The 72089-nt window shown below is 41.6% G+C and overlaps 1 protein-coding gene across 1 annotated transcript; it reads right to left on the minus strand.

The window, feature by feature from the left end:
* Positions 1-967: 967 nt before the first annotated feature.
* tox (thymocyte selection-associated high mobility group box) lies at positions 968-52753 on the minus strand. The gene is made up of 10 exons (XM_076079544.1): positions 52013-52753; positions 35779-35844; positions 30864-30974; positions 23571-23855; positions 12537-12782; positions 9653-9889; positions 9144-9224; positions 7849-8379; positions 3417-3577; positions 968-2553 (listed from the first exon to the last, which is right to left on the minus strand). Exons 1-10 carry the CDS (start codon positions 52115-52117, stop codon positions 2514-2516), a joined length of 1863 nt encoding a protein of 620 aa, XP_075935659.1. The 5' UTR covers positions 52118-52753; the 3' UTR covers positions 968-2513.
* Positions 52754-72089: the final 19336 nt, after the last annotated feature.

Here is a 72089-nt window from a genome sequence, read left to right on the forward strand (position 1 = left end):
TCTGTGGTCTTTATACTTCCTCGTTCATGATTATGTGGATAACTAAATCATTTCCTGGGATATCTACAAATTATGCCGCAATATGTTTTCGTAGGTATTGCTAAGTATGGATGAGACCAGTCTGGTTCACACTTGTGTTACAAATCAAAGTTGAGCTAGTGTCAACTTTTTTTCAGTGCTCCAATGTCGTGGTGAAGCTTCAACCAATAACTTTATCAGCTTCGGGTCCCCTTCACTCACCCCACAATTCCTGTTTGTCTAAAAAATGAAGTTCCAACATATTCTTGCCGTTAGCAACTTGTCGCTCGTAGTGTGAACGAAGAGTCCACTGAGTGCTAGCGGTTCTGAGGCTGAACTTCAGCATAGCAAAGTGCTAAATGCTAACGGTTGCTAACATGCTTTGCAGGTACGAACAATGTTCATCGTCTTGCTTTAGCGTGTTAGCATGCTAACATGTGCTATTTGGTCATAAACCAAAGTATTGGACAAGGTGAAGTTTTGACCTGATGATGTCGCTGAATGAAAAGTCAGATGATCACCATAGTTATGCAACTCATCCTGTTCATTATTATTCTCCACCAAATTGCAATCAAGGATCACCAAAGTCAGTCGGATTGTTCCTCTGGAGGATATAAATAATGGTCCAGTGTAATAATGTAATCAGTCTAGACCGACCTACTGACATCTCCATCTCTAGCACAGCTACACGGCTCACATGCTTTTAACAAAAGTGTTATTTTTGTTACTATTTAGACAACATCCGATCTGAGCCAACAGGAGGTTAAGAACACATATTTTCTGAAACTTCAAAGACATTTGTTTTGCAATTACAGCTGAGCTGCTTTGCATAAAAGCAAAGGCCAGGACACAAAGTGTACTGTGTCGCAGGTTTACATTATTATGTGGCGTTAATTAGAGCTGCTGTCACAAACCACTCGCAAACAAACAAAGAAGGAAAAGAGGCAGGTTTTGGAGTAATGACTGCACATCAATGCAGCGCTGACTTTATTCTCAAACACATTATTAGAATCTAAAAATAAGAAAATCTTCATGGTTGTTGTTGCCCAGAGTCCTTTCATCTGCCAAAAAAACACATTAATACAAAGAGATACAGAGCAGAGAGAGAAATGTGTCCCTCATCATCGTCATCATCATCATTAACACTAAAACAAAACTTTATTTGATTTTAAAAAACAACATTAAAACACAGCCAACCCAGCAACAGTTATAGTTTCTTAAATAGCCTCTGTGCACAGAGAAATAGAGATGACAAAAGAGACCATGCAACCCAATCAACCACCCCGCCTTCTCATTAACACTTCACACACACACACACACACACACACACACACACACACACACACACACACACACACACACACACACACACACACACACACACACACACACACACACAGTTTGGATCCGAATCAATATCATCAACGGACATATGCCAGGAGGAGGAGTCATCATCGTACAAAGGACTATTTTTGTTTCTTTCTTTTTTTTTTCCCCCAACAAAGAATTGTTTGACATTTCATTATTTCAAGGACTAAAATACAATGAATTTCTACCCTGCAGATCTGAGCCTCGCTGCGACAGAACAATGAGACTTCTTTAATCGTACACAATTATTCACAGCCGGCGCCGGGTTAAAGCGGCTTCACTTCCACCTCGTTCTCTTATTTTTATTTAGCCGAGTAAAGCGGTGCGAGTTCAGTGTCATTATCACTCGTTACGTCGCTCTGTGTTGGGACTTCACAGTCCATACTGCATCATATCATAGCCTCATATTCATATAATTAAAGAACAAGCGGGGAACAGTTTGTCTTGTATTTGGTTATTGACCCACAGCTGGAGTGCTGTGTTCTCTTGACTTTGGTCACAGAAGGAGTCAGCAACTATTAGGTCAAAAAAAGAAAAGTCAATTGGCTTTAAAACCGACAGCTCAAACTTTTATGTTACAGCAATTTACACATGGCTCTTCAGAGATTTTTGGAACCGACGGTAAACACCGTCTTTACAAAATGAGGAACTAGATATGGGGTTGGGTTTTGAGGGCGGACAGAAAATGAGACAGATTATCCCTTTGTGAGGGTGGTTGGAGTATATACACCTATCATCGTGGTTCACAGCACACCACCTCTCCTCACTGGTATACACAATTTCAATTCAAAGCATAACATGTCTTATGCTGTAAACGGTCAGTAGAAAAAGACACAGCCAATAACAGATGTCAGACCAGCCGTGAGACTTTCCTCTTCCTGTTCTTAACACTGGCCCTGTTGTCCCTCAGAAGAGACGTGGTAGTTACACACAGAAATGTCCCATTATTCTACTGCTTGGACTCAAGTTTGAAGCGCTGAACTCATGTTTGGTGGTTGAGTCCTCAGTGGGTTAGGGCTGGACTAGACTGGACTAGGTTGGCCAGGGTTTTCGTGTGGAGGTGAGGCCCGAGGTTCCATGGCAGTCGAAGGGCTTGGTTGAAGTTTTGGCGTCACTTTGTCCCGAGATTAGCTCAGATAGAGAGGTTTGTCCCTCTGCAGGCCGCCGCTGGAGGAGAGGAGAAAGTAAAAGTGAGGTTACAGGAACCAGTGCGATGGTATTTACTGGATCTGACGTCGGTCCCAGACTTCCCATATACGGGGCTGGCTGAAAGCACTGGGTGTAGCCAGAGGAGGGGTGCGAGACTCCCTTTGCTTTTAGGCAACAGCCATTAAACTTTGTTAAAGGAACAGTATGCAGGATTCTGTTGTTCTATTGTTTTTATTGGTGTATAATATTCGGAAACTAAGAGTCGTTGTGTTATCTTTAGCTTAAAATGAGCCCTTCACATCTACACAGGGTGTTGGTCCTCTTCCGCAGAGTCCGCCATGTTGCAGCGCTATGTTTCTACAGTAGCCCAGACGGACTAACCAAACCCTGGTTCTAGCGAGAGCCTTTTGTGTTTCTTATGTTAAAGGAAGGCCACGGTTTCAATCTGCAACCTCACGGCTCGATGTCACTAAATCCTTCACACTGGACCTTTAAGTGACAAAGGTTAAAATGCAGAGGAGCGCATTAAACAAGACACTAATAATAAAAGCTTTGTCCAACATGTAGTTTTGTTTCTTAGTAGTGGTAATAATTCTGAGGAAAACACTCACTTGAAAATTTGGTATAGAAATTTAGAATATTACAAATACCAAATACGAAAAGCTGCAGTCCATGGAGCCTTCAAAGAGCAGGCTGAAAAGCAGCGTTTTGCTGATTCAGCACCTACTGATGGGTGTGGTCAGAAATGTGCTGCTGTACCTGTAACCACACCCAACAGTGATGCCACAGTGTCCTGGGGTACACCTGTGCATCACTGCAGCAAGGTGTGACGGACGTCAGCAAAAACATGATGTTACTCTTCAGAAAGCCTCATACCCTACCCGTTGCCATGGTAATCGGTACTCCAGTCCAGAGAGGGGTGGTGGCTGGGCGTGTGTCGACCCAGCTGATGGTAGTCCACTGATGATGACATCACCGCTCCACCATTAAGCATACCTCCTCCTAATTGCTGGTATTCAGACTGGAGGGAGGGGTGGTAGCCCTGGAATTAACACAAAAAAATACAAGGTCAAACAGGTCAAACAGGTCAAACTGTGAGGCGACGGTTGAAGTGAGGCAAAAATGCTGTGAGTCGAAAAGTTCATGCTGGTGTTCTAAAAACATCTGGAAGTTGGTCATTGTAGTTCGGCCTGCTGACGTGGCCCAACAACAGGGTCAGCAGGTGGAGCTCCATGAGGTTCTGTTGAGCGTCGTCTCACAGAACAGTCCATCTTATTAAGAGCTACGAGGAACTGTCATTTAGTGTTGATGTTGGCGGTCCCTGTGGACTAAAGTGGTAGTGATTCTGAGCACCAGAGTCCCTTTAGAAAACCTCTCATTTTACTGCAGCAGGGTCTGACAGTCTGCCCTTCTCAGTCCTGGTTCTGGTTCTCCCGTGCCTCCCTTCCCTCCAGCGGGTCCAGCAATAAGTCCTGGGTCTCCAGCAGCGTGGTGTCTGTGTTGGTTCCCAGAGAGGAGAAGCTCTGCTCCTGGAGGAGGAGACGCTGCTGCCGGGAGCTGAGCTCTCCTCCTCCCTTCCGGAGCTCCGGATCTGGGTCTGTCCACGGTGGACCGGTCTCTGCTGGAGGACCTGGGTCTGTCCACGGTGGACGGTCTCTGCTGGAGGATCTGGGTCTGTCCACGGTGGACCGGTCTCTGCTGGAGGATCTGGGTCTGTCCACCGTTGACCGGTCTCTTCTGGAGGACCTGGGTCTGTCCACGGTGGACCGGTCTCTACTGGAGTCTGAGCTGAAGGAGTTTCTAATGAACCTGCATGATTTCATCTGATGTCACCAGAATCCGACCCGGTGGCACCGAAGAGAATAACTTTGTAGACACAGACAACATTCTCGCTGAAGGACTTGTTTACTGATGTTGTGCTTACTAACTATTGATTTCAGCCCCTGGAGCCGATAAAACTATTTGAGTTCAGTAAATGTCTGACGGTCAGTGTGGATCTGATGACAGAACACCTGCACACCACTAACGTCTCATATATGTGACTCACTCACATATTTTACAAGGACATCTTTATCACTAATATCTATCACGAATAATCTGCTTAGAAATCAAAGAGAAGACAGACGCTCCTAATGACTCCAGGAGTTTTGAACTTTTCCTCACTATGAAAGTAATCCAGGGATAGTTGCGTGTGCATCCATCAGTTCACTGCCAATAGGAAGAGTTATAAACTAATACTTCTAATTAATGTAAACACAGTGTTAGACTTTGAAAACCCATTTTAGTTCATAACCCTCATTTCAATGGAATTATGTTGACTATATTTGCAACATGTATACGGTCTTAATTTTTGGCAAAAGTGGTTAAAAAGTGAAATCCTTTCCATCCATCCCAGTGCTCTGGAGCAGGTTTGACTGTGAGATGCCAGCGCAGTAATAGTAGGTGTGCTCATGTCCTCCTGAACCTCAAAGAATCCATTGACAGCTCAATGCTTCCTGATTAAAGATATTCTGAATGTAACTCAAGTGAAAAGGAGACAGACATCAGTCATGGGTTCATCAGCAGTAATTACAGAGGGGGGGGGGGGGGGGGGGACGAGTGAAGAGGAGATGAAAAGGTAAGAGGAGAGGAGGAAGGCAGAGGAAGAAGAGGAGGAAAAGGTATCAAACCATAAGATACTTGAGGGAGGAGAGAGAGATGGAAAGGGAGAAAAACGAGGGAGTGCAGTGACAGAGTGTGTGTGTGTGAGAGAGAGAGAGAGAGAGAGAGACTGAAAGGGAAATTAATCTGAGTGTTGTGAGTGAAAGAGGAGAAAGAGGAGGACAGCAGGTGGTTGGGTTCTCCCCCCTCTCCCCCTCTACCTCACCTATTCATCCATTGTCGAGCAAATTCTTCTCCTTCACTCCTTCACAAAGACCCCATCTGCCTCTTTTGTCTCTCTCTCTCCCTTCCCCCATCATTTCTCACTCTTCCCTCATGGAAAAAAAAAAGTTTAGGGCTCTGTCACTGTGTCCTCTCCTTTTTTTCTCTTCACTTTTTTCACTATTGTCGGCTCTCTCTTTTTATTGCCAAAAATATGCAAAAAATGGAGGAGAGAGAGAGAGAGGAGGATTATGGGAAGTTGGGATTTAAAAGTGCACTTTAAAACCAGGGATAAAATGAGACTGAGCTGCAATCCATCAGCCCATTTTTATCTATCTGGAGGAGACACATCGGACTGAACTCACATTCAGATCACAGCCTCTTCCTCCTGTTGTGATAGAGTGAATATCAACAGCCCTACTGACTCATTACATGAGAGACAGGGAGACAGCGACAGATACACGCAGAGAAACAGATAGGTAGTAGAAACAGGTCCCACCAGAAATTCACCCAAAAACGGATTTCTATGAATCTTAAATGTCTCCGTGTAACGTCCAAACTATTCCTACCGGTCTGATGTTATCACACAGAGAGAAACAGAGGTCAACTAATCCAACAGCATAGTTGGAGACGACTGGATGATAATCAGGATTAATGGAGTTATGTTCAAGTCTGTTCGGTGCTGCAGTCCTCAAGGAAATGCTGATGCACCCTCTCCCTCTCTAGCACCCATCCCATCTCCACTGTGAGTGTGTGTGTGTGTGTGTGTGTGTGTGTGTGTGTGTGTGTGTGTCTCCTCTGCTGATATATTCATCTATCTTCATTCACCTCTCTGCAGCTTTTAAATCAGCCAGATGCTGTTACCTCGAGGAAATAGGAAAGCTGACTGGTGTAAGAACAGGTTTGATGGTCCATAGAGGAAACAATAGATGTGTCCCGATTACAAACTAAAGTCACATTTAAAATGAGCCATACTCAAAAGAACATATGGCTGATGGCTGATTTTTGAGTGAGCTGTTGATGGACATCATGCAATGCAGAGAGGAAAAGGTAATTAATGATATAAACATCACTAGAAATCCTAGAACATCTAGTTGTCTCTTTCACTGACAAACTACGGCACAGCGAGTCATTTCATTAGTGAAAAAACAGTAACGTATGTGGATTCCTCATTAAGCTGCAAAAACAGTACACTGTTGCCATCAGTACATACTGCATACAATACATATATAGAATGGATTGGTATAGAGCAGATGACACTAATATATATATATATAAATATATATATATATATTAGTGCTGGGCAACGATTACAATTTTAATCGCGATTAATCGCATGAGTTTCTGCGATTAATCGGGATTAGTTTGTTATAGAAAAACAAGTTACCCTCAGAGTCCAGAGCCACGATCAGAACATTAGAACAGGAACCTTCCAAGCAACAGCAAGTTAACATTTATAAATCTGTTTCTGTTTATTTCTGAACAGGTACCATCAGGGAGCAGCCCTATGTTCAGTCTATGTTCAGTAGTGTCCCTGTTAGAGTGAGGTGAAGTACACCACTGGGATTCACTGTGCAGGGGACTTTTTAGTCTGAGCCAGTGAGCAACGGACTTTCTAAATAATAATAATTAAAAGAAAACTGTGTTAATGCGCGATAAAATAATTGTCGGTGTTAATTAATGAATGCGTTAACACGATAATAACGCGATAACTTGCCCAGCCCTAATGTATATATATATATATATATATATATATATATATTAACTGCTTGCTCCTTGATTTTTAATTAAAAATGTCAGAAGAAAAACTAGAAATGGTGGAAAATCCAATACAGAATAATTTGATGGTCTGCATTACATTTCATGTCACTTCAACAACCACTGTGGGAGATACGACTGGTGACAAGATTGATCAAACAAATCCCAGGAAACACTAAAACCCAAAACGGATTGTGTGTGAATCAAAGCCTGATGCATCTTCTTCCTCTGTGTCATTGAGCTCCATTGTTGTCCATTAAAAACTCATCATCTGTTGCCCTGGGTGTCATGTTCCTTCATTACCACACACTGTTGTTTATTGTTCATTTTGACCAAATGTCACACACACACACACACACACACACACACACACACACACACACACACACACACACACACACACACACAGTCATGTTGCCACAGATACTCACTAGAGCACCAAATGTGGATTAATCCGCAGCAGAAAATAGTCCCCAATAAATGCACTGTTTCCTTCTGTTTGCGTAACCTTTCCTGAATAACGCAGTGTCCAGTTGTCAAAGTAAAGATGCGAAGTCTGAAAGTATTTAGAGACGGACTAACACATTATTGGTTTGGTCTTTTCATGTTATTTATCATATTATTATCATGTCCAACCTACTGACTACTATCAATCAACAAACAATAAAGATGTACGTTCAGTGTGAGACTGACCTGTGTGATGCCGGGCGAGTGCGTCATTCCCAGAGCGTGTCCACTGAGCTGCTGGTGCTGGTGGTGCTGGTGGTGGTGCTGGTGGTGGTGTGGACTGTGCAGCCCCCCCAGGTGTGCCTGGCTGTGGAGGGGAGGGCTGACCTGGAGAGGAGGGGGGGACGTCGCCGCCATGCCGCCGAGGGACAGAACTCCCTGGTGCGGGACGCTGGGCCGTGGGATGGTCCCTCTTGAGGACAGAGCCTGGAGCTGGGGGTGGAGCTGAGTGTGGGGAGGGGGCAGGTGCGGGCTGAGGCCAGGGCTCGAGGCGTGGGAAGGGTGCGACGGGTGAGGGTACGCCATGTACATGCTCGGGTGCTGATGGGGATGGGGAGGGTGAGGGTGGGGGTGAGGGTGGCCCAGTGAGCCGGAGGAATGGTGCTGGCCCGGGTGACCAGGGTAGACCGAGGGTTTGGTTGTAAACATTGAGGTAGAGGAAGAGGGAGGTGTGGAGGAAGAGTGGGGCGGCTTCATTTCAGATGGATCATTGTAACTCTGGAGAACAAGAAAAAGGAAACAGTTAGCAGGGTACACACTGACCCATTTAGTGCCTTAAAGGGATACTTTGTGTTTTTAAGTGAGGTTCTTCTCCATAGTCTGTGTTTTACGACAGTAGATGAGGTTTGTAGAAACAGACAGGAGCAGAGTATTATTCTGCTGTGAACGTATTTTAGACACCTAAAACCATCAGTTATAGTTCATGCTATATCTAGAATATCTTCACCTCTCTACGTTGCTGTCACACAGCCTTTCTGATGGAGAACTGAAGCTGTTATCCACTGCTGCCTCCATCAGTCAGTTAGTTTGTGTTATTGTGTGACTTTGGTGTTTTAAATGGTTAGTTTGGATTCACCAAAGTCACACATTAACACAAACAACCAGCAACTCCTGTGTTCTGCGAGATAAAACTACTGTTTTTGTCAAAGGAGTCTGGTGACTTTGAAGAGATATATCACTTCAGACCCCCATCAGAAAAGGCTGTGTGGCAGTAAAGAGGTAAAGAGGTGAAAATATTCTCAATGCAGAGAAAACTATAACTGATAATGATGTTTTCAGGTGTCTAAAATACGTCCACAGCAGTACATTGCTTTGCTCCCGTGCTGGTGCTCCTGTCTGTTTCTATAAACTCCATCTACTGTAGTAAAACACTGACTATGGAGAAGAACCTCATACAAACACACCTAAAAAAAGCTAAGCTATCCCTTTAAGGCACGAGTTAAATGCCAAGAACTCTGATTATCTCAGTGTGTGTGGAGTACCTGTGAGACCAGACTGGCTCTGTAGGCTGCCAGTTGCTTCAGATACTCCTTCTTGGCCGTCTCTGTCCTCTTCTTGTACGACTGAAACACAAACATTTGAATTCTCAACCAGCTACTGGACTTTACATCTGTATCTCAGTTATACAGCATTTGAAAACAAATTTTTCTGCATCAAATGATTTAATGGATTAAATCATCTCAGGTGTAGCCATCATGGGGCTCACAGTATCTCCCTCAGCTTACACAGTTATCTAACAACACATAACCACAATGAGGACTTCCCAGGGCACCGACAACTATTCTCTGAATCTTTTAAAAATTCAGTTCCCACGCCACTATTGGCTTTTTTGCGAGATGCAGTGATTGGTAGTCTCAGTTGTCTTGCTAGAGCTCAGGTTTCCCTGCAGAACTGTAGGTTCCTGTCAAAAAGACAGTGTAGCAACTACTATAAGAGTGATGGGCTAGCAGAGAGGCACACGGACACGCTAACTTAAAGATGGAGGACCTACCTGTTTCTCTTCCTCTCCCAGCCCGTCCCACATGGAGGCCACGATCTTTGACACCTCCCCGAAGGTGGCGTTGGGGTTCTGGGCCTTGATGTTGGCTTGGGTGTCCCTGAAGAACAAGGCGTAGGCGGACACTGGCTTCACTGGCTCATTGGGGTCCTTTCGCTTCTTCTTCTTTGGTGTTTTGGGTTTCTTGGAGATATCCACTGTTGCTGGCCTCTTCTCTGCTCCACTGACAAGCTGAGAGGAGAAGAAGGCCGTTGAGTAGGACACGGGGACGGTCAGGATGAAGACATGGATGGACAGAGGGCTTTAGTTCTGGAGCACAAATGTATAATCAAACTAAGACGGTGGTATGTGAAGTAAATGACATCTATAAAACATCATATTTCTTTTAAGAGTCATCATTAACCTGACATGTTAACAATGGCGGACAGCGAGCTGTACCCAGCATGCCGTTTGGCGGTGTAACAAAAAATATCGTAGCAAGCAAAGGAGAGCATATTGTAGCGAGCGCGGGCGAGCTCGCTGTACCCAGCATGCCGTTCGCTGGTGTAACAGTAAATAGGGGTTCCCTCTCAATACACTACTCAGTGTGTACTGGGGCACTACTCATAAATATGTCCCAGAGATCTCAAGAGCTCACACTTCCTTGGGTCCTCAGTGATACACAAACCAAGTGTGAAGTCGATCGGATGAGCGGTTGTGAAGAAAATCAAAGGACAAACAAACATAGACAGAGACTCTCACATGACTGACATGTGAACTCAAGCGTTCTTGTTTGATGTCGAGCTCTGACTCAACCACAGAGTTCAGAGATGGGAAACTCCTCAGCAGTCAGCAGAACCATCAAGACGAAACACAAACAGTGTCTACATCTGTCGGTCCCCACCCTGACATTCTTTCAGCCAGAGGACTGCTATATTAATAATACTATAGGCACAATCAAATGCAAAGTCAATGCAGTCAACATGTATGTAGTTTATTAGTGACACGCACCAAAAGAGAGGGTGAAGGGAAAGTCATTTCATGATAGTTTCATAGGATGTTTTCTCTGAGGAAACGTGTGATTAGGCGCTAATTACAGATAAAATAGAGGTCAATGTTCAACCGGTGCACTTAATTATCAATTAATGAATCCCAATTATTAAAGATAATCTTTAAGTGCACAGCCGTTCAGCTGACCAAGCAGTAATGCATATATGTCTCCACACAAGCATACCATTCAGTAAATATGAAGAATGACGTTTTCTTTGTCCCTATTTCCCCTGAAATGAGTACAAATTGACACCATTCTTAACAGGAAACTGTGTTCTCAGAAATAAGAGACCTGGAAAATAAAAGAGTTGACTCAGCCTCCTTTGACTCACTACAGCTAGATATCCATGTCCTGGATGACTGCGACATGCACAGTCTCCTGATTTTCACCTTTCTATGTACTAGTCATGGGGATAATGTGTCGACTATTCTTACCAGTGCACTGTTTCACTGTGCCCAGCGACAGCAGCTTGGTTTCCACCCACTCGTGCTTCAGAGATATGAACTACAGCGCAGCTCGGACATCCGAGTATAAAAGACATTGTGTATTTGTTGACCTTTATTAACAACTCGATATCAAGAAGAACACAGTTTTAGGAGCCGGAGTTCACTGATGAAGAAACTCAACAAAGTGAAGATGAAGACTGACACGTGAATGGGAACACTGTTGCCATTGTTGACAACTAGACCTCATTGCATTGTTCTTTCTGATGTCCGTGACAACAGCACCTTTCAAACAAAGGTGTTACACTCAGTGGAGGAGCAACACACAAGTTGACTTGAAACAGGTTTCTTATTTGAAATGGTGAGCTAAAGCTTAAAGCTTCTGAAAACTTTGTTTCAAATCTGGACTTTTTCTCCACATCATTCAACATTCACTTAGATAACAGTCTAAACGTTAGCTTCTCCTCTTCATCAGGACTGTGTGGGTGTGGTGTGATCAGACTGGATTGACAGTAGCCCGGCTGGTAGCCTGGGGCCAGACTTTGATTGAAAAAGTAATGGTAAATTCTGGTGAAAATAATGGTGAAAATATGTGACGTAACCTTTTCCCCCACTTCAGAGCAACGAGAAGACAAATACAGAAACGTCTCGCGTGAGATAACTTTGGCTCATGTGTGTTCATGTCGGATCCCATCACTTATAGAGATAAGCTGAATAAATAGGCCTTTAAATGAGCAATGTTTGAAAGGTGCCATACACAAATATAGAATTTTGTAATGATTACTAAAATCCAGAGGCTAGTATATCACCGTGAGTAATACTACATGTCGTGTAAGTTCACAGAAGCAGCCATAGTTTAGATGTGTGGGAGTATTTTGTAAAGGTATAAGCAGCAATGTCCATGTTGTGTTCCTGCTAAAGCAAACACTACCTGGATACCTGCTTGTGATGGTGCCCATATACAAGCCATCCCTCTATACGTCACCAGTGAGAATGATACAGTGGGTAGATATCATTCAGCAGTACAGTAATGCTTTCATTTCCCCAGAATATGAACAGTCACTTTGGTTTCAGTGTGAGAGACCGAATGGTGAGGGAGCTGATTTCCATCTAGTTGATATGCAGGGAGAACGGCTCTATTATGACACATAACATTATCATAAGAACTATCCACTGTCTACACACACACACACACACACACACACACACACACACACACACACACACACACACACACACACACACACACACACACACACACACACACACACACACACACACACAGCAGGACCAAATGCTTGCTACAGCCCAGCCAGATATGACTCAGTGACTCATAGGAGAGTGTCTGTCTGTGAGTGGTTGTGTGTGTGTATATTCTTTTTTTTTTTTTTTTTTTTTTTTTTACCCTGAGTCCGTCATCATTGTCGTCCTCGTGTGCTGAACTGGAGGGAGATGGTGTGGCGGATTTACTTCCAGGGGGTGAGGGGGAGTTGTGGGTAACAGAGTTCCCACTCAGCCCCAGCTGGGATTGGTTGATGGTGGACAACTGGCTTTGCTGGCTCATGCCTGATTGGCTCCTGGGTCCGAGAGCAGCCTCGATTGGCTGCTGGCTGCTGGTGAACCGAGAATCAGAGTTCACCATCTGCTGCATCTGTGCAAAAACGATAATGAGAGTTAGTCAATGAAAGAAAATACGAGGTGTCATTTGGAGTTTGATGAGCATGTCTTTATCTACTACAGTCCACGTCGTTCATCGGCTTCCCTTTGTTCCACTTGGCCTTTCATCGGCCCTTTGGTGCCATTATTTCTTGTAGATTATGAACAGAAATGTTACAATACAGGATGACATGCAAAGTTACAGAAAAAACATCAACTGCAGCAATATGGGTTAAAAAATCAAAATAAACTGACGTTTAAAACCAAAGGTGAACAGTTTTTCCTCCTGGGTCCTTCTTGGTCCACTTTAAAGCAACAACATGCACCTTTTTGTCTTGTGACAGGAAATGTGTAGCTAGTTCCACCCCGTCTCTCAGGTTCTGAGTTGAACACATGACCTTCATCTTGTGTCTCTTTGAAGCAGCATCTGAGCCGAGTGTTCACTAACCGACACCCGTGAAACCACTAAAGCAGCGCCAGTACTCTCTCCTGATTCTGACTGCCTTGTCTCACCCTGTTTTCTTTTAACTTTGCTGTTCTTCCCTGTTTTCTACTATTGTTATTGCCGTGACTTCTGCTTGTTTGGTAGAGATCCTAGCTGGATGCCTGAGTGTAATTCTGCACAGAGATCACATTCACAGCCCCTATGCGTACCACATCTACCTCAATGTTTCTACATGTTGCTCCGGATGAGCGTTGTTTTAAGGATGGTGACTTGAACAGAATACAAGTATTGTTCAGTGTTACACTAACAGCATTACTAACAAAGTGTACAGACCATCCAAAAGTCACATAAACACCCTTTTTGATTAGGTCTTGCTTTCCTGTTTCAATTTGAATTCTTTATGCAGTCAAACACATGAATAAAACAAATCTTATGTGATTCAGGCAATAATGTCAATTAGGCAGTATTTGAACCAATTGCATATTAATATATCTCACAATAAAAGTATCGCAATACGTTGAATCATAACCCCTGTATCATGATACGCATCATGTAGCCAGATACACAGCGTCACTCGTAGTAACAAACCCATCCAGTCTACAGTTCCCCTCAGGAATCGTAACCCCGCGACCCGGCCCAGGAATAGTGGAAGTCAATGGATGGATCCTCGTTTTCACAGCAGCAGCAGTTAAAGAGACACATATATGTTTCTCAGGAGTTGGTAGGAGAGTGAAAACATGACTGCTGACTGTCTGCTGCTCCGTGTCTAAGCATCACTACCAGAACAACTTCATAAATGGAAGTAGCTGGTGAACAGAGTGGTGTAATTAGCAGCTAAAGGCCAGATATTTCTCTTGGGAGTTGGTGGAGAGCAACACAGCCTTTAGTTCCTATCAGACTAATTATAAAATATAGAATTTTCTGCCGGGCCTCTCAATCAAAACATTAACAAAGACGGAGTTTAGTGACGTCATGAACTAGCATGGGTTCATGGGAGTTGTTGTCGTCAACAATTTTGCCATCATTGCAGTCAAGGGCTGGGTACCGGTCCTCAATAAGGTATCGCTTACAATAACCCAGTACCAAGTAGTATTGAGACTTCACCAGTCAAATGTGGAACCAGGACTTCTCGGTGGGCTGTGAGTCGAGCTGCCGCTAACGTTGGCTCAGCTTGATTGCTGACTACAATCATCCGGGTAAAACATAGTTGAAAACCACCAAGATTTAAAAAGTGTACTTTAAAAAAGTGGATAAAGTCAATTCATGACGGCTTCTGGCAGACAACCACAACGATGACCAGATGAAACAGACCGTTGCCTTGATTCAAATGAGAGATTTAAAAGGTTCAAAATTGTTGCAACCCAACCCGGGAGAGGAAGAAGATAGCGTTGGATGGATGGATGAGAATTGTTGGAAACATTTGGGATAATGTAAGTACGCAACTCAACAGTTAATAAAAGATAGGTCTAGTCATTTTTAGACATTTTAATGCAGAAAAGTTACATATTATACCTTTAAATGTGTGTTAACGAGATGATAACATCTCCGATGCTGCTTTAAGTGTCATTGACACTTTGCTCCCACTCTGCCCCACATTCAGGTCGGTGTCTTAGATTCCATATTGGAGTGAACAGAAGGTGTGCTGAAACAGTATCTGAGCTACATAACATGTTTATGTAACAGACCGAGCTGGGCTCTGGAACAGTCTGCCTTTGCTTCACAGGTTTTGCACGGTGTGCAGCAGCCCGGGATTCACTAATAATGAAATCTGATAGTAACCGTGGCAACAGGCGATACAGGTCAGGCAGAAGACGGGATCAGAAGTCATTTAACATAAATTCCCGCTCGCGTGTAAATACATCAGTAGAGACACTAAACTCCATTTTCTGCACTCTGCAGAAGTTGCTCCATCCTTTTATCTGGAGGAGACATTTTGACCAAATACGAGCACTGCTTTATTTCCTCCTGCATCCACGGCCTCAATGATTCTTCAGAGAGCTGATGTACTGCTGGATATAGAGTGACCAGACGGTGTGACGGTCACACCTGTGTCATGATGGTCCATTGTGCATCGCCGTCTCTCAAAACAACCGTCTCCAGAGAGAATAAACCTCATATCAAATGGAATAAAAAATGTCAACATGCCTAAAATCAATCTGTATACAATCAAATAACAGTGAAGGGCGTCTTATGCAGAATGTTCCTTACCGTTAACATGTTAATGTCACATCAACATGCATGTTAATATAAACCATGAAGCAACAAAGCAGCCGTTTCTGTTGAAAGACTTCTGCTCTGGAGGATTTAGCATTTCTATTGAGAGGTTAGAGTCTTTCTGTTGATACACAAGCTTCAAGTGTTCAGCATTGAGTGCATAGCTCCATTATGGTTTTACTACAATGGAGTACATTAGTGAGCTTCTTCTCAATGTAATGTGAGGAGATATTTTCTGATGTACCGTTTGTTTTGTACTCATCCCAAATGGATTACACTAGTATTTTATTAAGTGATCTTTTGATGACGGAGTCTTGACAGTCGATACTGTTTCTTGAAGACATACATGTGAAGCTCCAACCAGTTCAGAACTACATATTCTAAACATTTATCTTGGTGTGGCAGCTTTTCTTCATTATGTCGATCTGCATTTTAAACTATTTTCAAAGCATTCTTTCTTTATCAAATGTTTATGTTTTCATGCTGATATTTAGGCCTTTGGTGCCATGATGTGATGTTCATGATTCTTGATGTATTGAGTGGTCATTGTACATTTTTTCCCCAGGAACGTTGTCCAGTGACACCCAGTTTGTACTACTGTATATATAAATACTGCAATACTTTAATCAGAGGGCCATTAGCCCCTCACTGCTGTGTTTCTTCCTTTGGCTACAGATAGAGACTTTAAATGAAAATCTTCATGACTGCCACTTTTAAGTAGTTCTGGACAAATAGGAGGAGGATATTTCATGGTGTATTTTGGTGTGTGATCCTTCTTTCTGTGTAAATCACTTCAGTCTGAATCGGTGTCTCGTGATGAGTCAGTCATCAGTGATATTCTGTCTATTTCTCAGGAAAACAAAAGCTATACAAAAAGTGATTGCCGACACCTTCAGCATGGGAACTTTGACACCTACTGTTGCAAATATGAAGACGGGACTCGGTTGATGATGAGTATTTAGAGTTTCCTCTCAGTAAGCATCGAGTAATAGCGGATGTGGTCTGGTGTGCTGCGGCTGTGCCCCTCTCGGGACCGCGTTACCTGAACCCGGTTACCGGCAGCAGCCTTCTGTGGTATTTAGATGGAACACCGAGTGACATTTCTCGAACACGGGAAGAGGTTTCGGATTGACGCAGAAATGCTGAAAAATAATAGCTGCGGTTCGGCATTGGTTGGGTTAGGACTTCGATAAATGTCATATTAGTCAGTCGAAATATCCAACTGTGATAATTCTCCAGAGAGCTTTAACTCTTAGTTCAGCCGAGCTATCGACGATGCATTGTTAAATGAGAAAAATACGTAACAATCAAAAACTTTACCGTGTTTTACAACAAAACTACTGATTACATTATATGTTATATTATTATTATTATTATAACAGTATGTATTATATGATAAAACTGCAAGGCTCAGGATAATAAAAAGTGTTTACTTGGCAAAATTGAAATGCACTTAAGGAAAATGCGGAGTAAGACATTTAAAGAACGGAGGTGACAAGGTCACTCAACAACACATTGTGCTAATGCAACATTATCGCTATTCAAAAACACTTTATACCAATGGAAAAATAATAACAATCAGCTTTTCCTTTGGGGGGGGGGGGGGGGGACATTTCTGTCAATGGCCGAAAAGAACAACAGAGGGGAAACCCCCGATGAAGACGAGTGATGACTGACTCATGTCCCGAGAAGGGAAAAAGCTTTGGCTCTCACACTCTTCACACAGGTGTGGTTGATGACTGAATTTCAATATGAAAGCTACAGCGGTAAAATTCTGAATCCGTTCTTGATTGTAGTCAGGAGAAATCCACACTTGTTTCTGTATTTCATGAATGAGTTTGCCCAGTTGTCATTGAACAGTAGATGTTACATTGTCCGTTCTTGTTTTTATGTCTTTCCATAAGAACTACGCTGATCATGACTATGGTGCCAGTGCAGTTACTTGTGGTTACTCTCCCTCAGACTCACCCTTTCACAGTTCATCAAAGTTAAATGTAGCATTTTGGACTTCTGAAAATGTCTTATTCGGCTGTGCTAAAGGACTAACGAGACTAAAACACTATTTTCACTAGCCAAAATTAGCATCACAATTAATAGCACAGTTAACTTGAATTACAGGGTACCAAGGTAGCGTTAGCTGGAACTTAGCGAGTGCTATGCTTACGGTAGCCTTGCTCTTCCACAGCTACATCCTCTTGTCTAAATATGGTCACTTCTGGCTCCAAAGAAACAAGATGGCGACGACCAAAATGCCAAACTTCAGGGTTCAAAATGGTAGTCAACGAACCAATATGTGACGTCACGGTGGCTACGTCTACTTATTTTACCAAGTCTATGGCTACAACTTAGTTACTTTCCTTGTCGATTAATCTGCTGATCATTTTCTTGATTAATCATTTGGTCTGTAAAACATCAGATAAAAAATGCACATCATGGAATCCAATTGACATGTCAGACTTTGTACGGGTAACAGTCCAAACATCAACATAATCTATTTATTGTAATGTAGGACCAAGAAGAGCAACACATATCCCGCATTTTTGCTCAAATATTTTAACAATTAATTGATTTATAAAATAGTTGTTGACTAATTTTCAACTAATCAATTAATAGCTGCAGCTCTCTATTGTCTTTGTGCTTGACTAATCACACTGTGTCCAAAGCTGTAATGTAAGGGTGGATTCTCATGAATACATTGTACATTTTCATGGTGGTGCTCTTTTCTTTGTTCATCCATGTCACTGCTCATGCAAACTTGTCAGTTGTTCTTTTTGTTTCAGACAAACAGCTGAGGGTAAATGAATCCAACAGGGCTGTGTAGATGAGAAACGTCCTGTGAAATACTGTAGGTTGGATTCCTTTTGGGTTACATCCATATCATGAAAGACAAAAGACCTACTATAGTTAAGCATTACACATCATGGATTATTACTTTGAACCAGGTAAGAACACCATCTGAAAATCACAAAAAGAAGCTCTCCAAACTAATCATTGTAGACATTAACCTTCATTCAGATGGCAGACAGGAAATAAAAAAAAGAGCAGTCTCGATATTAACTGCAACTGAGCGGTCTTGCCTCTTCCTGGAATAATACAGACACACACACACACACACACACACACACACACACACACACACACACATATTCACTTGAATCTTTCTAGCCCCCGATTAGGCCGAGCCAGGCACGGTTGCTAGGCAACCATCATTCATGGACTGGCAGTAAATGAATGTTAGTATGAGAATATAAAGGCGAGGTAGGGAGAAGCAGAGAGAGAGAAAAGGTGGGACTGAGACAGACAGAGATGGAAAATAAGATCTTCCCTTCAGGCCACTCAAATCATTATCTCCACTGTTACACGCTTAACAGACAGGTCAGTCACATTCAACGACAAGAAAGAGGATTTAATTAAAAGTTATTAAAAACTGTGTTATTTTATCGTGCTTCTAATTCAGCCAGGGTTGAGAGCTTCATCACGAGGTTTCAGACACTTCATATTACAGGAGGTAGATTCAATATGGAGCTGGAGACAACAGACAGATTCAAAGATCAAGAGTGGGAGGTGAGAGGTTTCGTTCTTAATAACATGGAAGACATCTTTATTTCAGATACTGACACACATATATGTCACCCCACTGAACACTCCGTTTCTCTGACAGTTGAAGTAACTACAGGTCTGTGGAGGTGAGGCTTTCATTTCTGTAGTGTACGACACACTCAGCCACATCTGAAAGTCACAGCTCAAAGCAGGATTTTCACTTTACTGTGAAATGAAGACTTAAATTATGAGGAAAATGTCGACCAGCTGCCGCGATTCAAATAACACTGCTCCAGGCATTAGCCCCCTTCACACGGTTAAAACTGAGAATAGAGTTAAAATATATCAGCTGGCTGTCAGTTTAAATCTTAGGACTCGCTGAGATCCACAATTCTCTTCCAGTAAGTAAAGTCATAGTATCTCTGAACAAGACCCAATGTGATAGTCCACCCTGAAATAAGCACAGTGTGTAGTCGCTGTTAGGGAGCAGCAGCTGGTCGGCTCCAATTCATCTCCGTTTCATTTGTGTTTTTTTACAGTAATCAAAGTATGGAAACCTGCATAGAACACAGAGCATGAGTATACATGTAAGTTTGCATCTTTGGCAGTTTGATACCATCATCCTTGAGCTGATCTTTGACCTCTGATGGTGGAGCTGTTATACTGGGCAACATCCACTTAAAGGAAGCGTTGGTAATCTTGAAACTAGCTAGAGTACGCAAGATTTAAAAAATAAAGATAAAACTTAGTTCATTGCTGCCAACTATTTTCAAATGAATGTAGCTACCAGCATTAGCTCTCCAAATCACTAAATATAGCAAGAACTGACAGCCCGTCCCTTCAGACCTCCCTCCTAAGACATTCCCCTAAAATAACCATAATGAACGTAAACAAACATGGCTATTGTTAGTACTCACAGCTGTTCAGATAAAAAGCTTGTGGATGACTCTGGTGACGAGCAACGAGTGCACAATAGCACAATACACAGAGACAGGTAGGCAGACAGGTAGGCAGACAGGTAGGTAGACAGGTAGACAGACAGGTAGGCAGACAGGTAGACAGACAGGTAGGCAGACAGGTAGACAGACAGGTAGACAGACAGGTAGACAGGTAGACAGACAGGTAGACACACAGGTAGGCAGACAGGTAGGTAGACAGGTAGACAGACAGGTAGGCAGACAGGTAGGCAGACAGGTAGACAGACAGGTAGACAGACAGGTAGACAGGTAGACAGGTAGACAGACAGGTAGACACACAGCTAGTCAGACAGGTAGGTAGACAGGTAGGCAGACAGGTAGACAGACAGGTAGACAGGTAGACAGACAGGTAGACACACAGGTAGGCAGACAGGTAGGTAGACAGGTAGGCAGACAGGTAGACAGACAGGTAGACAGACAGGTAGACAGGTAGACAGACAGGTAGACACACAGGTAGGCAGACAGGTAGGTAGACAGGCAGGCAGACAGGTAGACAGACAGGTAGGCAGACAGGTAGACAGATAGGTAGGCAGACAGGTAGGTAGGCAGACAGACAGGTAGGTAGACAGGTAGGCATACAGATAGGTAGGCAGACAGGTAGACAGGTAGGTAGACAGACAGGTAGACAGACAGGTAGGTAGACAGGTAGGCAGACAGGTAGACAGATAGGTAGGCAGACAGGTAGACAGGTAGGTAGACAGGTAGGCAGATAGGTAGGCAGACAGGTAGACAGGTAGGCAGACAGGTAGGCAGACAGGTAGACAGGTAGGTAGGCAGACAGGTAGACAGACAGGTAGACAGACAGGTAGGCAGACAGGTAGACAGGTAGACAAACAGGTAGGCAGACAGGTAGACAGGTAGGTAGGCAGACAGGTAGGCAGACAGGTAGACAGACAGGTAGGTAGACAGGTAGACAGACAGGTAGGTAGACAGTTAGGTAGACAGGTAGGCAGACAGGCAGGCAGACAGACAGGTAGGCAGACAGGTAGGCAGACAGACAGGTAGGTAGACAGGTAGGTAGACAGGTAGACAGACAGGCAGGTAGACAGGCAGGTAGACAGGTAGGTATGTAGACAGGTAGACAGACAGGTAGGTAGACAGGTAGGCAGACAGGTAGGTAGACAGGTAGGTACAGGTAGGCAGACAGGTAGGCAGACAGGTAGACAGGTAGGCAGACAGACAGGTAGGCAGACAGGTAGGTAGACAGGTAGACAGACAGGTAGGCAGACAGGTAGACAGACAGGTAGACAGACAGGTAGGTAGACAGGTAGACAGACAGGTAGGCAGACAGGTAGGCAGACAGACAGGTAGACAGACAGGTAGGTAGACAGGTAGGCAGACAGACAGGTAGACAGACAGGTAGGTAGCTTGTCCAATCATTGCATTCCTTCTGAATGCAATGATTGGACAAACTTATTACGGTCATGCGACAGCCACAGATACAGATACTGAGTGTTTTTCTTTTTTCCGTCAAAGCATTTCATTTATTGATTGCTGTCGGGACTTAAAGAGAATTTCAGCAGAAATATCAAAAATGTTTTTGAAGATTACCAACCCTGGTTTTTAAGTGTGAGAAAGGGTGTTAATAGAAAAACAAGACGCTTAGTCAAGTTTCCAAGGAGAAATACATAAAACATGACAGCCATAAAGGACCAATGGTAAATCCATGAAGGAGTACTGCATCTGAAATGACAGCAGCCAAATATACTTCACACTCTTCTGGTCTCCTGTGCCCTTGATTCATTTCTCTCCTGCGTTTATTTCCTTTCTTGAATTTGAGAGAAGCAATCTCTGTCCTCTAACTGCACTGAAACTGTATTCCTGGTCTGTTTTATGTGCAATAGTATCTTGTTGCTATTTAAATGTTTTACTCTTCATTGTATTTGTAAATGTTTTTCAGAATGTATTTCTTTGCATTAAGTGCTGTAAATCTTGTAAATTGCCTCTGAATTTGAAAGGTGATTTGCACATTAACTTGCTTTTCCCACTGAATCACTTTTACTGCTCCTGCTCAGCAAAACATGAAGCAATATTTATCTTAGAGAACATCACCATGAGGCAGCTCCTGTAAAGATTAAGAACATTTGGTGACTGGAAAAAGTCTTGAATGAATCATCATCTGATGAAATTAAGTTTTAAATAAATTAACTTGTAAAACTTATATCTATTTCAGATATGTGCTCAGATGCACAAACTCTGCTGGAGTCTGAAAACAAACTGTCTATCTTTCATTGTTATCATTCATTTAAAGCCAACCTTCACTGAGCAGAATGATGCACTGTGCAGAGTAAGTGTGAAGTGGAAACTTCAAACCTCCAGTGGGAGATATATGAAATATACTCCATGTATTGAGGCATGTTCTACGTGGGATGTATAAATGACTATATTGCAAAAAACGTGGGTACAAATTGTACTGTTATGTTCTTTAAGCCGCCGGCTTGAGACTCGCTTTAGCGTTTTGCTTCTCTCGCTCTGGCCCTCATGTTGTTTTGCGGTACATGTATACTAGGCATTACGGTAAGAGTACTGACTTCAAAATAAAAGCAACCTTCCTGTGACCCTGAAAAGCAACTCTACACTCATTGAATAAGTCAATCAGTCAATTATATTAACAAATACATTTACAAAAATACATGCATTAATATATATATATATATATATATATATATATATATATGTATGAATAAATAAATAAAGGCAATATACATATTAGATAATACATCAAATAAAAATTGAGTGAATAATTAGTCAAGACGTCAAGTCACAATCTGATATCATATCACAGTACATCACCTCAGATGATCATACGCATCAAAGTGTTACATAAAACAGATATATCGCGGCATGATCTCAAAATATCGAGACATTATTTATAAGCCATATTGCCTCGCCCTACTCCAGTGCACATGCTGCACACTAACAGCCTTTATTCACGACTTGACTGATGACTGATAAACAACACTTTATGTCTCTATTGTAAAAATGTAAGAACAGAAGGAGGATCTGGTCTGCGCTGGCTTTGTCAATGTTGAAACCAGAATAAAGTTTGCCATCTTGGTTGAACACAGCCCCGTGTTGTTGTTTCATAAATAGCGACGCAACTCAACTTGTTCTCAACAACGTGATTAGTTGATGCCTTTATTCGCGGTGCTGAAGCTCAGAAAAATCTGCCTTGTTCTGAAACATAAAAACCCAGTATGTTGTATTTTCATTACGTAATATCCGCAATTTGTGTGAAACTGCGAATTAATCGCATGAAAAAAACGCCCCCGGTGTGTAAAGGCCTTAGCAATGGACTTTCAGAAAGGTAGGAGTCAGCAGACAAACTTTAAAATGAACAATATTTGCATATTCAAATGTTCTGGGTTGTTTTTTTGTGGCGCTTAACTCTCTTTAAGCCTAAAACCAAGGTGTAATCAGAAAGTACTATTATAAAGATCTGTGTGGGTGAGCAGGGCCTTTGAGCTGCAGCTGCCCTCACTTATGTAGTGGGTTAGCAGATGTCATGTATATAAATCCACCTTCAGAATGTGACTGCATGCTGTTCCCTCATTCATTGCTAAAGCTAAATAATCATTAATACGTGCGATCATGTGTGAGCACTCACCACGGACAGTGTGCTGGTCATTGGGCCGCCATCCGGACTGAAGGTGCGGCCATCTTGGTTCAACATAGCAGCCCCGTCTTGGTTGCCGGGCATACCGGGCAGATCCATGCCCTGCAGCTGGTAGGGGTGGTGTGGAGCGGAGCTGGAGGGGTTGTCCAGAGGGTGGTACGGTCCAGAGCGGGAATCATGGGGGAGGTGGGGGGGCAGCATGTGGTCTGGCAGGGTGGGGGGAGTGATGGGAGGGATGTTGAAGTCCTCATCGCCCAAAGCGCCCACTGAGTAGGACTGAAGATAGACAGGAGAGAGAGAGAGAGACAATGCAATTAAAGGCACCTGGAAAGGTAAACTTTTTAAATGTCGTCTTCACTGATTGGACAAAGTCAGGTTTAGGAGAAACGTGGTAGAGGTGGGAGGACGGGCGATGTCGCCTTCGGCGGGACTACATACGGGACTAAAAGAGACCAAAGTGTGGTGAAACATCACTGTCAGAGATAATAGATGGAAGAGATGCCCATCACCCCCCCCCCCCCACAATACTGAATCTAGTTTCTGTGTTGTGTCATGATGTCATTCTTCAGCCCAGAGCTCCTGTCAACAACTAATGATCACTAATGATATTCCCAAAATCATTCAGCAGCAGAACAACACAGTTGTTTATGTGTACAAGCCTCCTTTTAACTGAGAGAATACACAGTGTGTAAAATATATATATCAGCGCTAATCTGACGCGCAAAAAGAAAACCAGCGGCAGCCTTATATGATAATAAATTATTCCGAGAGCGAAGACAAATGAGGGAAATGGAGTGAGAGAATCACGCAGGAGAAGAAGAGTGAGAGGGTGAGAGAGAGAGAGAGAGAGAGAGAGCGAGAGAGAGAGAGAAGCCCTCTCATACTAATCTGACAGAGGAGATATTTTATGGAGACTGACAGCCTTTTCTGCTTGGCTAGCCACACCAGTCTCTCCCTCTCCTTCTCTTTGGCTCTTCATCTCTCGCCGTCCCTTCTCCTCCAGCCCTCTTTTGCCCTCTCGCTCTTCTCCGCTCATCCTCAATTTCTCTTTCATCTCTCTCTCTCTCTCTCTCTTCTACTCTATCTCAAACGCAATATGCAGTGTTGAGTTATGAGTTGCGTGACTTGTGAGCTGAGTGATGAGTTAGGAGCAGAGCATGTGATGTGTGCGCTCACTATGTTAGTTTGGCCCTTTCTATAAAGTGTAGGAAACAGAAAATATGGGAAATGATCACACCTTGCACTCCATCCACTAAAGAATGCCTCCCATTATCTCCCTTTGCATTGTTGATTCCCAGGGATCCATTTCTAACCTAAATATTTCCCTCCTTCAGTGCTTTTAAAAGCCACAACGGGAAGGACACCGAGAGTGTCGGTACACTTGGAACGGTGGAATGCATCTGATGTGTCAGCAGCCCGCTCAACACATCTCACTTTAGTGCTGATCCTTCAACCAGCAGCCACATTTGCGTTCACATGCTCTTAATTTGAAGGAACAGTCCGTGGTTACACTTGTCTGTTCAATGTGACTTTTGTGATCGGATGTATTTGGTAATCAAAGGAGCTGAGGATGAGCACTGGATGAACCATCGACTGTATATAACCTCCACTTCTTAAAGTGGAGGTAGTCGTAGCAGTTTTAGAGCTTTTAGATTTTTGCAACCAGTGAGCGGATGTTACCATATTTGGACTGCAGAGGTCTGTAGAGTATACAGCTCTTGCAGCGTTAGCGAGATGTCAATCACTGTGTAGCCCCGCCCTAAAGCATACCCTGCTTTATGGTCTGTTTGACTCTAAATGGACCATAATTTACTAAATGAACATCATGCTGCATTGAAGAAGACTTGAAACTAGAGATTGAGACCATAAACTCATGTTTACAATGTTTACTGAGGTAATAAATCAAGAGAGAAGTAGAGTCATTTTCTCATAGACTTCTATACAACCAGAGGAGTCGCCCCCTGATGGTCAGTAGAGAGAATGCAGGTTTAAGAGATGAAGCTTTGGCTTCACTTTTCAGAACCGGTGGTTGCCGCCTGGGATGAACACATTTCATTTGTTAATTCTTCACAATAAAAGTCCACCTTTATTTTTGCTGCTTATTCTTCCTCCCTACAGTTTTAGTAGACTTGTTTTTATTAACAGCTGCTAATTCGGTTATAAACACATTTCCCTGTAAATTCTTCACAATAGAAGTGTAGACTGGTCCTTTAGGTAACTTTACTGTCAGCTCACACTTCATTTTTTGTACTTATTAGACAGATGACAGTGTAGAAATGGGAAAGAGAGAGAGAGCAGTATGACATGCAACAAAGGTCCCAGAGCTGGAATAGAAGCAGCGATGTTGCGTTTGTACTGCATGTACTGTTAACCCTTCTGCTACCAAGGCTCCCACACCGCAGTCTGACATGAAGTGATGTTTGAGGTGTCACCAACATATGTTATGATGATACTGCTGCCGTGCATTTTAAAGACTGCAAATGCAATTATTTCGGGCAACGTTGTGTGTGGAGCTGCCGACATACACAGTAGATGTACAGATAGATAGAACTTTATTCATCCCAAAGAGAAATTGCACTTTTGAGATTTCTTTCGGTGTAGGGACGCTGGAGATGGCTTGAAGCAGGTACAGCATGTGATTGTATGTCAATGTAGTTAAATCTCTGCCTGCATTCTGATATGCATCAGTTCATCTATACACTGTAGTATATTTTGAGCTGCTGTAACTGGAGCACAACATGTACAGAACATTAATCTGCGACTGAAAGTAGTCCCAAACAAAATCAGCAATGTTCAGCTGTTTCAGGAAATAACTGAGACTTTTTTTTTCATCCAAAATAAAAAAAGCCATTTTTAACCAATGGGATTGTGGCTGAGTTTGATAAAAATGATAAAAATAAAGAATAACACCAGCCTGATCTTTTAAGTCTACATAATCCTACAACGAATCACGATTAAAAATAACTTAATAATATATTAAAGGGACAGTTCAGCCATTAAGTTAATTAAAGAAATGACTGGTGCAGCAGAGGCTCAGATATCACAGATAGTCCCTGATATGGATCAAGCTCTAAAAACATTGAATACGACACTTCCCATAATGCAACACAAAAGTATCTTTTGTATTCTCCGTGACTACTAAATTGACTGACATGTGGATTGGGTGGCGTAATTAAAGGGATGTACAACAGACATCAGGACATGTAACTTTAGCTTCTAAGTTAGGAATGCAGTCTGCATTTTCCCTGTTGTCCTCTTCATTACATTACATTACAGCCATTTAGCAGACGCTTTTATCCAAAGCGACTTACAATTCAGATTCTATCACATTTCTACACCGTAGGCGCTGTGCCTACGGGAGCAATTTTGGGGTTAAGTGTCTTGCTCAAGGACACATCGCCATGTGACTAGCGCCCAAGTAGTTCCAAGTAGTTCTCCTGCAACTAGAACCAGCCTGTGTATAGTGCTACACAGCCTCCCTCCACATACTGTATGCAAACTGGAGGTCACTTCAACCACCACCATCATCATCATCATCATCATCATCATCATCATCATCAGGGTCCTGAGGATGCTTTTGATTCAGCAGACATCAGTAAAGTTCAAATGTCTTAAACATGTCTGAATCTTATAAGCTACTGAATACTTCCTTGTGAAATTTAAACACTACTAAAATCTTTATGTTGAAATGTAAGTACTGCTGAAGTTACAGCACTGTAATATTTTACTATAAAAACCATCAATCTGGATTTATGTAGTCTGTATTCCTGTCTGCTCAACTCCAAGTACAACTCAACTCCAAAAACATCTGGCTGCTCAAATTAGCTTTTTCCAATTCAGATCCTAAAATTCAAGACGTGCAATCTGGGATTTTCCGTCAAGATAAGCAATCGATCAGTTGCTTATAGACCGTTTTCAACAGAATTGCATTGCTAGGCAACCGTTTCCATGTTTACTTCCAGCTGATGTCATTCACATACACTGCAACAGGAAATGAACTGGGACACGTTGGGAAGGTTTATATTGACAACGGTGAAGTGCTCTATAAGACTCAAACCTTTAGGGCCATTGTTTGCTCCCATACAATTACACCGATGTTTATGTGCTATCCAACTATCATCGGATCACTAAAGGCACATGTATGTAGTGCAGATCACAATATTACTGCGTCACATATCACTACAGGTCAGGGGTAAATGGAGCCGTATATTTCTTTGCATTCTTGTTAAGTCCTATTCTACGATCACAAATGTAGTTTTAACTTTCTCTTGCTTCATGTGTTTCCGTCATGTGTATCCAACAATATGCTGACTACACCGTGTTTATCTGGTCCTCACAACAACAAGTCCAACAGTGTGTTTCTCAGACACAGTGTCCTGTTGGAGCTCAGCGCTCTGCATAAATTACACTGTCTGTTGTCTGCCTCCCTCTCCCCCCTCGTCTACTCCCTCTATCATTTCTTCCAATTCTGAATAAATTATCTCTCTTTCTCTCTCCCCTCCTCTCTCTCTCCCCCTCTCTCTCCCTCTCCTCTCTCTCCCCCCCTCTCTCTCTCTCCCCTCCTCTCTCTCTTTCTCTCTCCCCCCCTCTCTCTTTCCCCCTCTCTCTCTCTCTCCCCCCTCTCTCTCTCTCTCCCCCCTCTCTCTCTCTCTTTCTCTCTTCCCCCCCTCTCTCCCTCTCCCTCTCTCTCCTCCTCTCCCTCTCTCCCTCTCTCTCTCCTCCTCTCCCTCTCCCTCCTCCTCTCCCTCTCTCTCTCCTCCTCTCCCTCTCCCTCTCTCTCCCCCCCCCTCTCTCTCTCTCTTCTCCCATTCATGTCAGTACAATAGCCTGTTCCCTGAGCTCTGGGAGCTTCTACAGAGACTAATGTAGTCAGGATTAAAGTCCTTTCACACATGTGTTCACATTACACACTTCTCACAACTCCATGTTCATGACTGTTTCATACAATATGAAAAAACACATAATGTCTGTTGGACATGAGTAACGTGTGACCATCAACATTAGTTTCTATAGAATGGTGATCTAATGTCTCTAGGAGGGGCATTAATAGTCGTTAAATTAGATTGGATTAGAATTGTCTAAAATGAAAATGTATTTTAACTTCTGCATTTTCAGGGACTATTTATGTACAAAATGTGAATATCAATCTCTAAATATTAACTTATCAGGATAGCTGGTATATTTAAACCCTCTGCACAAATTCATATATTGTTTTAAATGCATCTTTAAAAAGAGAGATTTGAGAGATCTGGGCCAATTTGCTGCAAACTGCTGTATGCTCTTTCATTTGTGTGTTATATTGTGTCACATACAGTAGTTGTGGATCTGATGATTTGAATATCATCTTGAAGAGTAACGTCTGTGTACTTAAACAGCTGCAATGATTACCTAAGTCTTCCCTATCTCTTCACCATTATGGTCCCTCTTCTGGGAAGCAGGAGATTCATTCTGTGGTGATTCTGGCGGTCCCTGTGGACAAAAGTGGTAGTGTTTCCAAACACCAGCGTCCCTTTAGAAACCTCTCATTTTACTGCAGCAGGTGAATGACAGGTCGAAGGCTGCAGAGAAGCCAGATGTGAGTCCGTCCTCGGTGGTAATGTGGCTGCTGGGAACCCTGCTGGTGTCTGAGCTGAAGGAGTTTCTGATGAACCCGTTTCGTCTGATGTTTGTACGGAATTAGACCCGATGACAAGTATTAAGAATAACTATATAGAAATAGCCCATATTCTCACTGATTGTCTCAGAATTACATCATAGTAAACTTTGAATGCATTCTAAATGCTGATTAGCCTAACAGACAGACAGACACACTCACACAGAAGGTACAGTATGAGTTTGATGAATGATGATTTTTTTTTATTGTTTGTTCGCTCAGTAACGTAAAAAGAATGTGTAAGATACATGTGTGAGTGTATGTTGCGTGTGGGTGAGAGCTGGGGGGGATTTCCTCCAACTATTTTGGTGGCCCCACTCACACAGGGGATAATAATCCATGGATATGTCGGGGGCCATGTTTAAGGAACATAAAAAACATTTTACTGTAATAGGCATCACAATGCACATATATGAGAGCTGAGGATGTAATGATTGAGCAGCACAGCACATATTTCATATGAATCATAACTGATTTGTGCTGCTCATACCAGGTCAAATGTGCCCTACACAAATCACAGTTACAAATCATAGGTCATGTAAAAACTTCATGGCACAACCACAAAACCAGACGAGTAAAATGGCTCTTTTGCAAAAGCCGCACACCTTTTTGAGATGTTCATGTAGTGGTCATGGAACTGACTTGTAAAGCCAAAGTTATACTTTCGCGGGGGTGATGTCAATTTTGTCGTCAGAGGGTGTTAACATAGGTTCTGTGCAGACTACAGATACTCCACTAGAGGAACTGTTCAGTCATTATCAAACTAGTTCTATAAACGTCAGCTTGTCCCACCAACAGGAGAGCAAAGTAACACCACATAAACACACACAGGGCCCTATTTAAACTATCTATAGCGCGTGGTCTAAACCGCATGCCGATAGCACATTTAGGGCATGTACAACTCCACTTTTGCTAAATAAACAGCGCATAATCTGGACGCAAAGTAAGGCAAAAGAGACTTATTTAGTCTCCTTATTAATAACAGGTGTGTTTAGGGCGTAACATGAATTTAAGAGTGTCATCTCTCATTAAGTTAAGAAAGGCTAAACACAAGCAAATATGGATTGAAGCAGAATATTGCGTGAGATAAAAACACGTTGTGGATTTTGAAAATGATTAAATCAATCTTTTTTCATTAAATTCGGACTTCACAACTATTATGGATTATTGCAAGTCAGAATCAATCCTACGTTGCCACAACAGGGTTTAGCATAGCATGATCTTTATCTACAACTGTGCAGAAGTTCTGTGTTTTCACTGTGGTCAACCGTTGGCTCTCCCGCTTGCTGCACACATGCGTGTATTAACGGAGTGGTCGAGCAGCAATCTAACAGCACCATAAGTTACATTTATAAAAACCTTTTTACCCCCTTTTATTAGGTTGATGATGTTATAAAATATCACGACAGACGTACAAAACCCTCAATAGAGGTTTAGGATGTAAACAACGACATGTCTAAACTGCTGCTACAGATATGTTCCTTACCTGTGCAGCAGGTGCTGCAGGTCACACTAGAACTGCATAAATACATAAACAACACTGTTGCTGTATTTGCCACAGTTGTTTGCCCATTTAAACTCCGTGTTTATGTGTGAGTTTCAGTGTTATAAAAGTGTGTGTGTGCATTTACCCAGGGCAGACGATGTGAGTCGGCCATGTGTGTGTCCCTCCTCCAGTGGTGGGAGGGCTGGTTGGGTGGCGTCACCTTGCTGAGAGGGTGAGGGGGCTGTGGCACACGGAACTGTGGGAAGAACAACAGAGACAAACAACGGTTCAAATGGATGCAGGGGCCAGGGAAGGGTCAAAGGTCAAATTAAAAGGTCACTGAGCGGAACAAGGACAGAGCAAGAGAGATTCTACACAAGCCCTCGCTCGCTCACACACACACACACACACACACACACACGGGTCAAAATGATATTTTATCTTTATTGTTGGGCGATATTGCTTTTACTTAAACACCAACTAACTGAACGGAGTTGACTGAAAGAAAGAGAGAGAGTCGGAGAGCTATTTAGAGAAGGAACGAGATAAGAGGGAGAGGCTGTAAATAAATTGCTTGTTCATTCCCTCCACAGCTAATCCCTGATAAGAGAAGGTTACATGGAGTACTGTACAGCTGCAATGAAGGAAGAAAGACAAACAGAAACAGCGGGAGCACATAACAACACTGGCACAACAGGCTAGTTAGTTCATATTTTACTTTAGTGTCGTTCACTCTTTTCTTTTTGAACGTATTAATATCCATACAGCCTCCCACTACAACCACAACCAGTGAGCAGCTCTGTTAAGATGAGCAGGCTCGATATTGATTAAAGGAAATGTTCAATATTTGGGAAATACGCTTATTCGCTTTTGTGCCGGGAATCAGATGAATAGATCAATACTACTCTCATATCTGCCCATTACATATGAACCTGGAGCCAGTTGCTGGTTAGCTTAGCTTAGCATAAAGACTGGTAACAGGGTTGTGTTTCAGGCATCCAGCGGAGGCTCCAGGAAGTCACTGCAGCAGGCCAACAAACGGTCCAGCTCGTCACTCCCTATAACATCCAAGATGCTTGTTTTGCATTGTTCTTTGTACGGATTAAACAAATATATTTAGTTTGTATATTAGTGACTAAATAAGACAATTGGCCTCATGCAGCAACGTTCTCTTAAATTTCTCTTAACTTTCTGATAAGAGAAGTCAACTCCAGATGCACCAAACGTTCTGAACCATCCAAATCGGCTCCTAAACACTACACAAGGGCAGGTGTTGAGCCGTGTGCAAATACTGATACTGAGGGATGGCAGCAAAAACAAAAGAGGCTGGAAAAGAAGAACTTCAGCGGTAAACATGTGAGTGTCAGTACTGGTGTACAAATCAAAAAGCATCTAGTGGTTTGTAAGCTAAACGCACCCAATACCACCCAAGGCTTTTTATAGTCTTAGTGAGTTCAAAGGTAGTATCTCTTTAATAATCCAATCATTAGAATTACTGTAAACATACAATAACATACATTTGATCAGATATTCATGCTTTTTTTTTTCATGTCCCTCAAATTTTAAACTTGTTTCCTTGCACTGGACAAACAATTTGTGGACTTTGAAAAACAAGATGTTTTTTTTTCTTATTATGTAAAAGTGCCCTCATAAAAAGCTTCTTACCTAAGAGGAGACATAAAAATAAGAACACACGAGTGAATCCAAGGCTTCAGTGGGTACTAACAGGATCCTGCATGCGGCCCATCGAGCCGCTCTCTTTGTGCTTCAGGGTGAGATCAGTAACATCACACACTGCTGCTCCATTAACAATTCAAAAGAAATGACAAGAGTGAAGGGTCACACTGGACTCAAATTGGTCACATTCATCACAACAACCTCTGACTTTATGTAAGCAACGGTACTTCTATAACTCAGCCATAAATTCTTATTCCTCACACCGCTCCCGGTCTCCTTATGGCACAGCAATATGAATAAAACATCAAAACATGGATGCCTATACCGCACACTATTCTCTACACTGTACTCCATGAATAATGCATCTCTGATGGTCTTTCTTATTAATATGGGCTTTGCTGGGCGGTGAGGTAATTCTGCACTAACAAACACATCCCTAGAGGCTTCCACAGTGAAAGCAGTTACACCCACAGCCGTATAAAACACTCTGTTTGCTGCATAGCGCTGTTCCGGGACCGTTGCTTAGGAATCTAAAAACAGCTGATCTTTAATACCTTGGTCATCGCACTGAGGTGACGTAACGCGACAGCTGTACATACACCATAAACCTTGATCGCTCACTCAATGCAATGGACGCAATGTTCTCTGGTGGAAATTTCCACCCGTGTATCCATTCTCTACACGTCTTATCCTGTTTAGCATCTCGAGGGGCTGGAGCCTTAATCAGCACTAATTTGTGACATTCAGAACAGTTTCTAGAATTAAAAAAAAAAAAATATATATATATATATATATTAGCTCCACAAATACGTCATCGCTGCGGCGCTCTATTGCCCCCGGTTATGTCTCTGTGCATCCATAGCTACCTTTGATCCTGTTTCTGCACTTTGTGATGTGAAAATATATATTTTGTATTTCAAAATTGAAAGAGTACAAATTGCATTTCTTAACATGGATTTGCATTTGTTTCAAATGTTTAATGTTTAAAAGGGCTTTTAATTGACTGCTGAGAAATGTCGCCCACATTTCCAACTGAATGTGTAACTGAATAGCCCAGTTTTATGAGTTTGGGCAATAAACAGTGGAAGAGAAGAGACTTTCTTTCTGTGAACTTTGCTGTCGTTTACATTTAAGAGACAGAATTAAAGCTGTAGTGTGTCTCGCTGATTCCATGTTTGAGCTGATCAGGGATCAGATAATCATTTCAGTGTAACTTTAGCTATGTGAACATGAAGACAGAGGAGACAGACCGTAGATCAGAGGGTGAGTGGACTATTCCACAGACCGCGTACCGACATAGTTACACTCTGAGAGGACTCGGAGGAGAGACGGATGCATTTACACGTTTTCAACATCTGGCTGGAATGTGTCTCGGATTTCAATCCGTCTTGAGAGCTTCTTGGATGCATTTTACTGAGCTTTGTTCATAGAGCATCATTTCGGACTGACAGGATTAGGGTTCAGAACATAATAAAAACAATAAATAATAATACAAAAACACCACATAGTTATGAATAATAAAGTTGTTTATCAAATCCAGATCTTCTTTTTGTCAAACCTTTATCAAAAAGAAACAGTTCAAGAAACTAAAACTAAAAGTATAAGTGAAAAGATTCAATTATTGTATAATTCTGCACTTGATTATTTGATTACTTGATTATTATTGGTTTTAAGGCAAATAATGGTAAATTTCATGTAAACATATTAACAGTTTTATAAAACAAACTTATTCTAATTCAAACATCCCAAATTGCTTTTCATAAGAAACGTCTGCGGCACTCAATAACCCCACACAGTGCTCCAGTCTGTGTGTAGAGAGTCGAGAGCAGTAAGTGATATTGATTTGTGGAACAGGATGGGAGGAAAAGTTGGTTTGACGCAACTGGAAATAAGTGAAGACTGAAATAGCTAAAGGTGAGCTCAAAGACACAGCGGGTCATGAAGACAGCATCAATAAACATCGTCTGTAAAATAATATCATTAATGCACTACGCTGTAACTTAATCTCAACATGGCCATAATGGCAGCGTGTTTTCTCTCCCGTCTACTAATATTCTGCCGGCGGGTTTCAAATACATGGTCTCTTTTTTTTTTTTAATTGCTAAAACGACATCATTCATCATAGACAGAAACTGTATTATCGTTTATTCAAATTTCCAATGGTCCATGAACAAATCATGTGAGACGAATGCTTCCATCAGGAAGAATAATCAAATCTAAAGCTTAAAATAGTGCTAGTTCATCAAAATCACTGTATTCTACATGTCTCATTTACATTTGAGCCAGAAATAAAGCGTTTGGTCTCACCAGATTCTGTACAAAACATTCAATTCTGTGCTCCTCCGCGTATCTGGGAAGCCATGATTGACTTGGCTGAGACCAAGTCACGTGACAAAAACTCTGTGAAATGTCTGAACTGCTGAACACAGAGCAGGGAGGAGAAGACAAGGGAGGCTGAAGAAATGTAAATAGTTCCATATGTAGAGCACGTGGAGCCTCCATTTTGTTTCCGATATTTGTAACACCAAAAAATGTTGTTTATACAAGATCCATTTTTTTCCTAATTCCTAAAAATCAGCAAAGAAATTCAACTTGCGTTTCTTCTTTTTTTTATGATTTATGGTATTATACCTGTGTTCTATTGCACAAAATAAACGTTTGAGTTCTCTCTACTTCTAGCCATCATTGGTCCGTTCCTATAGAGGTAAATTACTTTTATACTGCAGTGAAAAACGAGGGCACAGAGAGTCAAATGTGACAGGAGCAAGAGAAATGGGGTTCAGAGTGCTGTTTAAGGACTCTTCATCAGAACTCGGGCCTGTGATAGTAGAATGACGATAGAAAGAAGTGCATTGAGGCCTCAGAGATCACATTGTATCACTGTTTGTATTTCAGTGTCCTGGAATAATTAATAGCTCAATCCTAACAGGTATTGGAAAACCCCTAACCGCCAATGGACTCACCCTGCAGGGACTAAACAGCAACACATCCATTCAGAAATATCTTCCTTTAACCATATCAGCAAAGGGACAATATTAAAGTAATTTCCTTATAAAACCATGCAAGTGTGAAAAATGGATTTGACATGCGTGATGACTGCTTGATAATTAAATGAATATTCACTTAATTGCACACCTGGCATACATTTGTTTAAGTTTGCAAATGATTGTTACACTTTTGACAAAGTGTTATAACAATATACAGCACTTTCCCAAGCAATTAGTTCCCTTTAGAAAATCGCTCAGTGCTATTACAAACGAGGAGAAAAGACCGGCTTCTTAGGACACTCACTGTGTGTCTCTCTCACACACACACACACACACACACACACACACACACACACACACACACACACACACACACGTATACACGTAAACACAAACCTGATTGGTTGAGGCATAGTCAAGGCCTTGCTCTGGCATACCCAGGAACATGTTGTCCCCGTCCAGCTGGAGAGTACAAAAAAACACAAGAGCAACAATGTCAATAAACTAGAATGAAACACAGCGAGCAGACAAGCAGCCAGCAAGGAGACAATAAGTGGAGATGGAGGTAACAGAGTACGGTGTGCCATCTCCTTCAGACGGTGAAAACCCTGCTTGTGGCGGCTGGTAAAGCTCTCGTCCCTGTTTTCCTGTAAAGATCAGTCTTGTGCACGGATATATTGATGATATCCGTAATCTATAGAAGCTCAGATGTCAGGATAAACACGTGCTTATAGCCACGCATTGGTGTGTTTTTTCCCCTTTCACACTTTTGAGTAGGACAAGTTTTGATAGGGGACCATTAATAAATGAGACCCCCCCAAAAAACAAAAGAAACAGGATAATGACATCACTGACATCAGAGAGAGAAGCTCGCAGCCTCACCTCGTCAACATGGGATGACAGGCAACCGAATAACTCTCGACTCTTCACAGTGGCCGATCAATACACCGGCTAATGTAGAAATACAGTAAACTACCAATTTATATCTGTTTACAAAATGTAATGCATGCTGAAAATGTAAGCAGGTTTTGAGTGTGCAGTGGGAAAGTGTCATCCATCAGTGTACGTGTCAATCATTTAGCTGTCTCGTATACTATCAGCATAAACTGTATATTTGACATGGCACACAATGAATCCTATTAGCATGCTGTATGGGCTGTTATTTCCTCATTTCCCATCTCTTATCTGCCCTACTCTTCCTCCCGTGGGCTCCCTCTCCTCCTTCATCCACTAGCGTGTATTTGTCCTACACTACAGACAGCAGTGCATGTCAGAGGAACCCACTAGACAGCTACTGATATCACCACCCCATATTCACTTTAGGTGACTAAAAGCAGTCAGTGTTGTGTCCTTCTGATATGATAAAGCTTACTTTTTGTCCACTGTTACATTACTGTGTACTGCAGTGCTCGGCAGTAAGGGTTGCTTGTTTCTTGGCCTTTGGTTGCCATCATCATCATCAATAAAGCTTTTATTCTTTTACGATAGATTTTCATTATTAAGCTGATGTATAACTGCATAGTATCTTAATTTCACAAAATATTAGGTGCCTGTGGACAGAGATTACGTTGTTTGGCAACTTGTGAAATAGTTCAAATTAGCCCTGGTTGTGCCTATTTTCCAGCTAGTCTCAGGGATGTTAGGTGTTGCTTTGTAGAAATGTAAGAGCGTGCGTAAGATCGATGGGCAATGGGGCTGTTAGCAGGAAGTCCCCACATGACTTCACCATTACTAAGCTAAAGGCGGACTAGTTTTTCTAGTGAGGACGTTTTGTAGTTTTATTTAGCCACTTGTTAGCTTTTTTAAGACACTTGAAAGTTACAAAATTCACCCAAAGGATTTTCACCGACGTATTTTATATCATAATATAAAACGTTAAAATCTCTTCAGCTGGTTTTAACCACAGAACTCATTTCAGACATCCAACTAAAAACACAGTCAAAAAACCCATTGACTTCAAGACAAGGGAACAGGAAGTGCAAAAACACCAGCAAAACAACAACCATATTCAAATGATTCATGGGTACATACTCATTGTCTTGGTTGACAGAAGCACGTTTGAACAGGTGGGTGGAAGCAAAGTGCACACGCACACACACACACACACACAAATACAAACACAGGTGGACAGGTGGAAAGACAGGTGTAACTGCCCTATCCGTTCGCCAGCTGTTGGGTACTATGCAAATGAGGTATAGGTTTACAGAGTCAACAGAAAGCTAACACGGTGTTGTGACGGACATAACACACACACACACACACACACACACATATAGTGTGGTTTATGGAATTATCAGTTATTAATGCTTTACATACACATATCAGATAATCAGAGCAGTAACAGGAATGGTGGAGCAGAGGATAAGAGTTGCTCCTCTCTGTCTCTATGGCTGATCTTCAGTCTTCCTCTTATGGGAGCCATTAAAGTTTTTCTGACCAATTAGAGGAGAGGAAGAGAAGAGCAGACATGCTGACCTGACCTCACAGTCAAAGTGGCTTCTTCCATTTACCTTTTGACAAGACCTGATATCCCACATGGAACAGACACACACACACACACACTGGCACAGACAAACACGCACACAATAAGCAATGTAACGATGTCACAAAACCTTCAGAAAGAATAAGACACCATAATCAAATCTAATAATAATACAATAACTATCAAGTATAGAAAGGCAGTGTGTAACATGTGTTCTCAACTGAAAGAGGATCTTTTAACATCTCTCTCGTGGCTTCTCATTATAAATGTATTGAACTAGCTCTGCCACCTAATATTTTCAGTGAATCGAAGCCCGTCTTTGATACTATTTATGGTCTCCATTTTACATTCTGTGATCACTGCTACTGCTGCTCCACGTTACATTTTTCATTCAACAGCTGAAGTCCTCAGCGAGCTGAGCGACATCGTGTGCAGCATGAAATCACATCGTGGCTGCTCATGGCCAGATGGAAAAATGCCAGTTACTGCCCGACTTCTTTATTAAAACAATGTGAGTCGGCGCCTCTGGAATTCTTGGACCTGTAATATGAAACCGCACTTGCCGTTACCACGGTAACCATCGTATCAACCGGGACTGAAATCTTCAGCAATAAAACTATAACGACTGGCAACAATTTTGAGAAATGAGTGATTCAATCAGTAATAAGTAGTAGTTAGTTCTTGGCCACTTAAAGGTTAGTGTGGATCCCTGCTAAGAGACAGCAGTGCCACATGTCTATAAGGTCCCCTGCTTGAACTAGTTCCACCCTAATACCTGATGCACCTCATCGCGACCAATCGTCAGGTTAAGCGGTGCCTTCACACTACTTGCCACTGTTTGGAGATCAGCTGATGGATTCGGACATCATACCTGCCCCCTCATGTGCTGCATGCTGCTATGTAACAGCACCCCCACACCAGCACAGCCTGATGGAGCACAGCCAGTGTGACCACCTGCCCAGACCCTTATCTAGACCACCATGACCTGCTTCAGTCTACGCTCTAACGTCAGCCTGCTGTTGATGCCCCAAGACTGTAGATGATAGATCAAGTCCAGCTCTGAGGTTTCATTATCAGCAACAAGCAAAGGTCACACACACGCTTCTTTTTGAGAACCACTTAGACATTGATACATCTGGCCAAATACGCAGGTCTCCTGAAAAACTACATTGTCAACAACGTTTCGAGGGGAAGAATATCTTTTTTGACGTATCACAAATATGTTTCTAATCAAAGTCAGTATAAGTCGGTGTATGGAGGAGGTTGGTGTTGATGGGCGGGTTGAGCAAACACAGGACTTTCACCCCTGAGACTGTTGTTCATGTCCCGTGTGACACAAAATCCTTAATAAGAGAAAGAGGGACAGAGGACAGAGAAAACCCATAAGGGGGAAAGAGTGATGGTTTTCAGTGTGAGAGGCAGAGTGGTACCCAGCATGCTCTCCATCAGTCCTGGGGGGACAGACAGACACAGAGGCTCTGTGGACAGATCTCAGTGGCTGTTAGTGGCGAAAGCTTCATGTTCAAAACTCGACTGTCGTGTTGCAGTTGGGAGGAAATTTCCCAGTTTCAACTAGTAATGCACCGATACTTAATCAAATAGCTGGATCGGGTATTGCTGATAACGAGGCCGATCTATACAATTTAGTTCTATATTTATATCCTTTATACATTATATACTGGAATTCAAATTCCTGGTAATTTTTTTTTACCAATTCGTTGTTGCATTAACACGGTTTTAAGTCACTTCCACACAGTGAGGCATGCAGCTTATTATCATAATTATCATAACTCACATTCTTGAGCTGTGGGAGAGTATAGTAGAGTTTTTCACTGTTTTCAGACATTTCAAAACAACTAATCGACGAATCAAGAAAATAATTGGCGGATTAATCAATGCTCAAAATAATCGTTCGATGCAGCCCTGGTCCACAGTCACAAAGTTTGACTTGCCACAGCGCTCTTGGATCCATCAGTGTCGAAATAAGTAGAACACAGAAAAATTATTCAACTTGAGCATTGTATGTATCATTAGAATTGAATTTTCCCTACACTTTGGCAGTAGAGATTTATTTTAATCCAATTTACACACTCACAGATGTTGTTCTGTTAAATAGTAAAACAAAAAAGTTACAGCAGTCTGTACTCTACATACAGCATAATGCACACACTATTACAAAGAAACAATCCCTCAATCATGAACATGTGTAATGCGATGGCCTGTTTTATGTCCTGTGATCTTCTTCGGCTGGCATTTGTTCAACAGATGAGGTACTTTGTGTAAAAAATGTCTTTGTAATATTTACCATTTTACAACCATGTAAAGCTGCCATAACGTCCATCACAGAGTCATAAGTTCATCTAAGTCACAGATGGTGCTGAGGCATCGTGTACACGTAAGTTCATTTTCCACTTTAAAAATAAATCAGGGTTCAGTAGGTCACAGCTGTGGCAGCACCTCAGTCTGAGGTCATCCCTATGTTGGGCTCTTCCTTGAAAAGGTTCTCAAACAGACATTTATCGAGGTTTGTAAGATACAACTATTAGAGCTGCAATGAGTCCATTAATCACCGGCTTGATGAATGAATCAGAAGGTGTCACCTTCTCTGATGAGAAGGTGTGCTGCTTTTCTTTGTCATGTACGACAGTAGAGTGGATATTTTTTTCAACATTTCATTGACTCAATGATGAATTGATTATTTGAAGGAAAAAGGAAGCAGATTTATCAATGATGTAAATGATCGTTAGTTCCAGAAAACATAGAATCCAGAGTATTGCTGCTTCTAGGTAGCTAGGTTTGTAGTCAAACTAAATTACCCCCCCCCCCCCTCTCTCCCTCTCCCCCTTCATGCCTCTGTCTCTCACTCTCTCATCTCTGCTGCTTGTGTGTGTGTGTGTGTGTGTGTGTGTGTGTGTGTGTGTGTGTGTGCGTGTTTGTGTGGGTAAAGCAATGGTTTGAATAACAAGCAGCCAGCTAAGTGGGTCAGGGTCGGAGGAAGGGGGGAGAGAGACTATTAGGATGACAGACAAGGACAAAGGAAAAGGGAGAAATACAGTGTATGCAGGGAAAAAAGGGAGCAGCATGAGGAGGAGAAAGAAGGAGAGGTTTGAAGAAATGAAATGTAATGGATAAGATAAGGAGACGGAGAAAGGTGAGGAGAGAGAGAGAGAGAGAGAGAGAGAGAGAGATTGAGGGGGTAAGATGTAAATTAGATGAGTAGGATTCTACGCACTTTCCTCAAGACCTAAAATTCAGCTAATATCCTGTTTAAGCTAATTGGAGGTATTCATTCAGGTGTTTTAAAGTAATAATACACATAGTAAAGTAAATCAGTATTCAATCAGAAAATCTGTTTCACAAGTCGAGGCAATTTTTTCATGCGCTGGTCAAAAACATGTCTTCTTGTGTAAAGAAAACATCCCAAATACACATTCAGGTGTTTATTTTACTACTTTGTTTGTGTCTAAATTCACCAAAGGATACCATTGATGATGCTTTATTTGCATATTTAAGCGTAACATTTCCCAAAACTTAATGATGGTCTTTCTGTAACTTTTACAGAGGGGTTTGTTCATATATCATTCATAGCCTCATTTATGTGAATTCATAAAATCATGGCGACAATTATTATTTTTATTGCTGTTGAAAATATTATCAGATTTTCTCAGAAAAAAATCCCTCTATAAAAACCTTTGCCTCTAATATTTCAACAAAATCAAACAAGAATTGTATGTATTTGATTAGAGAATGCCTCATTTGCATAATTGAACATTGATTGAAACTTGTAATAAAAAAAGAATTGTCTTAATGTAATAATCAACTGGGAAAGTTTCATGGTGATATCTATTAGGTACATTTTTTACCATTTTGACCCGAGAACTTATCTGACCTCACTGTTTTTAAAGCGTTATGCCATAAACAATGAGTCTCATTTAACTTCAACTTTAGACAGAATAAAGCGTTCTTTACAGTTAAAAATCAGGTTGCAATGCTATCTTTGTGTAAATGTGTCAAAAAGAGCCTTTTTATCACTCATGGGTTTGGGCGGCGTGTGAAACTATCTGCACTGAATGGATTTCAGTTGACTCTAAACTCCATCAGGGGACATAAATCAAGTCTACAGTGAGAGATGGCTGGAGAGCGAGAGAGGGACACTAATGGGTGACTGTGTGTGTGTGTGTGTGTGTGTGTGTGTGTGTGTGTGTGTGTGTGTGTGTGTGTGTGTGTGTGTGTGAGAGAGAGGACGGTGATTCACACAGCTGTGGTAGTTCAGCTCAGCAATTGTTTATCTGTCTTATCTCTGTCACCATGACAGCAGTATAAACTAAGTTTTATTGGCTAAACTGTATTGGCCCTGAATAAAAGTCTAGATGGTGTGTGCGTCAGTGGCGGGTCGTGCATTTTATACCTGGGCCTTCACTGCTGTCCTGCAGCTGAAACACAGCTACGGTTATTATTTGTTTCGTATAAAAATGAAGCTCAACACCTATAAATACACTAACTGCAGAGTGCAGATACATGAATAAGCCGAGAGTGTGTCTCCTCTCTTCTCTGACTGCTGCGCGAGGCTGCTGTGAGAGTACCCGCCTGTGAGTGCTTTGGGGCGGCTCACGGCAGCACTCGCTGCTCGTTCACGATAGTGCAGAACGGTACGTGCTTTCACATCAGAGTCAAAACACCACAAAAGTCTCCAACAACACCAGAAAAAGTCGCTAGATTTGTCACTAGTAGCTTTTGACAAAAAAAGTCGCCATGAGGGTTTGGAAAGTCGCCAGATTTAGCGAGAAAGTCGCCAAATTGGCACGTTTTTATGCATTGAATCAAACACAGAATACAGTAGCCATGCTTCTAGTGGAAACCAGGGAAACAGCATGTATTTACTCCATAGGGCAAACATGAGAAAATCACCTGATCTATTAGAATGTTTGATTTTATCATGTAATGGCCGCGGGATCATTGTGGTTATAATGGGTGTCAATGGGGTTTATTATAGACATAATATAGGAACTGAGGTTCAACTTCCAAAAAAACAAAAAATACCTCACAACCATGGCAAAATGTATTCAAATGATAATAATACAAATTTGAATAATTAAAAAACTGTCTTTGGAGTCACTGGAATATCTTTTTTTTTTCAAATCAAAAATGTTTATATTTTTCTGGAATATAAATCTGGCTGTCAGAAAGAGGGGGGGGGGGCATGATAACTGGTAATTATGAGGATAATTGTGCACATTTTTAGACGTTTTCATAGTGTTGGCGGGGGGGGGGGGTTCCAAAGCTATTCGACCATCTGTAAGGACTGGACTACCCTGCTGTTAAGCAAGATGTCTTTATATTTGTAACCTCATGTCAAACCATTTTGTCTTCATTTCTGTCACACTAGCCTGACTGACTATTGGCAGCAGCCCTGATACAAATGCTGATGCTGCTCAACAAAACATTTTGACCGCTGATTTCTCGACGTTCTTCTTTTTACTCTTGAGTAAAGTTTTTGTGGTTGAAAGTACCCACGGAGCAAAAACAGGTAGGATTTATGCTAATGCTCAAATATCATAAAAGCGCACCTCCTGGTGAACAGGTGGGATTCATCGAGTTAAGAAGAGCAATTTAAGAGAGAGCACCAAATTGTTCTTTCATGAGGCCAATAGTCTTTGGAAGCAGGATGGTTAAAACCCAAATCGGACAACTCCTACTGTATGCACTGAACACATACATCACAGATTAGCAGAAAGCTTTGATTGGCATCACGTCAAGTTTACAAAACTACAAGGACTCAGGGTCAGAACAGACACCAGTTTACGCATTTCAAATGTGACATATTTATTTTACTCTATCCACAATAATTAGCACTACACCACCACAGTTTGATCGTGAACAAAAGATGAAGAAATATCCTCAGGAACTGATCCAATCTCTTCCAACACAACTTAATTTATCCAAGTTATTGTCACTAATACAGCGCACACAAACACACACACACACACACACACACACACACACACACACACACACACACACACACACACACACACACACACACACACAGACAGAGAACAATGCAGCAATGATTGCAGTATGTGATTTGATTGCAATATGTTTATTTTGGAAACTAAATCCTGATAATTAGTCTCTTCTGGCAGCGCTCTATCTCCGCCCATCTGTTCCATTTGGCATCCCTCCACCAACCAGGAGTCCCTCATCACTCCGTCCCCATGATCCGACCAACTGAGATGCTTTCAGACACACCAAAAACACAAGCAACAGTGCTGAAAGTCACCCAAGCATCAGCGGGCTCGAGGGGATAGGAGAGCGGGCGAGGGGGGGTCTGGCGAGGCGTTCAATAGCGGGAGTGACGGCCAACAGGGACAGATGGACAGACAGATTGACTGGTTGTGTTCTGATAGATAATTAGATGAGATGCCGACACTGTGGCTAGTTAGAAAGCTGTATGAGGGGACAATGGGAGTATGTGATACAGAAAAAACACCATGGCCATAAGGTACGATACGGTACGGTACGATACGTTACGGTACAATACGTTATGATAAGGTACGATACGGTACAGTATGATGCAGTACGATGTGGTGTGATACGGTACGTTATGATACGGTACGATACGTTACGGTACAATACGTTACGATACGGTACAGTATGATGCGGTACGATGTGGTGTGATACGGTACGTTATGATACGGTACGGTACGATACGGTACGGTACGATACGTTACGGTACAATACGTTACGATAAGGTACGATACGGTACAGTATGATGCGGTACGATGTGGTGTGATACGGTACGTTATGATACGGTGCGGTACGGTACAATGCGGTACGGTACAATGCGGTACGATGCGGTGCGGTACGGTACCGATGCGGTGCAATATGGTACAATACAGTACAATGCGGTACGATGCAGTGAGGTATGGTACGCTGCGGCGCAATACGGTACGATACAATACGTACGATGCGGTGCGGTACGGTATGATACGATACGATGCGGTACAGTATGATATGATACGGTACGGTATGGTATGATATGATACGGTACGGTATGATACGATACTGTATGATACGGTACGGTACGATACGGTACGGTACGATACGGTACGGTATGATACGATACTGTATGATACGGTACGGTACAATATGATACGATACGGTACGGTATGATACGGTACGGTATGGTACGATACTGTATGATACGGTACGGTACGATACGGTACGGTACGATATGATACGATACGGTACGGTATGATATGATACGGTACGGTATGGTACGATACTGTATGATACGGTACGGTACGATATGATACGATACGGTACGGTATGATATGATACGGTACGGTATGGTACGATACTGTATGATACGGTACGGTACGATACGGTACGATATGATACGATACGGTACGGTATGATATGATACGGTACGGTATGGTACGATACTGTATGATACGGTACGGTACGATACGGTACGTATGATACGATACGGTACGGTATGGTATGATACGATGCCGTGCGGTGCGGTACGATGCCGTGCGGTGCGGTACGATGTCGTGCGATAAAATAGGATCCGATTAGGGTTGTAATGGGGTGGAACATTTTCGGTATAAATAAAAAGGAAAGTTAAGGTCAAGAATTTGGGAATTTTCACAATTTCAACATAAAAATGTCACCTTTTAGTGAACGTATTTGAAGAAAAAATACACATAAACAAGCAATATGGACTCATGGCATGTTTTGTTTGAAAGTATTTGACTTGTAGCCATGCTGTGCATTCAGCAGCACACTCTTCCATCATGTGCAGATAATCTGCCAGCACCCCATTAAATAGGAATTTAGTTAAATTACAACCCTCTGCACAGTGCATTCTCCCATCACGTGTGCAGCCAACACCGTCCGAGCCAAAGCCCTGCATGCTTTCATGTACATTTAGATCATATTAGAGTGGATATATTTGACATTTTTTATAATATTTCAGTCAACCAGCAGTTAGTAGCCTAAAGCTGAAAGTGCACGGTTCATAACTTATCTCCTTCTGCTGGTGAGATGAAGCCTGACTTGAGCTCATTGAGGAGTTTTACAATAAAGAATGCATTGAAACGGTTTTAATTAAAACGTTTCTTTTATAAATTAGCCGTTTACTATAAACCATAAGTTTGCACACAGCCCACATTGTCAGCTCAAATTTTCACATGAGTTAACTTGCTAGCTAAATTGTATGTATTTGACAGATTGATTGGTTTATTGGCAAATTAATGCATGGTAAAAGGTTAATTTCTATCTGCATATGGTAAATACAGCCTGAGCAAATAACCCTATATTTCCATTTTATCCGTGTTATTTCCAGTTCCGCCTTGAATATTCCTGTAATTTTGTAACTGCCCTGCCGAAACATCACAAGCAGCGTTCAAGCAGACAAGCCGATTGTGTCGCTGTAGATGCATGAAAGACAATTTTAAAATGACTGACAAATCCATCCTAATTAATCTTTGTAATCCTGACTGACAAAAATTGTTCTTTAAAAACGGCTGTTGAAGAGTGGATGATCCTGTTTATGCCGTGGCTACATGCCAGTGATCATAATGTACAGGAAGTGGAGTCAGCCAACTGGCAGTAGGGAGCAGATTTATTATTATATGAGTGTACCCCCAGGTGAAACTAAGCCCCGAGTGTGATGACAATAAATTGTCACCCGAGGTGACTTAGGATCAGAGCCTACAGGTGGATGCCGGGATGGAGGAGGCGGGGTTTATGAAATGCTATATGAGTGAATGGGCAGAGGCTTCAATAGAACTTCTTTTTGTAAAGGATGTTTTAGCTATTTGCTGCATGTGCAGTAAGTGAACAACATCAGGACTCTCAATAATTCAGCCATAATTTTACTTTTTACACCTGTGATTTTTCCTACTTTGTCAGAATGTCTTCTGTAACACAGGCGTATGACAATCTTCTCCTGGTAAAGTAGACCAAACCTACTGTCCCACCACCACGTCATATTTTCTCTCTCACATTTTGGTAAATAACTACGGAGTTAAGGTACCCCAACTTTCGATCCCTCTCTTTTAACATGTTGCTAGGCAGTTCCTGCTGCCTGCCACCCCACAACCACCTTCCCACCAAGTGGTCCAGGAGTCCGTAACACATTAGAACAGCTATTTTAGGTACTACCTCGATCTATGTTCCAAACGACACTAGAAGGTGGAATTAAAACAAAGCAGACTGCTGATTGGTCAGAGAGACATCCTGTACGAACACGCTATTTCTAAATAGCCACGCAACCGTCGATGGCGGCCACAACTTTTTTTTTCCCTGAACCAGATTTGGACAGCGGGGGCCAGTAAAAACTACCTGTTCACTGCAGCGAAGTGCAGACGTTCCTCTGTTTGGTTGCAGATGGAAGGATTCAGCGGGGTGTCCCGTTGGTGATGATGCCACGGCCTTTTTTGTGACCTAATAGTATACATACAGTATTAAAGTTCTTATTGCTCACTCTGACCACTATTTGATAACCTATTTGTGTGCTTCTCCATCGGTCTATATTCTCCTGTTCTTTACTGAGGCCTTCTTTGTTCCTCCCTGTTCTCCCTTCCTCTCTATTTGCTTTAGAAATACCTCACCCAGCTTTCACAATCATCATGTTTACATTAGTCTCTCTCTCTCTCTCTCTCTCTCTCTCTCTCTCTCTCTCTCTCTCTCTCTGTGTGTGTGATTAAACTGTGCTTTCGTTTATGATTTTAAGATTACATACCGAGTGATTCACTAGGCCAAAAGAAAAATATTTATACAAATATGTTTTGGATAACTAACTGCTTCAATTGAACAACTTCATTATGCTTTGAGTTTTCCAGACAGCCCTTCCTCTGATGTCTCATTCAAAAGCTATCTTATTCTACACCACGGACACATCACAGCGACTGCAGGCGTCTGATTGGTAGAGCATGTTTTATAAAATAAAATGACATTTATATACGACTGATTCTTTCTATCGATTCATTGATTATTCCCTTGGTCAATAAAGCTTCAGAAACTGTGATCTCTTCTTTTGTCCAATCGTCTTTACTTAATGGCAATTATTAGACCATCAAGTTATCTCTGCTTATAATGGTTATTATGATGCGTTTGATCATCTTTCTCTTCAACCTCAATATAATTTTACCACACAGTCACCTCGAGAATGATGGTAGAATCCATTTCAATGAGGCAAAGAACAGCTTCACTTCTGTGTCCATCCTGTACATCCACAGAAGAAAGATGAAGAGAGGATCTCCCTTTTCTTCAGATGCAGTGAAACACCAGAGACCTTAAGCACAATGTATTATGGCAATGCAACATTGAGAGTGTGTGAAAGGAACGCTGCCTACTCAATTCACACTTATATCAAGTGCAGCAACTTCTCAAGACCAAGCTGTTTCACGTCTGCTGAGTGGAGTGACTGGGGTTAGCTTAGCATCGACTAGCTTTGTCCTGGAGACAAGAGCGAAGTGTCTACTCTGTGATTTCAGACTGTGGTCAGGGAGCCAAAGCAAGGAAAAAGTAAGACCGGGCTGCACGTTTCTTAAGACTGGACCAATTCAGATGGTGAGACGTAACAGACGTCAACCACGTGTGGCGTGTTTACGTCTGAGCTAGGCTAATTCATCCGTTTGTCTAAATTATGGATCACTACAAACATGCTATGTGTTTAAAACTGACAGTAGTACATTTGGATGCATCACACATCGTAGCCCTCAGAATCACACTGTGAGGCCGAGACATTCATACCTCCACTTCTCAGAGGCAATTGTGAAAACATTTTGCTGTATTTAATTAAAATGGAAAAAGTAGACCACCCCTACTATGACGTCTTTACATTAACACATCTGCAGGACCCGCCTCTACTTTCTCTCTCTCTCTCTCACACACACGCACACACACACACACACACACACACTCTCTCAACAATCTCTCTGTTCTGTTCCTCTTCTTGGGTTTTTCTCTCATTTTGTTTCTTCTTTGCTTCCTTCTTTCCTCTCTGACTTCCTGTCTCTCTCCCTCTTTCCTCTGCTGTGCCGTTCTCTCTCTCTCTCTTTTTATATACTCTCTCTCTCTGTTCCACACACACACACACACACACACACACACACACACTCACACAGTAATATGATCTCTTCTATCAGGCCGACACAGCCGTGAATCAAAAGAGAGAAATATAGTGCAAACCTTAGTGGCCCCACCCCCACTACTCTCTCTCTCTCCCTCTCCCTCTCTCATCTACAACATCCCTACCCCCAACAACCCTCTTCTCTCTTCAGTCCCTACCCCCAACCACACCACACAGCTCTCTCTCCACATCCCTCGTTCTGAAAGAAATATACTCACTGACGAAAAAAAGAAAAAAAACACAATGCGATGTTGCATGATTCTGTGAGCACAACACTTCTACAAATGATGTTAGAGTCGGAGATTAAAAGCAGCAGATTGGCATACAGCACAGCGAGTGTAGTCATTAAATACATATAAATATATATATCACTATAATCTCATAAAGACATAGACGGAATATTCTGTTCATGCCCAACCTGCAGGTCAGAGGTCACAGTTGGCTACAAAACTGGTAGAGAATCAGATGTGGTGCTACAATTCCAAAATACATAATGCATGTACAAAGTAGGTACCATATAATAACAGTCATACTGTACTATTTAGTTTTTTTTAAATATACAGGATACAATAAAAACATTTGTTCTCCGTTGGACATCAACGGCAATTACACATCACCACTAGAAAGCAAAATGTTTCTCCAAAGATGGTGTTTTCTCTGGAGATGTCTCCACACTCAGTTTGTATTTATCACAGCTGTAGGTACTGTCTCTGTTTTCTTAGTGCGTTGCATTGTGGAACTTTTCTATATTCTGCATTTCTGCAGTCCACTCAAGGAGGTATATGGAGTTAGTTGCACGTGTAGTAAAGCAATAGTGGACTTTACCAGCACACCCTGAAACACACCAACTACCAAAAAAACATTTGTTCCCAAAACATGTTTCCTTTCAGACTAAATACACGTTCAGGAGTTCATTTATTATTTTGTCTATTTTGCATCTGTAGATTTTCAACAAAAGTTACTGTTAAGTAATAGCTCATTTACATATTCAAATACAACGTTTTCAAAAAACGTGTAATAGAAAAAAGAATTGTCCTAATGTAAGTTGTCCACTGGTGAAGTTTCATGTTGATATCTATGATTTAATTTTTTGACCCTATTCACCTGTAGTGTCTTCTAAATGTCTGTAATTGAACTAAACATCTCTTTAAAGGACATTTTCTCTCAATGACTTTTCTCTCAGACTCTGATCCAGAAATCTCCACTTCAGTAGCTCTTACATACACCAAACTTTAGTTTCATAGTTTTGTTCACATATCATTCATACAAACATTTTATTACTAAAAACATGGAGAAAATGTTATTTTTTATGGCTGTTGACAATATGTTCTGGTTTATGGAGTGATACAAAGAGATATCTAAAACCTCTGACTCTGATACGTCAACAAAATAAACAAAGAATTCTGAACCTGGCTTTATCCAATGTTCAGAGTACTGTTCTGGAAATGTATGCAAATATGTAATAAGATAATGCCTCATTGCATTTTAACATGAACATAAAACTTGTTATACAAAAATGTGTACATTTGTACGGTATTGAGCTTCACATGGACCCGAAGTCGGAGCGGTGGCACTAAGGCGGGCGCTCGCTAGCACAGAGTTTGAACCCAGCGTTTCTGCTCACAATGATTGTCGCCACAAGCCGACACCACGTTGTGTTGAGCAGAGGAAACGCAGCCTCTCAGTGATGCTGCAGAGGAGCAGTTCATACATGTCTACGGGCAGGGCGGGATCAGACAACCGGCCTGTGAACAATCCCATCAATCATTAAACTGTACAGCAGCGCGCTCTGACATCACTCAGTCCACTGTGCTCCATCAGAGAGGCAGATCACAAGTTAACAGCACTAGCCGGGTTTGGCTCAGTTTGGGTCCCACTGTGCTAACACGATGATAAAATACGAGCATGTACACAGCAAGCACAGCGCTTTTACTTGGACATCACATGACGCTGTTTGGGTTTACATCCCTGCTGCGTGTGACACGCGTATTCAGATGTTTGCTAACTGAAACGTATTTGAGAATTGTTGTACACTAGTTAACTGAAGTATAAAAGAAAGTGAACAAAGCATATTTTAACATTGTTATGTAGATGTAATAGACATTTTATTTTATTTATCTTAATGCTGGGAAAATTAAAAAAACTAAATAAATGTGTTCCAAAAGTTGTCGTGACAAGATTTAGGAGTGGTTACTAATCTGTCATTTGCTCTAATAGCTGCGCTCGTCAGCTGCAACTAATAATAAATAATAAAGCAATTAATCAGTGAGCACAGCCCTAAAGTACCCAGACACCGAGAGAAGCATCCCTCTGACCACACATGATGGATGATGGATAGACAGACAGTCCTATATTGATCAAATATCATTTCATCCAGCGTAAGAGTGGTCTCTCAAGGTGGCACACACTGGATCCCTGTAAGCTCCACGATTCTGTCTGGATCCGACCCTGACCTTTGACCTTGCTCCGGAGGGAGAAAGACAACAGAGCTTCCCCGGACACGATGAACCTCAGTGTCATTAAACTGAAAGGATTGAACTCCAGTTTGAACTATTTGAAAAAAGAAAAAAACAGCTAACAGTGCTGGTTCCGCTCCCTAATCACTTTCCATGTAATTTCATTCTCACCACAAATCTTCTGTTTGTACTTGTGATTCAGTGCATATCTAAACTTAATTACCTTTCAATTACAGGTGGCGAAGTTGTAATTAAAGGTGTCATTACATCACTGGCAACAAACAGGGAGTGAAATGACTGCCCGTGAGTGGATGTGCTCAAAGGAAATGGGGTAACACTGGGATGTAGTTCCCTTCGATGGTTGTTTAAGTGTAATTGGAGCCTAATAAAGCAATTAATGACCACTTAATTGGCAGGGCAAGAAGGATGAATACACAGAGAGGTGAGATAGCGGAGGTAATCAAAGTAGAACACGACAAAGGTGTCTTTTATCTCTCAGACAATGGGAAACACAAGGGGTCTATGGAGGGTCGTTCTTTCCTTGCTTACCTTGTTGGTCCCGAAGGCCGGATCCGGGTAGGAGAGTTGCCCCAACCTGGTGTGGTCTGACGCGGCCAGAGGCTGAGGAGGAGGTGGGTAAACGGTTACATCCATGGCTCAAGATACATCCACTTCTCCGTCCGTTCTTGCGCTCGATGTTCTTTCTTCTCGGGTCTCTGTGAATGTCTGAAAACCTTTTTTTACAAAGTTGGATGGTTATAGGTGAGTGCGCGAGCGGCCAAACAGAGAAACAACCTCGGTCCGATCAAACGAGCTTCTTTTGGAAAATAAATGCAGGTTTCAAGCAGTTAAGTCGATGAAATAACCCTAAACCAAGCTTATGGAGTCAGTGAAGTTTAGACGGATGCTCTCCTTCCCGCACCGGGTTTCACGCTCCAGTAACCGCTGCTGTTAGTGCTAAACTTCCCGGTAAACCCACTTCTTCAATACTTGGCGTTAAAAAACAAACATCAATGGTTGACTTTTTAAAAAGCGTAGCTTTCCCTCCGGTTGAACGTGGCTATGTATCCGGTGCTTGGTTCGAACAGGGGGACGTGGTTGGACCCTGTCTGTCCCTGGTTGGGACTCTGTGTTTTAATGTTCCTCCGCCGCTGCTGCTGCTGCTGCCGCGCGTGTACTCGGTGCCGAGGTGCCTCGCGGACCAGTCATACAAAGACCTCCAGCATCAAGCTGGCAAGAGTAAGCCGTAACAAACCCGGATGTGCATTTTCTCACAAAATAAAAGCGCTGATTCCCCCGTGGACAACAAAAAAACAAAACAAGAGATTGAAAAGGACATAGCGTACTTCTCATTTAACTAATTTATTCAAACCGTCCACGACTCGTTACACTAACTACAATCCAAATTTCAGAGGTGTGTTGTTTAAAAAATACTGTTGCAGAACCCTGCGTGATTTTATTTTGAGAGTAATCGACATATCCGTTTGCGTCCACCTTGACAAACAGGATCCAAGAGGAGCTAAACTGCAGATTGTGCTCCATCTAGAGGGGAAGAGTGTGACCAGAGGTCCAGCCAGGTGTCTCTTTGGCCTAAATGAAAGTACTGAATGGGTGTTTTAAATTATAGGGATGCGTGACTCTTTAAACATAGAGTAATTTAACAGAAGCAAAAAATTAAAACATTGTAGAAAAAAAAGTATGTTAATTATTCACGTGTCTGCTGTCCATGGTGCTAACACTGCACAGGACCCACTCCTTAAAACCCAGGTCCACTGTGTGTCGATCGGTCCTTAGTAACTTGGTTATTAGTATGAGCAAATCAAATGTAGTTTCAAGGCTGTTGTTTTAGTTGGCATGGTGCTCGCATTCTGCATGAACTAAAATAAAGTTGTGTTCAACAAAATGGCCGCTAAAAGTGCAATAAAAAAAGACTACAGTGTACCTAAAGTGCTTGTAGAGACTGCTTAGCTCACATTATTTGATAGGAATGTTTGGAAGTAACAGGGTATACTTTACACCACTGGTTGTAGGGGAACTAACAGAATTTCCCGTCAGGCCCCCCTAACAGGTTAATCCAGCTGGGACACATACTATGTTGTTTCTTACACGTCTAGTTTCTGCTGTTTACAGTGACAACATTAGGAAACATTTTAAAACTATAGGCAGGCTAACGTTAATTTAATTTTTGTTTTCTATCTAACTCACATGATACTTTGCCTAGCGGTAACTTGTGTGCTTTTCCAGCTGGCTACCTGAGGCTGGTGCTGGGTGCATGTTGAAATCATGACGGGAAAAAGAGAGTCACTTTTTTCTCACTGAAAAAGGAATGGGCAGAAAGCACCGGATTGATAATGTCCATTAATGCCCCCAAAGTGAAACTCTGTCTCATTGTCACTCCCAGCTCGTCAAATAGCTTGATCACTGGCTCTGCTCTTTAAACTACGGTGCTCTTGGTTCCCTCTCTGGCGTCAGTTTTGGACGTGTAACATGCACAGTGCACGTCTTTTCAAAATAAACCTCCATCTTCACAGGAAGTTAGGTTTAGTGTTAACATACACGAATAAATGTGTTCTCAATTATATTTTATCTATTTGTATTGTCATATGCAGGCTTTATAGAGTTAACTCAGGTACTGTGTGATGGACAAAGAGAACAGCCTATAAGAGGTGCTGAAGGTGACATGTGTCAATAAAGTTTTACTTTGGACAAAAGAGTTCCACTGAACAGAACGTGCCCCACGTTGTTTTATCCCTCCGTAATTATATTCGGGTTAGCACTGGGTATACACTCCAGAATTGCTGTACAATCTACATCTGCTAACATTTAGACAACAAAACCACTTGGTTAGGTTTGGAAAAAGAGTTGGTCGACGGTAACTTCACTGACTAACGACTCACAATCGGCACCCTGTGTGTCACTTTCTCTGAGTGTCTGGTAACGAATGGTGGGTTAACACTGGAGTTAGTTGAAAGAGCGGTGCGTCAGCACCGAGGGCCACTGACGATATTTGACGAGTCGAGAGTGGGACCGGGTTAGAAACTCTGCCGATCCTCAACAGGCTCAGCAACCGCCGACACAGAGCCAAAAACCAGCTAACCATCGCCCCAAGGGAGACCTCGGCGAGGGGAGAAGGCAGACAAATTGGCCTGTAAATAGCGAAGCTGTCCGTTTTATTAATCTGCACAAGAAATAAAAAAAATAAAAAATAAATAAAAATCATCCACCTACAGTGATCAGTGACCCGGACAGACGTGATCACTATTAACGTGATAACTGTACTTGCTGTGGCGCATAACCACACCCATGGTGTCAATAATGCCTGAAAGAGGATCTCCACACACGTTGTTTTGTGCCCTGCACACATATAGATCCATGTTGGCGTATGATGTTGACGAGGGTGATTTTATTTCCTACAAAATTCATAATGTGTGTAAAAACTGCTTTTTTCAGATGAAACAATGAAACAGATTGTGTGTGTTTGACAAACAGAGACTATTCAATACTCAATAAACAGAGATATGCAATGACAACACATTTCTATTACCCGGAAATAAATACATACACACAGATGCACATAAACAAAGAGATTTTGTCCCACACACACAAACACACACACACACACACACACACACACAGATGCACATGTCACTGATTCACACACACACAGTACACTTCAACAGATGCTCACACATGCATATTAAATGTAGAAATCCACTCACACACATGAAGTACCTGCAGACACACACATAATTACACTCTATATAGTAGCAAAACACACCCACACATACACATTATGTATACCATCCGAACACACACGTGCATTTTGGAAACATAACCGTGGACACACAAGTACATAAAAATGCACATACACACTGAGTTTATACGCATACAAGTAGTTGTCGTAAAATGTTCTCTTTCACTCTCTCCCTAACACAGACACACACACACACACACACACACGCCAGCCCACACATACTTAGTGAACATACATACAGTGGGTGTTCTGCCCATCCCCCACATACACACATACATATATGCACCCCTCCCCACTGAAAAAGACATAATTCACTTGCACATTCTCCTCCCCCACACACAGTTCCTCTCTATAAAACTCCACACACACACACACACAGTATACACACGCCGAACCACATGCTCATATGCACTGAACTAATCAAACACACGTATACACTTAAATACTCTACATATACACCCGCACTTGGCACACAGAAGCACACACACATAGATATAAAACCAGATGCAAGCACACAATTGCAACATAAACACACCATGCCAGTGCTGCACCATATGCATGTCAACAGACATTAGCATACATATATATACTGTATATACATGCACATAGAGACAAACACACACACACACACACTCTCACCCAGTTCTCAGATTTCCATGCATGAGCTTTCCAACATATCTGATGGGTTGAAACATTAATGTACTGTAGGGTTTGAATGATGTGTGTCTCATCATGTCGGGGGATTACATTATAGATTCATAGCGCAGCAATCCACTCCGGGTAAAAAAGCACCAGCCCTTTAGGTATTACTGCTCTCCAGTAGGAGAGAGGAGGAGGCGCAAAATGCTGGAGAGAAAAACACAAAATATTATAAAATATCGTGACATTTCTTTTTTTGTAATATTTAGCTTGCGTGACAAAAAGCAACACTTAATCAATGTCTGTGCACATTTGTATTCACCTTTCTCCAACATTCAACCTGAGACATGTGGTTTTATGTTACCTCTGGGATCTCCATTTCTTATAAAGTGAACAAAAAGTTGAACAGAGTTTGGATGCATGGCGTTGTAATGACAGAATAGTGCTTGTATACCATATCCGGTGCAAAAAGTGACGTCATGACTTTATAGTTGTGATTCTTGAGGTTGGTTTATGACCACCAGAAGGGTCATAACAGTAAGATGTAGTGTCCTAAATCCACTCCACACCACAGAGCTAGATCAGGAGTTCTGTTCAGTGGCTCACCTTCCCAAATGAATGAAAAAAAGGATCAGATGCAGTGGGTAGTAAATATGTGTTATGCCACCGTCAGCTAAGGTCCAAAATAAATATTCTGCTTACCATCACTGTCTGCCGTTATGAATCAAAATTGAATGTATTCAAGGTTGCTGAGTTTTCTCACAGTTTATCACCTTTTTTCGTTTCAAAAAACGATCCATTTTGTGTCTCTGCATCGGCGTAGACATTAGCCAGCTAACAGTAAAGAATCGTTTTAGTCTACCTGATGATGTGTTGTGACTGGCAGGCGATATTTACTCCTAACTGGTCACTGAATTTGTGCTTTGTTTGAATTATTACATTTCTTATAAATTCATGTGAATTCTTGAGCACATTAAGACAAACGATCTGAACAATAAGAATACTGTAAAAAATGAACAGGTGCCGTTCAGTAATCAAAGAGATCCAGTCACTGGAGTAGAAGGTCAACGGTTGAATCCATCCATAGATACTCAGTCTTCTCTTTTGCAATACGACAACTTTATTTTTTTATGTACAAATTGAAATTGTGCCTGAAAAGAAGTGAATAGAAATATAACTTGTGTCTTGACTTGTTTAATGCTAAGATTTAAGGTCGCTGCAACTTGATTCATTCTTCTTATGAATAAGTTTTGGAGCATTGTATGCCTATTATTGATGGCAGCTGTAGAGAGAGGACAGGAAATGAGGGTAGAGAGAGATGGGGGGGGGCAGGTAGAGAATGGTGATGAAGGGGCCTGGGAAAGTGGGAATGTGGCAGGAGTTGTTTTTTTCTTTAAGCTGCCCGATACAACCACAATCTGAACTGCTACAATGAGCAGCTCCACTGGAGCGGTTGGAGTTAAGGGCCTTGCTCAAGGGCACCTCAGTGGTGGTAATGAGGGAGGGGGCTCTCCCCACCCAGAGTCATCCTGCCCGTCACAAGCTCACCTCTCTCACCTTTGGGTCACCACTGCCTTAATAGCTGAATATCTTCGATTAAAGAGCAACAGTCATTTCCATTATGTTTTTCTTAAAAGCTATAAACATCTATAAATAGCTGTAAACTCACTTTCTCTTGACATGTTAGACGTTGTCAGCACTGCTTTGGCTTACAGTCAGTAACCTAATGAGAGGAGAGCTGAACTACTGGGTGTGAATGAGCTCATGTTTCAGGTTGGTTACAGTTTTTAATGAGCGTTGAGTATACAGCACACATCTCAAGTAACACTGACGTATACCCACTGCTGCCCCCCCGTACTGTATCTGTCATGGCCGTCCTCCCCCACCACTGGATTTATATCAAATAAAAAAACCTCAGAGACCTTTAATTGCTGAGGCTTTTTGTCTCGACCGTCACCTTGGAGACCAAAAGATATGAGGTGCTGTCGGAGCTGCCAGGCTCAGATCAGCACATGTCAGCTGGGGCCGAGGCCCTGCAGGCTTATCTACGGCTCTGCTCTGATACAAACACCACGGAGCATGACCTTCCGCATCGTACCGCTTTTAAACCTCTCATTTTAGCCTCCTGACCGCAAGAGGCAAGAAAAAAACACCTCCTTGCTTAGTCATATTGAATGTGGGAGAAAAACACGGCGAGATATTGTTTGAGTTAGACGCAGTCTAGTCCCAAACATACAAGGTGCAAATGATAAATAATGTATAGAAGAGAAAAACACCAAAACTCATATTTTCAAACTGGTGCCTTTGCACCACCAGATGATCTTAAGGGTGTTTCCAGTTTGGCCGACACAGAGACGTGAATGTCTCCATCTAGAGTCAGTGTTTGGTTTGTCCATTCTGGACTACTGTAGCAACATGGCGGCCGGCTCTATGAAGAGGACCCGCTCCGTGTGTATAAACAGCTCATTCTAAGGTAACGAAAACACACTATTGTTATTTTCAGGTGATTATAAAGAAAACCTTCTTATTGATGTTCTATTCTATTTCTGCCAATATATCCCCTAACTGCTGCACACTGTACCTTTAAGTCATATTAACATTGAAAATGTGGACTTGTATTTTACACACCTCTCCTCCGGTTTCGACAGCACTCATGTATTTGACTGCTGATACCGTGATCCACATCTACAGGTCAGCCATTTAAATGAAGGAAAGGAAAGGACAACAGGTAGTAACCTTTGAACAGGAAGAGGAAAGGAGAAGTCATATTGAAAAAACATCGAGACAAACAGATTTAATATTAACTTGTGTGACCCTTGTACAAACCAATATATTCTTTCTCTCTCTCTACTCTAACACACTCACACACACACACACACACACAGAGCCTCTGATCTGACAGTCTCATATTCGATGAATGTCAAGTCCGCTGAATTCATTTGCACATTTTTAGCAGAGGGTTGATGCATCATTCAGGCCTATTTTTCCATGCTGTCACTGTTTTACATCCAATCTCATCATTATTTCATACTGGGCTATTTATTTATTATGCTGCTGTACAGCACACACACACACACACACACACACACACACACACACACATGCAGAAAAACAAAAATCGATGCACATAGAGTATTCACCACGAATTTGTAGTTACTCGCTATCTGTTTTGCTCTCACTGGGTGAAAAATACTTCCTTTGCTCTCCAACTATTTTTACAGTGCAAGTATTGTATGCACCAAAACATTATTCTTCCTATTCTTGGTTAAATCTTCTGCATATAGCTCCATTCATTACTTACACACATATATGTATAATGTGCTTGACAGTGTAGAGTGTTTAAAGACAACAGAACTGGGATGTAATCCTGAGTCCAGATCTATAGATCTTGGTAGATACGTGGTGGAGACCTGAGGCCATTTATTCAGGTTTTAAAGACAAGTTTATGAGACCAATTTAGACAACTTACATGGTAAATGGTAAGAACATGAATCCTGTGCCAAATCAATTGACTCCCCACTTGAGGTATGATTATTTGCTCTTCCTGATCTTTCCTCCAATTTTTCCTGTTAAGGTTGTTTTTTTACAGGATTTTATATGTTATATATATATACAGATTGTAAAGCCTATTGAGGCTGTAGCGTGAATGGATCAGGCTCGCACCTAACACGGTGGTAACTCCATCAGTAATCTGACCAACTTTTGTGGGTTTGGTGTCCCACCGAGATGTCAGAAAAATACCTTTGGCCTTTTATCTCACCCCGTAGCTGAATCGTTAGGATTTCGGACTTATTGTCTTTCTGAGTCTTGTACGGCTACGCCCTAGGCGCTCTCAGTAGGATGTAACTCTAACACCCAGTATGAATAGTTATGTAGATCGTCTATACTTTACTATTGCCTATTTTATATTTCTCACCATTTTGACTTAGGCCATGTCCACACTACTCCGTTTCCATTTGTAAACGCATATGTTTTGCTACGTTTACACTAAGCGACCACACTACGCCGGCGTTTTCGAGCACCGAAAACAGAGGAGTTTGAAAACGCTCCCGAGGACGGATAAGTTTAAAAACTCCGGGGTTGCGTTTTCATGTGGACGGTTGAAAACGGATAAGTTTAGAAACGATGACGCCCACACCCGCGTTCGCTACTTGATTGGTTCTTAGCAGTCATGACGTGTCCTTCCCTGATTCGTCACACTCCTATCACCTGACCCTTACCCGGAAGCTCACAAACAACAACATTGATTACCGATCGACTACCAGGTTAATTCAACATGGACAACTCATTACAGGTGTTGCTGACCTTGTTGTCTTTACTAGCAGCTGTTGTTCAGTTAAAATCTGCATTATTACGGAGGAAGCAGCTGTTAATGGAGCGATTAGCGAGCGGCGTGACCAGCGGCGTTACCAGCCCTATGGAGCGGACGTCTGAAGTCACGGTTAGCAGCTTTAGGGAGGACGATGGACACAAAACGGAGGACTTTCCTTTCCTTATTAATGCTTATTTTGTTCTGCACAACCATTGTCAAGTCCACAGATGAAATGTAAAAGGAACAAAACATTGATTGCTCTCCAGTAGGACAGATAGTTCAGCCACCAGCAGAGCTATGAGTGAGAACAGACATCAACGAAACCGAGGGAACGAGTGAGAGACGTGTGTTGACCACATTTATGGACCAATAATGTAGTAAACCTTTACGTGTAAGTGTTGATTTTAAAGTGAATTTGATATGTGAGCGAGAGATAGAACAAGACCTGCAGCGCTGTAACTAACGTTCCAAAACTTCTAAAACTTTCCAGGAACTGTGTCTGTTTGAGTTCATAGAAAAGGATTTTAGAGAAGATCTTAAGTATCAAACACGACTTTTCATTATTAAAGACTGCTTTATTACTCTGTCGTATTTTTTTTAACTAAGCAACCAATCTACTTCCTGTTTACATCGACAACCACCTGCATGCCCAGTGTACGTGAAGAGTCACGTGATATTCGTTTTCAGGCGTGTTAGTGTGGACGGCGATCAATTCGAAAACGATGCTGAAACGCCGTGTGGACGGAGATCGTTTTTGTTTGAAAACTCCGTTTTCGTTTAAAAACGGAGTAGTGTGGATGTAGCATAACACTGCCAAGCCTTCACCTTAAGTTCCTCTGGTAGAGTTGGCCGTCACCTATGTATCACACGTTTCAGGGACAGGAGAAGAGGGTTGAATTAGTCTAAAGAACCATAGTCTTTAGTTTGGATCTCAGACACTTATAAATGGTAAGGCTGTGGTTTTATTACAGTTTTCTTTCTTTTTTCCACATCGTTCACTTACAACAATTTCAACTCAATGAAAACGTCTCAGTGGTTCAAAAGCTAATACTATCAGTACTGGTTTAACAGGACTCAGTCAGCTTTCGCTGTGAGTTTTTTTTCTTCCTTTTTTGTCATGCTGTCTTCAGATAGCAGAAGTGCAGTCGTCCAGTCCCCTCTAAGGGTGTAAGACCTTTAAGCCTATTCTTCTGGTAGCAAAAGGGTCTTCTAGTCCCCCCTAAGGTTGTAAGACCTTTAAGCCTAGTCTTCTTATTAAAGAAGTTTAGTCCAGACTCTACGCTGGAAAACAGCTCTCTCTCTCAGTTCTGCTGCTGCTTTTTATGCTTATCTGAGGCTGGCACCGCCCTGATTTCATGCGTCACTCACACATGGTTCATCCTGTTTTTAGGTCAGACACAGAATGTAACTGGTTTGATCCTGTTTTGAACAGGAGGGATTATATAATGTTTGAGTAACTATTTTACATAAAGCGTCTATGCAATTTATATGTTTAATCACTTATATCATGAAATCAAACAGGTTATATGTTGTAACGGTACTTCTATGCTTTCATTCTTTTCTACGATCTTCTTACAAGGCAAATGTATGACTTGTGATATTGGGTTGTATAAATATAATTGACTTGATTGTTATGAAATGTATTACAGACATTCATGGCTTCCTACTTCCGTGGTCCTCTGACTTCTCCTTAAGCACCACCATGAGGTTGACATGGACTTTGGATGGATTGGAACAGAATTATGATGCTGTAACTTTGGAGATTCCCTGACTTTTTTTCTTTGTCAAATCTTTTGGTTTACGATCACAACTAATGACATTCCTATCCGCCTCAGCTGCATTTTGTTAGAGCTAACTGTCAAATGTCAACATGCTAACAGGCCAATACTTCAACCAATGTGAAACTTCATAAAAAAAGGAGCAATTAATGCATTAAATACATTATAACATGTTCTGAAGAAGAACGACTACTTAGTGTTTGCTAAAGAGAGAGGGTGGTCTACCCTGGAAATGTGGACACTTTTGGTGTATTGCACAAAAACAACATTGAGTGTTAATCTTATTACTGCTGAACTTAAATTAAATTGTAACTTCTCTGCTACAGCATAGATATCTGGTATATTTGGTCAGTTTACTTGCTGGTGTGGTCCTTGCTCTTCAATAACCCAGTTAACAACATACTGTCTGATAATGGTTGGTAAGCTTCAGCATAAGGTTCTTTAATCCATGCTGCTGTGTTAATAATATAAAACTATCAACAATGCTTCTAAAACGCATTGACATTAACTTTGACTACAGTAGGGGATGACTTTAATGGGATTTCAGTTGGACTTGTATGGTAGAGGGGCATCATTTCTGACTTTGTAAGTTTGTGCACGTGCATTAGAACAAGCCCTGCTTGTGTTTACAGGTGGCTCAGCTAATGTCAATAAAGTTAACACAAGTGCACAGAACATTGTGTCCTCCATTTCTACACTTTCCAACAGAGTAAAGTTATATAACAGGGAGGGTTTAAATAAACACAATAGGTAGCAGTAAGTCTTCGTGGTCACTTAGCAATTACTAATTTGACCATTAGTACTATTAGTACTATATTAGTAAAGCCTGATTTACTGGTTAACAGTCATTTTGCTAAAGATACATTTGTTGTAAGCAATTGCAATATAAGTGAAAAGTGTAGTTTTGAGTCAAAAGAAAAACTCTCGAGGCTTATTATGAGGATGTCTCCAAAGTGGAAAATTTCACATACTGTATTCACTACAGGTTATAAGAATTTTAAAGCAATGTTTAACCACTAGTTCATAAGCACTGCCTTTTGACTTAAGCTGAGTTTTTCTCAGGAGAGTTATAACTATATCCACAGAAGTGTAATGCTCTTCTTCTTTGTACATAATACTAATGCTATTCCAATCCTGTGTTGGTATAGGGCCAAACGCTCAGTAAGAGTCTATATTGGTGGCTCTGTTTCTAATTATACAACTGCATTTGACAGGATTTGAGCGGTCTTCATAAGTCAATTGCTAAGCGGCATCCCTTAAATTTCAGTACCCCAGAGTATTCACTGTAAATCATATCATGTACAGGCTGTCGTTTGGCATTTTCATCTTAACCCAAATAGCTGACAGGGAAGTCTTGCATGACAGGAAGTGAGTTGCAGTTTGCACTAGGGGTGGGGGAAAAAATCGATACAGCATAGTATCGCGATATTTTGCGTGGCGATATTGTATCGATACATGGACGCCAAGTATCGATCTTTTATTATATAAACTATTTATTTTTTTTTATTAAATTTTTTTTTTTTTTTTTTTTTTTTAGAAAAATCAAATCAATTGCTTTTTCAGTCCACTAGATGGTGCTGAGTTGTTTTCTGGTGAGGTCAGGAAAGGTCCCGGGTCAGCGTGATTGGTAGGAAGTTGGTCAAAACAAAGATAGAGACATCTGGCCTCACAACGGGGTTAAATCTGCCAACAGTAGCCAGGCTCATGGGGAGAGTGCAGCGCATAACTGTCTCTCTGCCCTCGACGTCCACGCATTGCAGGTTATACTGAGTTATATAACTCTTATATCCTACTTATATAAGTTATAGTTCATATACTGAGTCCACACGTTTGCATTTAGTTAAATTGGACTATGTAGTAATACAAACAGTTCAGTTTGTCAGGTGCAACATTTATGACATTGTTGGTCAGTCTGTCTGCTTGACAATCCTATTTTGCTGCAATAAAAATGATTGAAGTGAGATGAACAGACTGAAAACTTTATCTTATTAGATAAAACATGTTGACACAGTTTTCCTTTGGGGACATAATTTGAAGTTGAAAAAAGTAATAAATCGCAATATATGTTATCGCAATACTCAGAATATCGCAGTATCGTGATAATATCGCAGTATCGTGATAATATCGTATCGTGATAATATCGTATCGTGACCCAAGTATCGTGATAATATCGTATCGCGGGACCTCTGGTGATTCCCACCCCTAGTTTGCACTGGAGCATTTTGAAGTGATCTGAATGGAAAATGATGTGCCGTCCGGCTCTGAACTGTGCTCCTTTAAAGGTTCTGTAAAGCTCAGTGGATATGTCGGGTTAGGTACTGACACTGCCATCTTAAAATGTATGCACTCACAGTACTGGTACCAATCACATGTGCATCATACCAAGCAGCACTTACTTTTTCACTAAGCAGATATGTACATTTAATTGAGCTCAAAAGTCAGCACACTGAATTAACACACTCATCAGTTAGTATTTAGGTCAGGAGTGAAATCACCAATTACTCTCTGCCTTTGTGTCCATTTGCCTTTCTGTTTATTAGCCTCGGTTTGCGTCTAGTTCAAAGAAATCTATAACGTTTTGCATGTTGTCGTCCACACTGTTGAGTGGACTGTTTTATCCACAAAAAAGATGACACAAGATCCAGTCCGTCTTGTAACGCTGCTCTGAAAATGCTGCAGCAAATAAGTCAAGAGAAGAGCCTGACAGGAGAATGTGTGAGTATGTGACTGATAAACAAGCTACACACATGTAGGCTGCACATCTAGCTCAAAAGTTTTAAATAGTAAAGATTTTGGGGAATATGTGTGTGTTTTCCCCTTGCGGGAATAATAAAGTACCTATCTATCTATCTATCTAGTGAGGTTACCACTGGATAGATGAGATTTGGATTGTTCTGTGAGAGAGTTTCTAATCAGATGTTTTGATACAGTTTTGCTGTTGGCCTCCATTTACACCAATTGACTCAGTGTTCAGCTGTTTTTGGATTCTCCTTTCATCAGAGACATGCTAGAAAAAAAACAAGTTTTCTTCAAAAATTCAAGGTAACTGAGGCTGAGTAATTGAAATACAAATGGTCATTTTGTGGGTTAAGTTTTCCTTTAATCTAGCCCCCCTATACACATACCAGTCCAAAGCCCACCAAACCCAAGAGCTGTGCCCAGAAAAGAGTCGCCACAACAACACTGCTCTCCAAACACCAACCAGAGGAAACCAAATTATAACGCAATGTCAAGAAACCTGTTTGTAACAGTGGAAAGAAGAAACTAAAAGCCAAAAGTAGACTAGAGTGTTATCTGGGCCTAAAAAGAGAGGATGAATTGTATGATATATCTCTACTGTCAGAGATAAATAATACAGCAGTGGTGGGCCGTCGGGGCCAGCAAAGTCTTCTCTGCTGGCCTAGACAGAATCACAAAGTGATAGCTATTTTATAATTTAATTATTTTTCATAAATACACTACATGTAGGCCTACTCTAAATATTTTCCCATTATCTTATTTTCTCATTGCACAGCTACTGTCTTCCTCAGTTGCTCTGCTTCCAGTGCAGCTTGTTTTAAGTAGAGCTTTTATCCAATCAGATCTCACCTCTGTGTCTCTAGGTAAGAACAGAGGCCCGAGGCCTGCAGACTCACAAGTTTAAGTTTTTGCAGTTTAAGTGAATGGGGACGATATTGTTGATTGTCATGGTCTTCAACCAATCAGATCTTTAGTTTGACATGTTGGGCGTATTCTTTGACATGTCAGAGCCTGCTAGCTGGCCTAGCCATACGTGATTGGTCAGTAGGCTAGCCTGACATGTTGGGCGGTGACAATCCCAATATCTGCTGCCTCTGTCGATCGGACATTTTCAGCCCTCAAACGCATTAAAACATATTCAAGAAATACAACTGGGGAGGCTCGACTGTCTTCACTGGCGTCCATGAATCCAGAAGGACTTTTTACTGGAACTAAAACACACGGATGTACTGAACAACTGTGAGATTAAACTCTGTAATCAAAGAAAGGAGCATGGACTTTGTCTTTAAATAGTGAACAGCAGCTTTGGTAAGTGAACTGCTTTTGTTTTTACATCTGCAGTAGCTTTAACTGCCATAAATATTATTTATGTCATTGTTTAATATGCTTGTTTATATATTATTATTTGTACAACTTGTTTTTATGAATATGGATTTTTGTTTAGTTTTATATGTGATAGGAACTATCGTTACGTCCAATGTTGCTCTGGGGACACATTTAGTTGTTGCCAGTGGCGGGCCGTGCATTTTATACCTGGGCCTTCAGTGCTGTCCTACTACGCCTGAGCCATCTCCTAATAATCTCATTATGACGCCACAGCTATGGTTATTTGTTTCTAGGGGTGTAACAATACACGTATTCGTATTAAACCGTTCAGTACGAGGCTTACGAACCGAACAATACGTTTGAATAATACTAGTGCATTTGGAAAATGCAGAAGCTTAAATTGTGAGAAATATAATGTTTTCGGTGGACTGCGCTCACATAGGAGACAACGGGCTGTGACTTTTTGAACCCGGAACAATAACAAAAAACTGCTGAAGCACCGCACGTGTCTTCAGGGAGGCTAAGCGGGAAACAACAGCAGCTACTGATTCAAACAGGGATAAAGCAATCGTATGAAGGCAGATGTCAAAATCCGAGAGCGCAAATGAGATCCATGCGCGCGCGAAAATCAAACAGCCGCGCGCGTATTTTACTTTGACGAGCGCTTTTACGTCACGAGCGAGCGGATTTAAGCTTAAATCCGTTCGCTCGCGAAACTTTAACCCGCTCGCTCGCTCGCTCGCTCGCGAGTCTTTTACCCGCTCGCTCGTGAGTAGTTTTTCTTTTTGACAGTAAGTGGGCGGACCCAGTCTCCATTGTATCTCTACATCTAATTGGTTACAATTTGGATAAACCGGATATCACGCTGACACAGACGCTCGGGGGAGATTTTCAGATTGCACTACAGGTCAGGGGCAAATAATGTACATTTTACTGCACGGGTAGTTTTACTTTCTGCACTTAAAGTACATTTTGCTGATAATAACATTGACTAAGGTTTTGAATGCAGATATTTTACTCGTATTGGATTATTGTTTCATCAGTATGGTATTAGTACGTTTGCTGCAGTGAAGGATCTGAATACTTTTTCATCCACTTATTACTTGTCAGTGATTTAACAGTTAATATACAACCAGTGGTCCCTAATCTTGGCTCCAGATCTTTGAGCAGGTCCAAATTGTTGCTCATATTATATACAACTATATTATATCTCTTCTGTAAACACAACAGTATGATTAAATATGATCACATCATGTTTTAATCAATTAAGATCAAAGAGTTTCTTTGAGCTGTTTGTCACAAGAGGTTTGAGTATCAAACACACATTGTCTGTAATAGAATGATGGAGTGAATTTAAACCAATCTGAGCAACTTGACTTTAACACATTTTTAATTATTGTATTTAACAACTCTATTAACATAATGTGTTCAGCCTCTACTGTCTGAAAAGTTTACAAAACCTGTCAGACAAATGTAGAACATCCTGAGATGTAGTGGAGTAGAGACGAGGATTGTAACCAATTAGATGTAGAGATACAATGGAGACTGGGTCCGCCCACTTACTGTCAAAAAGAAAAACTACTCGCGAGCGAACAGGTTAAAGCTTCGCGAGCGACTTTTGCTCGCGCGAGAGTGAATTCTGCTCGCGGAGTGATGTAAAAGCACTGATCTCATTTGCGCTCTCGGATTTTGACAGTGATCTGCCTTCATACAATCGCCACACAATCCCCATTTCTCCAGACCATCATTCTTGCTTTGTAAAAGAAAACAACAGCCCGAACAGAGAATCAAATGTCCAAACCTAACCCCGCGATGACGGGATGCTTCGTCATTAACGGACAAGTCAGAATCAATGTAATTAACACAATGACAAGAACAAACTCACAAGAACCAGTCTCATATATTTATATGACAACAAAGCAACAAATCAATCCAGCAACACTGCAGCGCTAGAGCACGAGCCATTCATATTATTCATAAAAACGACACAATAGACAAATGAACACAGTAGAAACACCACTGCAGATGTAAAAAAAACAAAAGTAGTTCACTTACCAAAGCTGCCTTCACTTAAAGACAAAGTCCATCCTCCTTTCTTTGTTAACAAAGTCAGTAACTCCCAAATCCATTTCTCCTCCTTCAGCCATTGAGTGTTAAAAAAACAAAGCTAGGTAAATAAAAAAAAGACTACACCAAGCAAAACGCTAAAAATGTCATAACTTCTCTTACATATGTTTCAACCTAAACGGATCTCTAGCGGGTATCGGGCCTCTCTCCTTACATCTGATTGGATGAAAGCTCTCCTTAAAACAAGCTGCACTGGAAGCAGCAGGCTGGAAGCAGAGTAACAGAGGAAGACAGGAGCTGTGCAATGAGAAATAAGCTAATGGGAAAAAAAATAACACATGTAGTGTATTTGTGAAAAATTATTATAAAAATGATAAAATAGCTATAACTTTGTGATTCTGTTTAGGCCAGCAGAGAAGGCTTAGCTGGCCCTGACGACCCGCCACTGGTCGTTGCACAACAACAACAAGACACGTGAAGCGGCAGTAGTTTATATACTCCGTCTTGTCATCATGCATATTTTTTTTGTGTGGTGTTCACACCGGATTTTGTGTGTCGAAATGTGTTTGTACAGTTCGACTGTGGATTGAAGATGGTGGTGTTGACAGAAGAATAAATCCATCAGTAACAAGAACTAAGGTGTCGATGTATTTCGTGGAGGGAGTGATAGCGTTACAACTGTGTTAATGTGTCTATGGTGTCGTTTTATGATCTGGTTAATATTGTTCCCTCTGATGTGAATAATATTTGAATATTTGGCCCGTGCTCTTTAGTGTGTGGTGGAATACGTGTTTTAGCGCCGCAGTTTTGCTGAATTGATTCTGACTATATGCATTATCCGTTAATGACTCAGCATCCCGTCATGCTGCGTATTCATGTATCTGCACTCTGCAGTTAGTGTATTTGTAGGTGTTGTGCTTCATTTTTACACAAAACAAATAACCCGTAGCTGTGGCGTCATAATGAGATTATTATGAGGTGGTTCAACTGTAGTAGGACAGCACTGAAGGCCCAGGTATATAATACACGGCCTGCCACTGCAATGCAGAGACAGATCCTAACCAAGTACAGGCTCAGTGACCATCCAAATAGGAAGACACGACAGATCATGGCAACCAAAAGAAAACGTATGTGATCACTGATTGACAGGTGAGGCTGAGACAGAGAGCACTTTGTTGTGTAATGTAACAAATTCAACGAAAGAAGGAACATTTACTATGAGTTCAACTCTGTAATTTCAGATTTCAAAGAGTTTAATGACCTCTCGTTATTAAAAGTACTCCAAGGATCCAATATGCCACAACCTGAGGGACTGTGAAGGATACACACACACACACACACACACATGCATATATACCGTACATATATACAGTTGTGTGAAAAAGTGTTTGCCCCCTTCCTGATTTCTTATTTTTTTGCATGTTTGTCACACTTAAATGTTTCAGATCATCAAACAAATTTAAATATTAGACAAAGATAACACAAGTAAACACAAAATGCAGTTTTTAAATGAAGGTTTTTATTATTAAGGGGGAAAAAATCCAAACCTACATGGCCCTGTGTGAAAAAGTGATTGCCCCCTAAACCTAATAACTGGTTGGGCCACCCTTAGCAGCAACAACTGCAATCAAGCGTTTGCGATAACTGGCAATGAGTCTTTTACAGCGCTGTAGAGGAATTTTGGCCCACTCATCTTTGCAGAATTGTTGTAATTCAGCCACATTGGAGGGTTTTCGAGCATGAACTGCCTTTTTAAGGTCATGCCACAGCATCTCAATCGGATTCAGGTCGGGACTTTGACTAGGCCACTCCAAAGTCTTCATTTTGTTTTTCTTAAGCCATTCAGAGGTGGACTTGCTGGTGTGTTTTGGATCATTGTCCTGCTGCAGAACCCAAGTGCGCTTCAGCTTGAGGTCACGAACAGATGGCCGGACATTCTCCTCCAGGATTTTTTGGTAGACAGCAGAATTCATGGTTCCATTTACCAAAGCAAGTCTTCCAGGTCCTGAAGCAGCAAAACAGCCCCAGACCATCACACTACCACCACCATATTTTACTGTTTGTATGATGTTCCTTTTCTGAAATGCCGTGTTACTTTTACGCCAGATGTAATGGGACATACACCTTCCAAAAAGTTCAACTTTGTCTCGTCAGTCCACAGAGTATTTTCCCAAAAGTCTTGGGGATCATCAAGATGTTTTCTGGCAAAGCTGAGACGAGCCTTTATGTTCTTTTTGCTCAGCAGTGGTTTTCGTCTTGGAACTCTGCCATGCAGGCCATTTTTGCCCAGTCTCTTTCTTATGGTGGAGTCATGAACACTGACCTTAATTGAGGCAAGTGAGGCCTGCAGTTCTTTGGATGTTGTTCTGGGGTCTTTTGTGACCTCTTGGATGAGTCGTCGCTGCGCTCTTGGGGTAATTTTGGTTGGCCGGCCACTCCTGGGAAGGTTCACCACTGTTCCATGTTTTCGTCATTTGTGGATAATGGCTCTCACTGTGGTTCGCTGGAGTCCCAAAGCTTTAGAAATGGCTTTGTAACCTTTTCCAGACTGATAGATCTCAATTACTTTGTTTCTCATTTGTTCCTGAATTTCTTTGGATCGCAGCATGATGTCTAGCTTTTGAGGATCTTTTGGTCTACCTCACTTTGTCAGGCAGGTCCTATTTAAGTGATTTCTTGATTGAGAACAGGTGTGGCAGTAATCAGGCCTGGGTGTGGCTAGAGAAATTGAACTCAGCTTTCCAAAGATGTGATAAACCACAGTTAATTTATGTTTTAACAGGGGGGGGGGGGGGGGGGCAATAGGTTTGGATTTTTTTTTTTCTTAATAATAAAAGCCTTCATTTAAAAACTGCATTTTGTGTTTACTTGTGTTATCTTTGTCTAATATTTAAATTTGTTTGATGATCTGAAACATTTAAGTGTGACAAACATGCAAAAAAATAAGAAATCAGGAAGGGGGCAACTGTATATAGATATACTACATGTTGATATCCATATTACTTTGATTGTGTAGTTTTGCATGTTGATGCTTTGGTAACATTGTTAAACTTCCATGCCACTAAAGCCCGTTTGGATTTAAATCCTAGAGAGAGAGAGAGAGAGAGAGAGGAAAAGATAGTGTAGCTGACAGCCTGTCAGTTTGCATAGACAACAATGTGGCGATGAGTTCTACTCCGTTTTGACAGGTTGCCCCCCCCCCCCCCACCCCAACCCCCATTCCTCTGATGTTGGGTTTCAACTAACGATGAGTTTCAATATCATTTAATCTGATTTTTTTTGAGCAATTGAGGATTCATATTTCACTGAAAAACTGCCCAACACAATTTTCCAAACCATGGGGTGATGTTAATCAGAGCTCTGTGGCCCTCTGCTCATCTCTACTTGAGACTAGCAGCTCAAGGCTACACTAGCCACTATTACACGATGTTGCATTGTTGTGAAATAGCCTACTCTTTTAATGAATAACAAACTATTTTGGATGATGAATTTCCACAATTACAGAGCAGAAACACATTGTATGTTATGTATTATAAACATACCATATCATCAAATATGTGGAATTGTAATGCCACAGTTCGGTTTGGACAATAGTGTTCTTCCAACTTTGTGTCAACAGTTTGGGAATAGTTTGACATTTTGGGAACTATTATGAATTACAATAAGAGAGGAGTGGCCTGAATGCTAATATAACTTAGCTTAGCACAAAGACTGTAAACAGGAGGGAAACAGCTAGACTAGCTCTGCTAGCAATAAAGTTTTATCTTATGTATTTAATCTGTGCAGAAACAGAAATTAAAAATAGTGGTTATATTTTTACCTACAATCTCCACAGCACAGTGTCAGCGCCAGAGAAAGGTCTGGCTCCACACTTTATAATTCTCCTATAGGGGTCAAATGCTCTGGCTTTTCTCTGAACCAATCCCAATTGTCTTGGGCAACACTATGCACAGGATGCAGCGATGGTGGCTTTGCAAAATGCAGTAGAGAGCGCAGATGGCAGAAGGGGAG

The sequence above is a fragment of the Anarhichas minor genome, unplaced genomic scaffold (assembly GCF_050575085.1).
Source record: "Anarhichas minor isolate MPS153535 unplaced genomic scaffold, ASM5057508v1 ptg000006l, whole genome shotgun sequence".
Taxonomy (NCBI): domain Eukaryota; kingdom Metazoa; phylum Chordata; class Actinopteri; order Perciformes; family Anarhichadidae; genus Anarhichas; species Anarhichas minor.

Coding starts and splice junctions, on each gene's coding strand:
- tox (XM_076079544.1), bottom strand. CDS start 52,117: ATGGATGTAACCGTTTACCCACCTCCTCCTCAGCCTCTGGCCGCGTCA. Junction 30,975..35,778: donor ACTATGCCTCAACCAATCAG/GTTTGTGTTTAC, acceptor TTCTTCCCACAG/TTCCGTGTGCCACAGCCCCC. Junction 12,783..23,570: donor TGACCAGCACACTGTCCGTG/GTGAGTGCTCAC, acceptor GTTTTTGCACAG/ATGCAGCAGATGGTGAACTC.